Source organism: Salvia miltiorrhiza, unplaced genomic scaffold (assembly GCF_028751815.1).
Source record: "Salvia miltiorrhiza cultivar Shanhuang (shh) unplaced genomic scaffold, IMPLAD_Smil_shh original_scaffold_293, whole genome shotgun sequence".
NCBI lineage: Eukaryota > Viridiplantae > Streptophyta > Magnoliopsida > Lamiales > Lamiaceae > Salvia > Salvia miltiorrhiza.
Genome location: NW_026651522.1, coordinates 151,604 through 223,692, shown reverse-complemented (window position 1 = coordinate 223,692; position 72,089 = coordinate 151,604). Strand labels below are relative to the sequence as shown.

Sequence of the window (72,089 nt, the reverse complement as noted above, 5' to 3'; positions counted from 1 at the left end):
TGAAAATGTGTCCGGCCGTGTGTAATTGTATATCATGTAATACACGGCCGGACACATTTCCTCGGCTACTTCCCCGGGCGGATAGATGTTTTTCGAGTGTATTAACATGTTATATGTTGTATTTTAACATTGTATTCCATTTACATCATATATTTATTTATTTATTTATTATTTTTTCTGTAGATGAATGAATATGGGAGATACTTTGTGGTTAATTATGGAGGTGCCTTCAATGGTTATGAGTACATCGGCGGCTCTTCTAAGAATTTGCATATTTTCGGAGACACAATGGCCAGTACGGTGTACATGATAAATTACCTGATGATGGAGAATTCATTGAGCACTAATTACAGCTTGTATTATTTGACGAAGAGATTAAATGGCAGGGTATACAGTAAAAATATTCTTGCCGATGACAATGATTTGCTTCAGTTGCTGGCGTCGCAGCCACATTTTCCTGAGATTTATGTTGTTGAAGACGATTACAGTGGAGGAGTGTATGTTCCTTCGTTCGATCTCCCTCAATCTTCCGGGTATGGAGGTGAATCCAGTGCAACATTCGAAGGTGGGGACGGTTTGGAAGCAATCCAAAGATATGCTTATTTAGACCTATCAGCCGGAGATTCACCGGCGCAACAAAGTGTTGAACCGTCGGTCACTTGGGGTAATGATCAGTCAACGGGTTGGCCTTCATGGGATGAGCCAAATCCGTACCAGTACGATCGCCTAATAACTGATCGTTGTTGGGGTCCAGCTGATGATCAATATACGTACGAGCCTCAGTTCGTGGAGGATGCTGGTAATGTAGATGAAGATTATGTTCCATCGTCTGAAGCCGAGACTGATACAAGCGCCTCTGAAGACTTGTCGGAGCCAGAGAACGTGAGAAGGGCGGGGATTGAATATGCAGGTTGGCAGAATTTGCAGATCGACGAGGATGATGACGAACAGGTTCCTGGAGCAGATGAACTAACTAATTGGTTAGTTCCGGTTATCCCGTTGGACGCCGCAGCGGCAGTTGTGGATATTGAAGATTATCAGCTATTGCCTCGGGAGTTGTCAAAGAATATGTATTTCAATAGCAAAGATGATCTGATCGTTGCAATCGGTCTGTGGAACATGAAGCAGGGCAAGGAATTTTCTGTCAGCAAATCAGACAGCAGACGAGTCTACGTCAAATGCAAGCATTCAGATACGTGCCCCTTCAAGCTCCATGCATCGTCACAAGATGGAGTCATTTGGGGAGTGTATAAGTTCACCAATGAGCACTCATGCGACAGTGAGCTAGGGCGCGTAGCGCGAATAAAGGCCCCCGCAAAAGTCGTCGCAGCATATTTAGCACAGAAGATACAGGACGATTGCGAGATCTTGAAGCCGAAGGCCATCCAGCTGGAGCTGCGACGTGAGTTTGGCGTACAGATCAAGTACGATGTTGCATTGCGAGCCCGTAATCGAGCCACTGAGATGGTTTATGGTCGACATGATCAGTCCTTCGAGATGCTGCCCAAGTACTTATACATGTTGAGACAATCCAATCCCGGTTCGAGGGTGGAGTGGGAAGTTGACGATGATGGCCGATTCAAACACTTATTTGTTGCTCTTGCAGCTTCGGCTACCCCTTTCATGTTCAGCTTACGGCCAGTGATTGTCGTCGATGGCACACACTTGAAGGGCAAGAATAGGGGTATTTTGTTTGTTGCAGTGACGAAGGACGGCAACGAGAGTTTGTTCCCACTCGCGTATGGTGTTGGCCCGAAAGAAAACGATGAATCGTGGAGTTATTTCATGTCACGCATTCGACGTGTTTATGGCCAAGCCGATCCACTTTTGATTGTCTCTGATCAGCATATCTCCATTGCCAATGCTATCAGGAATGAGTTACCAAATGCAACCCACGGCCTATGCTACTACCATTTGCAAAATAACCTGAAGCATTACGGTAAGGCAGTGGTCGAGGTGTATCGACAAGCTGCATTTGCGTACGAGAAGTCCGACTTCAATAGGGCTATGAACGCCCTGAAGGTTATGAAGAGAGCCGCGTACGATAAACTAATGGGGATTGGGCCGGAGAAGTGGGCTCGTTCGATGTGTCCTATGCCTGTGCGACGCTACAGTTTTATGACATCAAATGCTGCTGAAGCTTTTAATTCCAGATTGTTGTGGGCAAGAAGACTTCCTATATGCTCGATGTTAGAGGCAATCAGAATTGTTATTGAGAAATGGTTCAGCGAGCGACTAAGGGCTGCACAACAAATCGAGCAAGGCTTGACTGTTGAGGCTGGTAAAAGGGTAGCTATTGAAGTCCAAAAAAGTCGTCGATACACTGCACAAAGGTTGAGTGGCATGAAGTATAAGGTGCAAACTGCTGACAGAAGCTTCAAGGTGGATCTAGAGAAGAAAAAATGCGAATGTCGAGTATTTCAGCTAGACCAACTGCCCTGTTCTCATTCAATCGCTGCAATAAGGTACGATCATGAAATATGTTCTAATGTTCGTTATATTGATTACTATCGGAGTTTGTTTGTTTTTATAGTGAAGCCGGTGATACGATCGCGGAGTATGTAGACTCGTACTACACGAATGACTTTCTTATCGATACTTACTCTCGCGAAGTTAATAATCTCCCGCCGAGACGCCAGTGGTTGGTTCCCGAGCACATCGCGGAGCAGGTTGTATTACCTCTGATTGTAAAAGGTCAAGCGGGGCGCCCAAAAGAAGGTAGACATCGAGGCGGTGGTGAAGGCACCAGCACACAAGCCGATGAGTCTTCTAGTATCAGGCGTCGTAAACCAAAGAAGTGCAGCATCTGCCATGAAGAAGGACACAGCAAGAGAACGTGCGCTGGCAGGGCGACTGAGCCCAGGGAGTAGTGGGATCCATTTGTGTGCTGTAACAGTTAATGATATTGATTGAATTATCTTAATATTCGATAAGCTGGAATGATTTACAGGAAATAATGCTCGTTGAATAACCAAATAGAAGCACACATTAATGTAACAATATACAAAACTATGCAAAACCAAGTCTATTGATACGATGTGTCCTAGTTTCACACAACGAAAATATAGATCTAGCAATCTTGGCCCTGTATGCCGCCACGTTGTGGTTACCCCACTCAATGGATGGAGAGCCAGATATCAGTCGTTCAGCATACATGCAGACGAAAGGCCCGCAGCTGACAGAGTCCTGCTGGTGAAACTGAACCTCCGCTGGAGCAAACACTGCCGTCATAAGTGGCCACTTGCTCTTTGCCACTGTCGCATCAATGGATGTGTCGTCTAGCCACCTCGACACCTGAAGGACAGCTGGCAACAATCTCAGTAAAGGTAATAAATCACCAACTCGATCATTCTGTTGTCGAGGTGTTAGCTTGTGGAATACTGGGTCATAGACCTCGCATACGGCGTCTCCTAACCGAATCCGACATAGGATAAAATGGTGGCCAATTATGACTGGCATGAGAACCTATGACAAACCACAATGAATTGATAAGAAACAACGATAAATCACAAATGACAAGTAACAATAATTGTTTAACTGATAACCTGTGCGGCATCCATCCATCCTATATGACCAGGAGGAAGTTCATGGCCCTTAAGTGATTTTCCACGTACTTGGCAGACCCACTCTATAGCAGGCTGCCAATCATCAGCCAGTGCTGTACTAGTCAATACATGAAACTCCTTGGGGCCGAACTCACTTCCTGCCCACTTATCCAATAGAGCGTCAAACTCTTTCTTGAGGTATATCTACAGATCAAATAAGTAATTAATAATTTATATCCGCACCAATGAAAACATATAAATAATGAAAGTTTACTTACAAACCAATCCGTGTCTACTATGATTGTGTTATTCATATCTACGTCATCCAGTAAATCCAGGGAACCTCGAAGTCTATTTCTCAAGGTCAAGAAATACAAGTCAATATCCTGCAACAATGTTAAAATCAATAAGTTAGTAGACAGTAATTTAACAATGTTAAAATCAATAGATTATTTACCCCAGTTGTGAATTCCTGGCTGACATTATCCACCCGCGCGAAGTCGTCGTACTCCCGCAAACCACCACTTGCCTTGACATAAATCTCACGACCCCTACCCTCTCGACACCTAGCCATCCACTTCTCATAATGGTCACTGCAGGTTTGTGTCACTGGACGTGGCATTTGGCTATTAACCCAAGGCGATCTCTGAAAGTTAGACGGACGTCTCACCCTCTGACTGCGACGCGGGAGCTCTGCTGGCGGCTGCTCTGGGTGCTGCAGCAGCAGTACCTGTGGCTGCTCTGCCTGTGGCTCAGGCTCCTCCGTCTGAGCCTGCCCTGCCGAACTGGACTGTCCCCACTCATGTGGTGCAATAGAAGTGAGCGGTTCAGCAAAGAATATCGGGGTCTCTGTTCTATACTGCGGCTTCAGGAATGGGGAAGACCAATGAGGGTAGACCTGGGTCGACCAGTCAAAAGTCTGCTCTGCCGGTGTGTAGTCGCCCTGGACAGACTGATTCATGGCCCGCCACTGCTCGTTGTAATCCGGGGTCTCTGCTGGGCGGGAATGGGCATAATCTGAAGGGCGTGATGGGTAGGCCTGGGTCTCTGGATGGCGTGGTTCCTCATCGCGGGGGTCGTCGTCGCAGGGACGTGAAACGCTTGGCCCTGAAGCGTCGGGCCCTGAAGCACTGGGTGGAGGAGACCGTGGCTGTGGAGGAGACCGTGGCTGTGGAGGATCAGGGGACCGTCGCTGGTCATCATCATCAGGGGAGTCGGGCACTCGGAAATGTTTGCTCTTCTTGCACCTATCCTTTTTACCCTTGCTCTTCAGTTTCTCCACGAATTTGCCGAAGGCCTTCTTAATCTCCTGACGGATCGTCTTCTTCACCCACTTACGATCCACCTCACCCTCGCTGGGACTGGATACAGTCCGAGATCCGCTCGACGATGAAGAAGTATGCGGCGCTGGGCGCTTGCCCGGATCTACTGAATGACGAGCCGGCTCGTGGGGTCGAGCATCCCTCACAGGGCGCGAGCCCGGATCTACTGAATGACGAGCCGGCTCGTGCTGTCGAGCATCCCTCACAGGGCCCCGGACACTGTGACTGCGAGTCGTACGAGGCTGTCTAGGTACATCCTCCTCGTCCCCGCGCTCCTCCACAACACGGGCTCCGGTGCCCTGTGGAAATTGGACACCCCGAGCTAATGGGTTGTCGGGGGGCCTGAAGCTCACCGAGAGTTCGCCCGGTGTCAGCGCTGATATGAAGTAGTGACTCGACAGATCGTCATCATCGGGGTCCAGGGGCATGACACCACCCTAGAAAGCAACAAAGATAATATATTAGAACATAAGTAAAACCAGTAACGGTGTGGAGGATAATCTTAAATAACTGATTACCTGTCCCTCGAATAGATCGCGCAGACCGTGAAGCTTCGGCTTACCCCTGAAAGTCCATCTCAAACACCGAGGGTGCGCTGTCGGATCACCGCTAGATGCTGCGACCATGTGTCCGAAGCCCGGGACGCGCTCCAATGCCCAGACATATAAAGCCCACGAAGGACCGTAGAAGTGATACTTCTCGCCCTTTCCTGTCTCTCTCGTATAATGGCATAACATCTTATACGAATACGCGCCCCAGGGGAATCTATCAAATGCAGCCAGATCATCCACCAACACCCAAAGCCACGGCTGTACCCGCGCATCCAACCCAAGAACAAGGGTGTGAGCCACACACACGAGGACAGCACGAAGGTACAGGCTCTCATCCTCATCATCCACTCGACGATCCAAATCGCACACGCGTTTGATGAGCGACTGTATGGTCATGCTTCGCGCACCGCAGAATCGTCGGTATGCCTCCACGCGACTGCAGTCGTGCTGTAATGTCGCATCGAACCTCGATCCCCCGAAATTGAGCCCAGTCACTAATGCGTAGTCCGCAGGGGAAAATCTGACTCGTGCTCCGCATAGAAAGAAGCACATCTCATTTTCTTCTGACACAATCTGCCTCGATACAATCTGGTGTAATGCTTTATTGCTCTTCGCGCCGGGCCTCCAATCAGTGAAATGCCCAAAACATGATGCTCTAAATCTTCCCAATAAATCTGAATTGCACTGTTCGCCGACCACATTTAAAGTTTCAACCAGATCCGAAAAATGTGAATCCCTATAGTAGGTGCTGATAGCAACCTCCGTCTGGTCTATAGTGTCGCGACGAAGATATGGGACATTCGCCTATTCATTTACAAAATGAATACCATATTAAATTCAGTAAAAAAATTAAAAAATAATACAAATAGGCATAATTAAATAACTACAATTTAATCAATACCAACCAATTTAATTAAACTGCAATTTAATACTAAATTCAGTAAAATTCAGTAATATTAAACTGCAATTAAATTCCGCAAAATATTAAAATTCAATAATTCAGTAAAATACTAAAATTCGAGAAAAATAGTCAAATTCAGTAAAATATTAAAATAGTAATTCAGTAATATTAAACTGCAATTAAATTCAGTAAAATTCAGCAATTTAATATTAAATTCAGTAAAATTAGTAATTCAGCAATTTAATATTAAATTCAGTAAAAATTCAGTAAAATATTAAACTGCAATTAATACCAAGCAATTTAATTAAATTCAGTAAAATATTAAAAAACGGCAATTTAATTAATACCAAAAAATAACAGTTTCATTAATTAATAATTCAACAATTATAATTAAATTAAATTCAGTAAAATAGTAATAATTAACGTAAACATACAGATACATGGAAAAAAGTATTTTATACCTAAATAACAACTATCCGGCCGGCGAAGTGTCCGGGAAAATGAATCCGGCCGGGTACATTTCAGATTGAAACTGTCCCGGCCGGACTCATTATTCCGGGCATAGTGCCGGCCGGGTAGTTGTTCTATCGGCATAAAATACTTTAATTTATCAAATCGCACAAAGCCCACATACACAATGCAATTATAATTACTTAAACAAATATTTCAGATTGAAACAAATTCAGTAATACCCAGCAAAACTCGCAATACTAATTACTTAACCAAATATAATTAAATTAAATTCAGTAAATTACTAACTGATTAATATAAACATACAACTAATTAAAATGGAATAATTTATGCTAAAACACGATCGGTCCGGCTGGTGAAGTGGCCGGATAAATCGATCCGGCCGTATGTTTCATTTAAATAATGTTCTCGGCCGGATCGATTTATCCGGCCACTTCACCGGCCGGACCGATCGTGTTTTAGCATACATTATTCTATTCAATTTCATGAAAATTAAAAATAAATACCTGTGAAGAAGATGCCATGGATGAGTCCGAGTGTGCTTCAATCTTTTGAACTCTCTGTGCTTCAATCTTTTGAACTCTCTCTCTCGGTGGGTAAAAGTGAAGAAGCCGATAGAGGTGTGTGGTGGAGTAAAAAACCCTAGTATTTTAAAGTAAGTAGGTAAAAGTGAAGAAGCCGATTGTATCGGCTTTATGTCTATCAAAAGGGAATCAAATTTTGAAGAAAGATATTTTTACCTTTATGTATCGGTAACATGCATGATTTTTTTGGGTAACAAGCATGCATTTATTTGGGACGGATATTGAGTATATTTTAAATTTAAAGATATCAATTGATTTACACGATATATATAGTGTTATATAGTACTATATATCAACATTCAAGAATAACACAATATATATATATAAATATATATATATATATACAAATAATTTCAAAGAATATATGTATTGAAATTAAGATATTAAAGGGAAAAAAATAAAAAATTTAAGATAGATACGCATGGATATATATTATTAGCGTCTTGATTTTTTTTTTTTTATGAAATTGAATAAAATAGAATATTTTATGCCTAAATATCATCGATCCGGCCGGTAATTGTCAAGGAAAAATGTATCCGGCCGGGTCATTTGTAAATTGAAATGTACCCGGTCGGATACATTTCTCTGGACATTTTACTGGCCGGATCGATGATATATCGACATAAAAGTTTGTATTCTATCTATTTATATCTTTATATTAATTTTTACTATTTTGCTGAATTTAATTTAATATATTGTTTAAGTGTTAATTAGTGTCCGGTCGATATATTTACAATTTAAAGATATGAACACTATATATATATATACAGTGACTTACAAAATCATTGCATGCACAGATTGAAATCATTTCGGTCATTATTGTAAAGAAATGCATTGAAACTCAAAAATGTGTAAGATTGTGTAAGAGAACCGAAATCATTACATTTGATGTTGACCCACTTAAGGGTTAATTAGTAATTTAGGGCATGGGTAGCTTTGCATGATAAGGGTGGGCATTTTTCAAAATATGAATAAGGAATGGGGCACTTTTGCCTATTAACACCAGATATTTTTGTATATTTAATTCGGACGTACATATGCATCCATCCGATCAAAATCCGAAAGCACCTGAGTTTGCCTCTAAATGTAATTAACCTACATTATAAACCCTAGAGCTAGAGCAAGTACAAAACTCATAAACATGGTTGATAAACCAATTGCACCATGGAAGCGGAAAAATAGAAAAGAAAAATGAAAAAACTCAAAAAGATGTGTTATCTTTGATTGTAAATTTATTATGAGAAAATAAAGGTTAAAAAAAATTTACCCTTTAAATTTCTCATTTCTTTTCCCTTATTTTCTACAAAAGAATAATTACACTCTTTTTCATTCCTCCCTCAACAAATTTTTTTTCACCATTTTTCATTCCTTATTTTCCTTCCAAGTTATCTTACCAAATTTGGAGTGATATTATCCTTCATTGAAATGAAAATAAATAATGAGAAATAGTGAAATTATGTTTTGTAGATCATGTGAGGAAAAAGAAGCGAGGAAAAATGAAGAATTTAAAGAGAAATTTATTTAATTCTCTTTTTTCATGATAAATTATAAATTACAACCAAAGAAAACGCATCCTAAAAGTCTCCTCCATTTTCAGTGATAGGTTGCTTTTCATGTTATCACAAAATAAGCCCATGAAACTGAATTCGAAACTTGTGTATTGGGCTATCCTGCAAATTAGAACAACAGTCAGTAAATCTCGGTGTTGGGTTTCAAAGTCTACGGATTATGTTTGCATAAAGACTTCAGAATATATATTGTATCGAGGCTGGGAGCCTATAAGCATCCTTTTTCCCACTTTCTCCTTTCTTTCTTGCACCTACAAATATTAAACAAGAGGATATAGAAGAAGTGCTACAAAACCCTTCAGAATCAAACAAATATTAACCCAAATTATATCCAATAAGGGACTGTAAAGTCAATTTCTCAGAAAATATCCTCTTAATGATCTTCTGAGGTTTTTACATTTATTTTCTATTATTATTAATATTGTCATCGTGGTCGTTGTTGCTGATCAAAATCGTTTATTTTAAGGGAGAAAAGTCAGTAATCAGTTCATCTCAAATTTGTGTAGCATATAACACAAATTAAAAGCCCAAATGATAAGGAATTTCTGGCCCAGTTGTAATAAAACTTAAAACAAACAAAAAGTCATCCACATATTAAACAATATCAGCAGGTGTAGTGATCAGGGGCGGATCCAGGATTCAATGTTAGGGGGGGCTGAATCTATTGGACTACGGTGCTTGAAAATATTTACACGGGGGTTCGGGGGCGGGAGCCCCCGAAGCAAAATTTTTTGAGCATTCCGTACACTTCATTTCATACATTTTTTCAACAATCACTTAATATAATAAGATAATTGTTCGCAATTCAATTAATTCAACATCAAGTAGATTGAAAGCATATAAAAACGTACTTTTATTCATTTTTCTTAAAAAAAAATTGTTTCATCTTCTAAACAAATAAACTAATTTTCATTGTTAGTAATTAGTAATTTTACTTTTACCTTTAGAATTGACTCAAATTTAACATTAAAAATTAACTAAGAAAGAAAAAATGATAAAAATAATACTATAAATGTAACAACTCAATGTGTTGAGCAATTAATATGGATAGTTGGATACTATAAATAATGTATTACTACTATATTTTTTCTTGTATTTTTTTATTTATATACACATATATATAGATATAAAACAAAATAATAAATATATATATATATATATCTATAATTAAAAAAAAAACTCAAAAATTGGGAGGGGGCTGAAGCCCCCCCTAGCCCCCCCCCTGGATCCGCCACTAGTGATGCTCTAAGACCTAGAATAAGGATTGACGCGATAAATCCGATTAAAAAGATTAATTGATAACGTAAATGAGAAAAATTGAAAAAATAAATGGAAAAAGAAAAGAGAGGGATATAATGGGGAAGGCAAGAATTGGTGGTGTTGGCCCACAAAGCAAAAAAAATCCAGAAACTTCTTTTCTTTGCTATGAAAGGCACGTGAACAATATATGGTGTGCCGTATATCATCGAGCAGAGCGGGACCCAGCAGTTCCTCCGCACTACCAAAAATATCCTCCCCCGAGAATGCACTTGCCTTTCGGAAAGGGAGTCAACTGTCAACCAACCTCAAACAATATATGCGCTGCGGCCCCTTCTTATCTCCCAAACGCCGACTTAACACAAGAGTGAAGGATAGTTTAGTCATTCTCGTACGCTTCAGAAAACACATATACGGCCAGCCTTGGATATGAATCTCTTGCGAGGTTAGATTTTATGCATATCCTTCTATTGGTTCTAAAAGAAAAAGAAGAAGATCAAACCAAAGAAAATTCATAAATTTACTTTTGCAAAACAAAGAATGGTTTATGTTTCTTAGTAAATTTAATATTTTATAAGATTCGTGTAACTTTTCTTCATTTTATTTTGATTGAAACGTTGACCATATATTTCTTTTATAAATAAACAAATGCTCCCCTCGTCCCATATATAGGCTGATTGAAATTTATACAAGTATTAAGAAAAATCATTGAAAATAAAAATATATAAGTAAAGTTTATAATATACTCATATTTATTATTTAATGATGAATTAAAGTTAGAGTAAATTAAAGAATTTAAAAAGAATATAATAGTAAATAAGTAAAAAAAATATTACTATTTTTATAAAAATAAGCCTATATAAATGACACATCTGAAAAAGGAAAACAAGTCTATATATACGTGACAAAGGAAGTAATTTTAAAGATAATGGCTCAAGTATTAACCATTTTACCACTAAATCATTTAGTAATATAAATGCAACTCTAAGTAAGGTTCGTGTGTTTGTTTTCTTTATATTGATCTACATTTAATGAAACAAATTAACGTTGCCTATCCAATAATTCAATACTTAATTTTCCAACTTATAGCTATTGAAGGTTGAAGTTATATGTAAACTATCTAATAATGTCTAGCCTCAATTTTCATATTGATTTAAATATGGAAGGTTGGAACATGATAGACGATTTTTTATTTATAGTTACGTGGGAAATTCGTAGTCACTATTCAAAGTGTGCACTTAAATAAATTTAAATTTAAAAATTTGATCATAATAATACTTACTTCAATCTTAGATTAGATCATCCACAAATGGACACATGACACATGTTTATATTTACGTTTGTCCATTGGCAGATGATAGAGTGGGGCTAAAATGCCATTTCCTATAGAGCCGCCTAATTAATTTCTATATGCAGCATTCTTTAATTCTAAAAAACTTCTGAATTTGTGCAAACAACCCCATACATTTGCAAAATGCCATTTCCTATCATAATACGATAAAATTCCTCTTTGCCGAAAGAGTTCTACCTCCACCTAATATTCATCCCAACCTTCTTTGTTCTGGACCGAAAATAGGGGAAAAGTACATGTAATTAAATGATTTCTTTTACTGCGTAAACTATATACTTTAGAAATTTCTGAAAATTCTCAAATACTGAAATACGCGCAATCAATATTTTTTAGCGATAATTTTACTATTTATTCATTTATTATTATTTATATAACATTTTTTTTATCGGTGCGTGTGTGTGGTACATGATGGTGTCTTTCTTCAAAAGTTTTTTTCAACTTATCAAACAAATCATATCCTTTGAAGAATCTAAGTTAAGATATTTGTATTTTAATCGTCTTGACAGAACATGAGCTCCTGCATTACCACATTCATGAATCATGATCCAATTCCTTCTCGAACAGCAATAATACTGCCTACTTGAGAGTATTTATCACGTAATAATATAAAACTAGCTAATTAGTTCTACCTATTTCCTTACTAATTAAGTTTGGCATGCTAGAATTATCTTGCGATTGTGAATTCTGGTTTAATATCAATTTCATGAAAAAAGAACTAGTCTTAAAGTTCAAATGAGTTTATGCAATACACACTAAACTAACAAAGAAAAAAAGTGTTTAACTCTAATAATTATTTTGTTTAAAAAAATTAACCTCTATAATTATTTATTCATGTTTGAATAAATCTCTATTTTATCTTCTTCATTAATTAATTTGAAAGAGAAATAACAAAAAATAGAGGAGAAGATTTAAATCCATCAAAGACTTGGTCAAGATACCTACAGATGTCACAAGAAAATAGAGAAGAAGAATTAAAGACTTGGTCATCCTTTTTTTTTTTTGATAAATTACATAAGTAAATAAAGAAATTTAAAGACCGCGCGACGGAGGACTCGAACCCTAGATCTCAGGTTTTGGACATTAACCTCCTACCGTATAGGTCAACACACACATACAAGACGTACATGGTCATCCTTAAATCTACGAATGTTGGTTAACTAGCTTCACCAACAAGTCTACTTTGGCTCCAAAAAAATCCTAGAAGCCACGTCCGTTTCCCACGACTTCAGCCACGTTTTTTTTGTCCACCAACCATATATTGCATCTATAAATAGGGGTAAAGTATCCTACATTCGACACCAATTCATTCACGAAGAAACACAAGTGTAGGTGCAAGAAGCTATTGTTTCAACATCTTAAACGACATCTAGTTCAAAACACACCGTGAGTGAGAGACTCGTGTGTTTAACATACCTTGTGAAAGACTCGTATGTTAAAGCTAATTAGTAGGTTTGTATGTTTGTGATACATGGATTACAGGATTAGCTTTGTTAAAAGTTTAGTAGTTGATAAGATTAGAAGTGTTTTCTTTTTTATCAATATATGCCACTTAATAAGAAGGATTCTATTGAATGGATTCGTGTATATTCATTATAAAATGAATTTTTATAGTGAATACCCAATTATAATTAATTAACATTGCGGTATAAAATTATTTCATTGTGCGTACTTTTATTTTTGATTATTTTTCTATTTTTCATATGGTAATATTTGGTTGATTATTCTATCGTTCTATCTAATATTTTTGTGTATGCGAAAATAACTGATTGGGCGTATTTTATAAGTTTAAAAAAAATGTTAATTGTAAAATAAGTACCCAAAAATTAGGCCAATTGTCGATTAACTAATACTCACTCCGTCCCAGCTTTTTGTATCCACTTTTAGTTGTAAATACTACTAAAAGTGGATACAAAAAGTTGGGACGGAGGGAGTACTACTTTTGTAAGTCCATTCACAAAACTTTTCCGTTGTCCTAAATGAAAGGAGTTGTTTCAGTGTCCTAAATCAAAGGACGAGACCATCCAAGTCCTATTCTCATTCTGATGTGGAGTGAGAGGATTTTTTATGACAATAACTTAGTTTGATTTGGAAATTAGGACAATAACTTGTATACTTGTAAAAATGGGACACTAATTATTATGCGTTGCACCTGAAGGAAATTTATGGGCAATTATTGAATTTTGGGACTTTTTTGCACGGACCAAGCACATGACAACCCGCACGGAGGGATTGATTATGTGGCAAGCACGTCATTTTTACGGCTCCAGATAGGATGTTATGTGCTTGGTCCATGCGTGAAAGTTCGAAAATTCGATAATTGGCCGAGAAATGTCCTGTGAGTGAAACACTTATTAATTAGTGTCCTATTTTTACAAGTTCAAAAGTTATTGTCCTAATTTCCAAATCAACCTAAGTTATTATCCTAAAAAACCCTCTGACTCTTCCGATTCGACTATTGCGTCCCTCATCTAATTTTTACCAATCAATTAGTCCTCATATCCGACTTCAATTTTAACTTGTAATTTCAAATATATATGTATATGGTGAAAAATCTGGTCATCCCCCTCAAAAATTTAAATTCAGATGAAAATACTTGTTCATACTTCATACAATACATTGATTTATTCGACTATCGCGTCCCTCATCTAATTTTTACCAATCAATTAGTCCTCCCATCCGATTTCAATTTTAACTTGTAATTTCAAAAATATATATGGTGAAAAATCTGGCCACCCCCCTCAAAAATTTAAATTCAGATGAAAATACTTGTTCATATTTCATACGATACATTGATTTATTCAGAGAAATTATTAATAATTGTTCATTCTCTAAATATATAATATTCTCCATAAAGTATTTATCTTTCTCTATATATATATATATATACCTATATATTTGTGCATCAATTGGTAATATCTACTTCAAAAAATCAATTCATGAATTAATTAATTGTTTTACTTAATTAACAACTTCAGTCAACATCCTCTCGACTAGGCATATTGAGAATTTCTCTATTTCTATCGAGTATCATTCACCCCTTATCTCCTTAGAGTGTCTTCACTCCAAAAAATGCTCTAATTGGTGGTCTCCATTTTAGAGTCTTTCTTCTCCAAAGCATCGACTCTAAAATGGATTTTAATTAATTTTTCAATTTTCATCTTATTTCATTTGTTCTTTTTAATTTTAAAATTCAATATTTCATTAAAATTAAATTTAAACAGATTAATTAAAATAAAAATTATAATAATTAAAATTCAAAATTACATTAATTAAAATAAAAATTACAATAATTTAAATCTAGACTACTGATAACACTCACTTTTTCATGGTTTTATGATGTCAATTTTAAATGGAATTGAGTGTTTGACGATTGTTTTGTGATTAAATTATTTTATATTGTGAAATATGATACTTACTCGTACTTTAATGAATTCTACAGATATTTCGAAGTTGAATTTGGACGAGTGGTCTGAAAGAAAGTTGTAGATCATCTCGATACGAGTTCGAGAACACAAACAGATCGCAGATCATAGTTCGAACGAGAGAGATATGGCCGAAACAAGAAAGTCGCGCACAATAGTGAATAGTGTCCGACAGGAATTTTTGAATTTTCAGAATTTTTTTGAAATTTCAGGATTTTATCAGTATTTTTGAACGTCACGAGTTGCATTGAACGTGGTTGGAAGAGAGCCCGAGGAGAAGATATTTGAACCTTGAGAGAAAGGCGAAAACCCATCATCGAGAATGAATAAGGAACCCCCATAAAAGAAGAAGGAACCTTCGAGCCTTGAGCTATATTTTTCATGTGCTCGTTCAATTGGTCTTCTATTTTTTTTATAGTAAATTTAAAATTAAAAAAAAAAAAGATGAAAAATGAGAGAAGAAGATGGAAGAATGAGATAAGAATGTAGTATTCGATGTAGAAAATGAATTAGGAAAAGTATAGAGGGAGAGAATAAAAAAAAGACAAAAAAGAAAAAGAAAAGTGATGTTGCAATGAACGTTCAAATTCAAAAATAAGCTGTTGCAAAATTAATTATCATTTTTTTAAAAATAGGCACGTGCAATGTACACGCCTTTGCAACCGGCTCCTCGGCTTATGTCAGCTTTGAATCAGGGGAGGGGATGCGCCAGAGAGATCGCGGTTCTAGCGCTGCTTTAATGCAGCCAACGCACCCCCACTGGGTGCGCTCTTATAATATTCTTTTTTTTTCTGATTATTAATAGTAATGATTATTTATTTTTTTTTGATCAGTAAAGTAAAACTTTTATTGAAAGAAAATGGATCAAGGCATCAGGAATGCCAATCAAAACAATAAAACAAGTTTGAAGTCTTTGGAACACCAAGAAGTAAAAGGAATTCCTAACTCCACTATTTTGTAGGCCTCGTTCCAACTCCAAAGTCTCCCCTTAATCTGTAATACAAGTCTATCAATATCCCAAGCCTTGTCCTGAAAACGACTACCATTCCTGCTTTCCCAGAGCAACCACACTGTTCCAACCCACAAAGCTTTAAGTAGTCTTCTTTCTCTCTTCTTTTTTCCAGCCGCAATGAAAGAAATGAAGTGTTGAAAGATACCTCTCGGATTTGCCGTTTTGATGTCGAGCCATTGAAAGATCTGGTCCCACACCGCCGCTGCTTTCGGACAATGGAGGAACAGGTGTTCCGTCGTTTCCTCACTAGAAACACATGCATTGCACCATCTCTCCTCCACGCTGATCTGGACATTTCTTCTACTCAAATTATCACATGTTGCCAATCTGTTTCTAAGACATCTCCATGCCGTCACCTTGGCTTTATTTGGTGTTGGGGCCTTCCAAACCTTTGCCATCTCCAAAGGTAAAACTTGTTGCTCCATTCTTGTTTTTGCCACAATTTCATATGCCGACTTGATTGTGAAGCATCCATCTGTTGTCGCCTTCCAGTTCCATCCGTCTGTTACACCTACACAAGGAACAGAATCAGCAATCACCAACCGGAGATCCTCCTCAAGCCCTTTCTCCCTCTCCCTTAACTCCCTCCTCCACTCCAACCTCCATACCCACGACCCTCCCTCCCAAAACCCGCTTTCACCAACCAGCCTTTTCTTGTTTAGGCTCAAATTATACAATCTCGGAAACACAATAGTAATGATTATTAATAGTAATAGTTGGATCAACGTTAACATGTTTGTATTAATAAAACTTAATTTACTGATAGCAATAATGAAATCCATTCTTTATCTGTCGACTCTTTTTATTTTTATTTTTTCCAAACACAGTGTATGATTACTAAGTTTTAATTCTGTGAATTTGGATTATGACCGACCTTCAAATTCTTTAGTCTAGGACGTCTATAATTTCTAATCGGAGAAAGAAGTCGGAATAGATAATACCACTTCATTAATAAATCAAGTTATACGCTGTACTTAAAATAAAATATCTTGATTTGAGGAATGATCACTTACTAATAATGGCAATATTTGATTATTGCGGAGAGGTTGAGTGCTTAGTCCTATTAAGCATCCACTTAGGATATGATAAATCCAAAGTATAACATTGAATATCATGATTGTTTGATGCAAATAAAACAAAAAACTTTCTATAAAAACGATGAATTTAGCAGACGCGTGGTCCAATGCTATTCCGCTGGATGTCTATTTTAGGTTTATTAAACAAAGATTTGATACAACCCGTGATCAAGTGATTAAACTAATTAAATGTCGGCTTTATATTTTGATTTATCTTAGCGAGTGTACGTGTCGAATAACGACTTAAGGTATTTCTTATTACGGGTACGGCTCCAATAAATCAACTCAAAAAAAGTTGATTATTTCATCATACGCGTATGAAATTATTGGCCACGAAAGTAATAAACAAAAGCTTATTGACTGAGAAAATAATAAAATAAATAAATTAAGAAGCTTAACTAATTTTTCAGGTGGTTTATAACGGATGGTCAATCGACCTCTATTTCTTATCATATCCAAGCTTATCCTTTTTCTCTTTGAATGTTAATTACATTTTTGCACTTATGTTTGGACTTTCTATTTTTGGATATTACTATGTTAATTTATTCGTTGTGGTTATTAGAATCATGGAGTTTACAAAAGTTAAAAATTACTAACGGGAGACTAGAGCATGATGAGCATATTCCGACAGTTTATACTCGACCCAAATTCTTCAACATAAATAGTATGAGATGTTCGTATAATTAAAATATCTCACATTGATTGAAAAAAGAGACATAAATTAATTTACAATGATTGATTATCTTTCTACCCAAAAGTGGATTTTACAAGTAGAATTGGATTCAATATCCAATTTTAATATGATATCAGAATCAATCCAATCCAACGATGAAGCCCCAATATTATTGTCAATAAATAGCGTTTGGAATAGTCCACGCTGCGCACGGGGGAGTGGGTTTGTTAAAATGTCTTATATTGATTGAAGAAAGAAGCATGAACCAATTTATAATGGTGAGGTATCCCTCCACTTAAAAGCCAATTTTATAGGTGGAATTGGGTCTAATATCCAATTCTAATATACAACATTTTTTTTTCTTGGATGTTATAGATATAAAACATATAATTATATTACCTGTTAAGATTGTCTTAATGTGGTGACACAAATTTATGATAAAATTACTTATGAGTCTTGCTATAAATACACGTATTGAATCTTGTTAAAATAATTTAAGTGAAGATGATAGGGATTGATTATAGTAAAAACTATAATTTAAAATGAGGACTGAGAACATTGCACTGGTGTGTACAATTATTGTATTGGTTGTGCAATTAATTGCACTCGAAAAAAATAATAAAAAAATTCGCTCCCTTCAAGATTTGAACCCAAATGGTACATTCATCCATTCAAATGATGCATCAACTGTTGATATTCATGATCCAAGGGTTGAGAATGGTTCTCCGTTCTCATTTCAAATCTTTGTTCTCATTTGAACCTCTCTCAGAGATGGTAATTTGCAAATCAAGGCAATTAAAATGTTAGGATGAGATCTGCAAGCAAAAAAACAATTGATGTATCAACATCCAAACCAAATTCAACAATACCTTCTTAATTATATGCTCATTCCGTCCAGCTTATAACGTCCCAAAGGAATGTGACACACAAATTTTAAAAAATATAGATAAAGTAATTTATTTCCTTTTTTGGATTGGAATATTATAAATGAGACGTCCCAAAAAGAAAATTGAGAAGTTATAAGCGGGCATTGACCTTAATTTTCTCTGCTACGCCAGCTTTTGAGTGGAACGAGGTCTGATCCCTTTCGGGCATTGACCTTAAGCTGCCTGCTCTGCTAAGCCAACTTTTGAATGGAATGGGAGTTTGATCCCTTTGTCCCAATGAGATCCCCTATATATGATGAGATCTTATATTCATATGTAAGTGCTGATTTAATGTATTCTATGACTGCTATTTATTTATTTGAAGGGCGAAATTTTTTACTTGGGTTCGAATCTTGGAGGGAACGAAAATTTTACTAATTTTTTTAATATCGTTATTCAACACTATATATTGACTAATTCATTAATCTCACGATCTCACAAAAAATAGCAATCTCACTGGAATAAATGTTTACAAAGAAAGGATAAATAATTTCAGCCATTGATCATAACCCATCGAACGGTCAATAATTAAGATTAAATTTCGTATCCAAATTTTTGATAAACATATCGATAATTGTGTTGAACATATCCAGACTTCGAACTTCAAAAACTCCAAATGTAAAATTATTGGTATGTTCAACCGCATTACTGACATGTTAATGTTTCTTAATTTCTTGCATAAGCTCATTTTCTTGTAGAATGCAACCCTATCTATATATATATATAGGGGAGAACTAAAATAAGTACACTTCTTAAGTTATAAAATAGTAATCATTTTCAGCCCTTAGATCATCAAAATCTATGGTTGATTCATCATCCTGTTAGATGAATTCATGGTCCTGAGTTCGAACCCAAAGGTAGCAAAAATTTATTTTTCGCAATTCATACCTTCATACAACGAATTCATACGTGTTCTACATAAAATTCATACATTTTTCCTAGTTCTTATTTCTTATTTTAAGAGGTGCTTTCACGGTAGCCCGAGGGCTATAATAAACACACTTTTAAGTGTATAAATTATAAATAAATCTTGTCCATTAAAAATCTTGTTTGATCTAATGGCTTGAGATTTGCATAATCTAATTTAAATATATTAACGCCTAATTCATAAAAGGTTAAGTATGTAATTGCTCAATTTAATTTCGAATTGTTAGATTTGTTTAATATATCAAGTCTTTATTTAACACACGTCTTCCACGTATTGAAATCATTCTAACCTAAATCTTAATATTTTCTGAAATGTAAAACCCAGTGTCTTTATCATCAAACGTGTAAAATTAACGGAAGCAAATAATTCTGGATTCATCATTCTTTTTCTTAAAAGCAAATCATGGATCATCCAGGTATATGTATGTTTTTCATTCTTTTTAGCATATTGTTACGAATTTTTTGTGGCTATGTCGTGTGTATAAAACAGAATTTGTTACGAATTATTTTTGGGCTATGCTGAGTGGAATTTAGTATGAAATTTTATGAATTTGTTACGAATTTTTGCTAGATTGTACATGAAACATGAGCATGTATCGAATTTGCTGCGAATTTTTTTAGCTATGTCGTTTGGTATTTATTACGAATTTGTTGCGTATTTTTATGGTCTTAGTATCGAAAATTAATGCAATGGGTTTGATTTTGTTTCAATTTTGTGGTTTGGTAAATCTATTTGTTTGTTAATATGTTTTAATAATTTGTTTATTATTCGTTCAGTAATAATTTTAATATGATCTTGGAAGTTTGTGGTAATCTCCTCATGGAATGTTATTATTTTTGTTACAAATTAAGATGTCAGAAATTCTGGACGATTTTTTTTTTTAATAATGTTACGCATTTGTATATTAGGAAATTTTCCAAGAATTTTATTAGTTACGTTACGCAATAGTGTTTCATAACAGATTACTTCAGTAATAGTATTTTGACATCGGATTGAACAACTATTACTTTTCATTGTCAGATTCAGAGCTGCAAGAAGGCGAAATAGAATGTGGTCGCCTTGTTCGATATGATTCACGCAATTGTGGAAAAGTTGTTGAAGAAGATAGTGAAGAGGAGTGACTGGACAACGAGAATCAAAATCTTGTCAATTTGATTATATTTTTGAATGTTTTAGTTTTCCATGTGTTTGTATTTTTTTGGAGTTCTTTTGGCATTTTCAAGTCATGAAATTTGACTAAGTGGTGGTGTTCTTTTGGCATGTTTATGTCATGGAATTATATAATCATTTGTTTAAGGTCTATAAATTCTATAGTTGGTTGATTATTATGAATCTTGTCTTTCAGTAATTATAGTACTTAGATTTATAGTGCTATATAACAGGATCAAGATCCGAAGATTCTCCCAAGAACATAAATCGATCGGGTTGGACGATAACCCTTCCACTACGACGAAGCGGTGGTGGTACAACTGTGACAAGGCTTTGTGCAGTGTCCTGTGATGCATTCACTCGCACACTTGGCTGGGGTGATGGAATCGCCTGTCCATTGCCTTCAATTTCTTGAAGGACAATATCGGACTTAGACTTGTGTTATCTATATAATCATGTTTCAAGAATCGTGCGTTGGTGCTAACAACCACTTTTTGATCCTTAGGATTATAGAAATAACCACCTTTCGTTTCCCTTGGATATATTACTTCACATCTAGGCTCCAATTTCTTTGCCTCCTTGTCGAGCACATTCATCCAACAGGGTTACGAATCAACCGTAGATCTTGATGATCTAAGGGCTGAAAATGATTCTTATTTTATATCTTAAGAAGTGTACTTATTTTAGCCCTCACACACAAATATATATATATATATATATGTGTGTGTGTGTGTGTGTGTGTGTGTGTGTAATTTGCTCTGTAATTTACAAAAAATAATTTGCTCTGTAACTGTTCACGTATATATATGTGTGTGTGTGTGTTTGGTTCAAGTGTAAATTCTTTCTTACGGTGAAATTAAACTAGATCCTATTAATAAACACATAAAATACGTGAATAAGAGATAGTCAAATTGTGAACGATTAAATGTTCACGTGTATACAAGATTCAACCATCTTTGTTCATGTATACAATTGTTCACAACTTGATTATCTCTTGTTCACGTATTTTATGTGTTTGTTCATTGAATCTAGTTTTCACCGTAAGATAGAGTTTACACTTGATCCTTCCTCACACACACACACACAATATATATATATATATATATATATATATATATATATATATATATATATATATATATAGGGAGGGGTTCAAGAAAGAACTACTAAATAAAAGAAGAACGGAGAACCATTTTCAGCCATTCAATCATCAAGATCTACGGTTGATACATCATCTTGTTGGATGAATGCAGATCCTGGGTTCGAATCATGAAAGGAGCAATTTTTTTATTTTTTTGAGTGCATTAATTTTAACAGCGAATGCATTAATTTTTACAGTGGATGCATTAGATTTGATGATTCTCACGTTCTCACAAATAATATAGTTCCCTCTACAACCACACCCTATATTCTTTCTAAAATCTTAGGAGGCTTGGCTTCATATTCTTTCTAAAATCGGCACTCTTAATATTCGAATATCTCATATTCATCGCGAAGGCAACCGAGTTGCCGATTTTCTTGCTTCTCGCCTTTCTCGTGAAGGTTTTTGGATGGGTAGTATTCCTGAAATTTCTCAACTTGTTTATTATGATGTGCATATTCAATCATTTGTGCGAATGGTTGCCTGAATTGAGTTGTTCGGCGTGTTGGATTTTACCTCTTTCTTCGCGGTTTGGTTGGCATTCTGGTGGGGAGTTCGTTGCAGTTGTGGGAGCGTCCGTCGAGTCTTTCTATAGTTCCTGAGTGTGCTTAGAGCTGGGACTGACTGGGTCGGGCTCCGTTAGAAGCTCCGCGGCTCGAGCCGGTTCTTGGCCTTCTCTAGTCGGCGTTGAGTATTGGCTGTTATGGCTGTTGATTTTCATCAAATTTAGTTTGATTTGGTCTTTCTTCGAACAGTTTGTAGGCTTCTTTAGTTTGGTTTTTTCTTTTGCTTCTTACTTATGTTCGGCTTATTCCTGCTGGGTTTGTGAGAGTCAGGGCCTCTTCTTATGAGTGATGGTTAGGTCGGAGCTTCTAAAATTGCCCTTCCCGCTCTCCGACCTTCTCTATATTTTTCTCTCTATGTTCTTGACGAGTACTCTTTTTTCTCCTTATGGTTTTTTCCTTTGAAGTTTTATATAAGGAGGTTTTAATGAGACTCGACTCTTAGCTTGCGTTTCTGTGCACTCAAGTGTTTTCGATTTTTCTTTTTCGCTTTTTCTTCAATAAAATTTCAATTTCATAAAAAAACTCGTAGGAGGCTATAACATTAACAATGGACAATTAATGAGTTAGGGGAGAACAAAGTAATTTCTCTCAAATTGATGAATAAGTTCATTCAATCAAATTTTTAGTTACAAAACCAAACTCACTAACATTGTCGAAATATTCACTTTAGATTACTAACGTCGATACTGAAAATCGAAATTTGAAGCAACTCGATAATAATAATAAAAAAATGTTACATATAAATTACGTACTATCATTTTTAAGATGTGTTTTCTTTAGTTGATAAATTTATCATAAGAAAAAGAGAGATAATAAAAAAATTATTCTTTCAAATGCCTCATTTTCCTACAAAAGAGAATTTCATTATTTTACATTCATTCTATTAACTCTAACGAGGAATAATATTATTCTTTCATTTTGATGTGATAATATTATTACTGTTGAAAATGAAAATGAGAAATAGTGAATTATCTTTTGTAGAAAATAAGATAAAATATTTAAATAGAATTTTTTTATTATTTGTTAATTTGAATATAATAATAAATTTATTAATGAGAGAAAACGCAAAGTTAGACGATGGAAAAGAATGAGTTAACCGAAAGCATATCTTTTTGTATGGAAGCAGTAAATCTCGTGATAAATTGAGTGTTTACAAGTTGCGTCGTCCCAATACGATTCACCTTAATTTCATGAACATTGAACTAACACTGCGCGTCGTATTCGATCCCGGGGGTCCTACGTCGGCACAGACATATGACAACTACTTAACATAAAATATCACTTGCCCCCTCTACCCTCTTTTCTGTGGCTCAAACACGCTCCACGTGTCACCCCCGCACTCGTCAGCATCCGGATTTCCACTCTCCCGACTTGTAAAATTAGATAAAGATGCGCAGCTCTTCTTATTGCCTCCCAAACCACTAGTTAAGCCTCGTCACCAAAACTATTGGACACAGAGAGAGAAGCAATTTTGTGTTTTTTTTTTTCTTTTTCTTTTTCCTTTCTGTTTGACTGTCATACTAAATATGGGGATGACACACGCCGGCGGTGGCGCCCCCAGCAGGCCAAAGTTCTTTCCGGCCGGGCTGAATGTGGCGGCGAAGCCCTGCGGCTACTGCAAGTCCGCGGCTGCGCTTCTCTTCTGCCGCGCGGAATCGGTTTTCATGTGCATAGCCTGCGACTCCAAGGTGCATAATGCCGCCGATAGCCACAAGCACGAGCGCGTCTGGATGTGCGAGGTCTGCGAGCAGGCCCCTGCCGTCGTCACTTGCAAGGCCGACGCCGCCGCGCTCTGCGTCACCTGCGACAGCGACATCCACGCCGCGAACCCCCTCGCCAGCCGCCACGAGCGCGTCCCAGTCGTGCCGTTCTACGACACGGCAGAGTCTGTCGTCATCAAGTCCGCCGCCGCCGCCGCTACCCTCCTGTCCCCCGCCGCAGAATCCGACGCTAGCTTATTCGCCGGCGTCGGCCACGACCGGAAATTCGACCCCGACGGCGGCTACATCCCCGACTCCAGCTGGATGCCGACGAGCCCGATTGTCGCCGCGAAAATCCCGGGGGACGCCCCTGATTTGAAAGCGATGGAATTGTTCTTCCAGGATTCCGATCAGTTCCTCGACTTCGATAACTACCAGATTTCGTCGCAGCCTTACAGCGACAGCGTCGTTCCGGTCCAAACCACCGTGAAACCGCCGTTTCCGGCTCGGTTCACTCATGATCACTCGCCGGAAAACCAGTTCGAGATTGATTTCACTAGGTCCAACTTCAACTCCTACAACAACAACAACAGCAGCTTCACGACACCGTCTCTCAGCCACAGTGTAATAACCTTTTCATCATTAAATTGATCAATCAATTAATTAATCTGACAAATTATACTGTGATAATCAGGTCTCATCCTCGTCAATGGACGTGGGGGTGGTGCCGGACGGGAGCTCCCTATCAGAAATATCGTATCCTTTCGGTCGAAACATCGGTGGTTCGACCGCCGATCCGACTGGGAACCAGGGTTCCTTGGCGATCGGGATGGACCGGGAAGCCAGGGTCTTGAGGTACAAGGAGAAGAGAAAGAACCGGAAATTCGAGAAGACAATTCGCTACGCTTCTCGAAAGGCTTACGCGGAAACCCGTCCGAGGATTAAAGGCCGGTTCGCAAAGAGAACCGACTCCGAGTCTGATATCGACCGAATATTTGGCGTCGGTGCCGCTAATTTCATCGCCGACGCGAGATTTGGCATCGTCCCGTCGTTCTGACGGGAAAGATTGAATTTATATATTACTGTTGTATCTCTTCTAATTTTCAGCATAATTAGATTTCTTTGTAAAAGGAAGATAATTAATATTAGTATTAGTAAAATCTACTTGTTTTTAATCTTATTTTTACCTTTCTAAGTATTAAATTTGAAGCAAATCGGTACTTTGTAGAATTGTATGATTGTATTATCTGTATCTGTAAAGCCCTGCTACTTTTTGTCGAAGGGCTTTCCGGTAAGTTTCCAAGTTAACTTCTCCCTTTCTTTTAAGATATTCTTTTTGTTTTCTTTTTTTGAATTTATGGAAATAAGAATATTGGCCTTTGCATCCCAAAATCTTAATAATTTATTTAACTTTGACGAATTAAGTTATCTATTGTCTAATAGAATGAGAGTTCTGAATTCAATCCCCGCATATTAACCCTCGTAATATAATTAATTTTCTGCTCATGTATTAACGATGTTAAAGAAATTATAGGCTTCCCAACATAAATAATACTCATTCCGTCCACACAAAAATTACCACAATTTTATAGACCAAAAACGAAAATTATGTTGACCCTACTACTAATATTATTAATACTATAAAAAAGTCATAATATATATAAAATATTTATGTAACTATTTTCCTTTATATTTATGTCGTATAACAAAATATGAAAAGAAAATTAATTTCATGATCAAATATAAAATGATAACATGGAAAAAGAATTAAGATGTGCCATTACACACTTCGTTTATATATTAATAGGAGATTTTTATTTATGAACGGATATACAAGAAGGATAAGAGAAATGGAGGGTTCAAACACAACATATTCTTTAGCTGTGGAAAAATAGAGAAACTTAACGCCTTTTGTTTTCAATTACTCAAATAGTCTTAACTTCTTTCAATTTTCTTTATCGAACTATGTATACATTACCAAATTTATTAATCAAAATATATATCAAGGTATGCCTCTCAATATATTAAACCTTCGTATTTAAAGGCCTAAATAAACCCTTATTTGAAAATGAAACAAAATTTCTTTAGGGAAATAAAATAAAAAAATTGATTAAAATAATGAAAGGGCCGAAAAGGCCTGAAAAACGCAAAGAATTTAGACTCAGGACCACTCAAATCAATGCGCGTTGCGCTATGAGTTCTGCTTTCAAAAAAAGACACTCCCTCAGGATTGATTACACTGTAACAAAAGTTTAATTTGTTTTAAATTATACCGCTTTAGCCATCAATAATAATAAAATAATAATAAATCATCTAGCTTTTTACTATTCTGTTTTCAATATCAATCTACATATAATAGAATTGAACATTTTTTACTATATCGGTAGCGATGATAGGGACTAGGGATGGTCCATAATGATGGATGAGTCCAAATATCTTTAGTTGGCATGTAGGAAAGTGGATCTAAAACTGGATGCTGGTTGGCTGAGGGGTCATTTTCATTGCTACAATTATATTTTAATTTAGTGAGGACTTGAGATTTTCTTAAAAAATAAAAAAGTTGGGAGGAGTTGATTGGTGGTGATCGATGTAGGGTTAATTTAGAATAGTTGTGCACCAAGCAATCAGACACCACCTAACCTGTTCGCAGTTGTACATGAAACCTAGTTTGGCCGAACTGCTGGTAATATTTTTAAAGCTACCAAAGAGAATTCGGATTTTTCAAAGAGGGTTGTCTGCCTAAATATGTCAGAATGAGTTTGTGGATTGCAAAACCGTTCGTTGTTTTGTGCTAATAAGTAATTGAGAAGAAGATTGTGTTGGAACGATATACTAACATGATGCATGCATTAACCTCAAATATTTCTCTGCCTTTTTATTTTGTGCATCTCATGTGTATTTATAGATTTTATATTTACACTTAGTTATAAATATACGATCACATATATATAAACATTTTAACTTAGTACATTATTATTGCGAGTTTCAAATGGTTTGAAAGGGCAACACTCAGGGAAATTGCTAGTAAGACACTCAAGATTATTTTTTTTCTACTGTTAGAATCATGCAAATTATCGGAATTGGTTTTCAGCCTTGGAAAATGATGGATAATATAAGAAAAGATGAGAAAAAAATGTTTTTTTTTTCTCTTTTTTTTAATCATATGTTTACTAGAGATGAAAACATGAGAAAATGTTGGAAAATATTTTCACACACCTATCATAGAATAATATTATCCAACATTGAATAGAAAAGAAGTGACCTGTCCGAGAAACTATTTCATCGTGCCTAGATAAAAAAATTTAACATAGTAAACATGTGAAAATGATAAAAAAAATTGTGAAAATATATTTTTTTCTCTTTTTTTCATCAAAGTAAACACACTCTAAAGAGTTTATATATATAATCTAACAGCTAAATAATAAACCCAAATCCTTACAAAAAAAATGATAAACCCAAACATTAGTAGGATACAAGAAAATACATTTCTGATTAAGAAAGGAAAAAAGAAAGAAAGAGGAAAAATCGAGGCAAGAAAGGAACAACATTAATAGAAGTGGGCCTCCGCCTCCCCTACAAAAATGGTCCCGAGCCACGTGAAGTTCACGTGCGGAGTGGCCCAACACAGCATGTATGTTATCTTGATTTACTTTTGATAGGACCCAGCCCAATCAACTTCCTAAATACCCCACTTGTTCATTCTTATGTAAAATTTTCATTTGTCATTCTCTGCAAATAGTAACCAACAAACACACGAGATTCTTAGCTACAAATAGTGTTACATATTTTCTTTCAATTCTGAATCAATCATATAAGCCTTTCATGGATAATATTATAACATACTCTGTAACCGATGTTACAATTTATGTAAAAGAATTGATGGTGTACTTTAGATATACAACTAAAAGGCAATCAAAGATGAAGTCTATGTTACCTTTAATTTTATAGTTCAGTGGTATTCCTCCTCTTTATAAAAATGAATAACTGAAGTACGAATTCGAAACACCAAAATTCTTCAACCAAAAATAAAAAATAAAAAAATCAGTGAATGATATAATTTGTGATATATGTAGTTCTGGTCACGTTTTACAACTCATTTATATATGATATGACCTCCACAGCATCTCATTTATACCAAACGGTGTCAATTTTCCAAAAAATAGAAAGTATGTATCATCAATTCATTCATGTATAGATAATAGATACATCCAATTATGAGCTTTTGGAAATGAAACTGTGATAGTAGTACTTCATTTGATGCACCATGAGCACAACTCTGATGGAACACGCGTTATACCATCAAACAAATACTCTATCATTTTCAGATCTTTTCACACACAACAACAACAAATAAATAATTAAGCAACGATGCTTACAAGGAAAACGCGTTAGACCAATTGAAGATTTTTTTTTTTTTTTTTTTAATTTTTTTTGGCGTATGCATGCAGTCTCTATCTTTCCTTATTTTGATTGTCTGAAATTGAAGATTCGTATTTATTTGGACAACTATTTAGTTGCAATAGTATAGATATGAAATATCTTCTAATAGTACCTCTCCAATTGCTTTAATATGTGTCCCATTGTTTTTTTTGGATTGTTGTGTGTGACTGTGTCTCTGTGTGTGTGTGTGGTGGGGGTACTTAGAGCATTCACAATGCTTGCACCCATAGTGGGTGCAATAGAATGGGTCCCACTTCTATTGCACCCACTCCAACAATGGTATTGCACTCACTTGGGTGCAATAGATTTTATTTTATTTTTAAATTAGTTTTATTCTAGTTTCCATTTTAAATTTACAATAATTGATAAATTAAAATTTCATTGAATTAAAATTCAAATCCTACATTGATTGAAATAAAGTTGCAATACAAGAAATTAAAATCCTAAATTACTTAAATTCAATAAAACATAAAATAAAAAATCCTAAAAATCTGGCGGATAATAGTTGCTATGTTTGGTGGCCGCCGGCATAGAAGCAATCTCCTTCATGCACGTCGGGCTCGGGCTCGGCAACGGCGGCAAAGCGGGGGTTCAAATTGGTGGCCGCCGCTTGAAAGGCATTCGATTCTTGCGTGAACGGCGAGAATCCTTGCCTGGAAGCATTTGATTCGCCGGGGGATGGATTTTGAGGATTTCACGCCAATAGTTGCTCCAATCGCCTTCCATTGCTATTTGTTGAAATAATTTAGAAGATGAGGAGAATGGATGAATGATTGATGATGAAGAAGAAAATGAGGTTGTATATGTATATATAGAGGGGCTATAGAAATAAAAAAAGAAAAAAAAAAGAAAAAAGGGCAACGGGAAAAAAAAACGGTCAAAAAACGGCTACTGATTCATTTTAAATTTTGTTTTTTAATTTTCTTTTTTTTTTTTTGGTTCGAAAAGGGGCGCGTGTTTACACGCCCCCTTCTTCGCTCCCGTCTCCGCCGAGTGCGATGCATCGCCCCCCCTCTCTCACACCCGGGTGCAGCAACGGCGCTGGGTGCGATAGGCCGGGTTCGATCCGGCCATCGCACCCAGCGCTGCGGATGCTCTTAGAGCTCATTTGGCATGGGTGATTGGAGTGTATAAGTATAATATCCCTATAATAATACCTTAAAAGCATTCGCAGCGAGACTACGGAACAATCACGCTCTCAGCTTGTGCAAGTCCCCTGCCAGTGCTATAGGCAGACTCACAATTGTGCGCTCGGTGCACGAGAGAAGAGAGAAAGTGCATGAAATACAACATCAATAATTTTATTTTATTTTAATGTTTTTGTAATCGCTTTTTTTTATATATAAAAATTGTTTAAAACTTAAGATTTTAATTAAATGTAGCTTCACTCTTTATAATTTACTATGCATTGTAGAGAAACAACACTTTTTAATGTGAGATTCAATATAAAATCAACTTAATGTAGGTTTTTTTTTTTTGTTTTTTTTGTTTTTTTTTTATGGTGTACATATTGTAGAGAAGTATACACTTTTCGACGTTATATTTAATACAAAATCAACTTAATTTAGCTTTCAAATAGTTTTAATTCTAATTTTCTATTTTATTTTTAAATTATTACTCCCTCCGTCACATTACAAATGTCTCACTACTTTTGGGCACATAGATTAAGGAATGTGTAATTAGTAGATAAAGTGGGTTAGTAGAAATTGTTTAAATAGTATTATTTTAAAAGTAGGTATAGAGAAAGAATATGGTGGGTGGGCCCATTAAATTCCTTTAATTATATGTAAAAAATGAAATGAGACATTTGTAATGCGACATTCCATTATGAAAAGTGGAACATTTGTAATGGAACGGAGGTCCCTCCACCCCTCATATTTATATGTGCATACCTTTCATTTTCGGTACATCCCCCAACTTTATGCACACCTTGTTTTATGACAATAATCCACATATAATGTTTATAATTTTACCCTTATAACTTATACTATTTACCCACAATTTACTTAATAATACCCTTAATGTGAAATCTTTTCTCCACTATCAATACTCCAAATAAGTTTTATGAAAACTCATTCCGGAAGCACCTATGCATATTTATGGGGGATGGAGGGAGTATTATTATTATTATTTGTTGTTAAAATTCAATCGCATATTACTCAGTATATTTAAGAGTTTCGACAGAAAAAACATATGGAAAATTGATTTTTTATGGTTTAAGCATTTGAGTTTGTGGATCAAATCCCGCACCATTCGGTGGTTACATGCTAAATTGACATATGAAGAAATTTACGACAATTGGTCTAGTTGGATCTGGAGATCAATGGGCTCCAATTTTGGATTCAAGCAGCCCAAACTACAGCTGAGACTAAAATGGGTAGCATTTGTGTGATACTTACAAACCAAGACCAAAAACAAACCAACTAGTACGAGGAGGATTGAGGCATAAAATTCCCTGGTACAGCTAACTTACTTTCTAATTTATAATCCAATTAGTGTGTCACTAATTCATAATCCAATTAACTGTTTAATGTCGATGCTGTAACATATCAAAAATTGCCGATGAGCTCATCTATATATCTCATAATTTATTGTTCCAGCCTTAATCTCGTTATTTTATAATAATAATAATAATAATAATAATAATAATAATAAATATCACTTCTTCCGTCCTCGTAAAATGTATTAAATTTGTCATTTAATTTCGTCCGTCCTCATAAAATGTATTCAATGTATTTTTAATAAATTTTTGATCTCACAATAAAGTGAGACCCTTAGAGCATTTCCAGCCGTGTTTGCTAGAGTCGACTCGAGCTGGCACTTGGGGAAGTGGGGCGGGCTGGCGGGGGGGGGGGGGGGGGGGGGTGGCTCGAGGGCATTTTTTGTTTAATTTTTCTTTTCTTCTTACCGTTGGGTTTCCCTTTTTTTTTTCCTTTTTTCCTTTCTTCTATAAATACTACACCTCACATTTTTTTTTCACATTTAACAAATTCTCTACACTCTCAAGCATCTCTTCTAAATTTCTTCTCAATTTCAAGCAATGGAGAAAGGTTTCAATGAATTTTCAAGATTTATTCTCAAGATGCGGGTGTGCTGAGCACCAATCTGATGATGGGATTTGCCCTTTTCTCTCAAGCGTCCAATGTGTTGGAGGGCGGCAATCTTCCACCCCCGGCGAACCCACCACCGAGTCGGAGCTTATATGCATGTTGTGGGCGGAGACTACCCACAACTACATATTGGGAGATTGTCAAAGGGCTCCCGAATATTGGGGTAGCATCACGGAAAAATACAACGCGAGAAGGCCACAGGGAACTACTCACCGTGAGCTCCGACGTATCAAATCTCACTTTCAACGTGTTCAAAGGAGTGTTAAAGCTTGGGAGGCGATATACGACAAGTGCAAAGACAATTGGGGAAGCGGAATGAACGATGAGCAAATCAGTGAAGCTGCGAAAGAAATCTAAGAGTCCAACCATGGAGCTCGATTCAAGTACATCAAATATTGGCACATTTTGCGCAAATGTCAAAAGTTCGCATCTCAGGGCGAGGATGTTTATTCCTCCAAGAAGTCGAAGGGATCCGACAGAGCGGCCACTACAACATCCTCGGAGCCGTGCATCACGACGCGGCTCCAAGGCATGAAGGCGGCGAAGCGCGACAAAGGAAAAGGGAAGAAGGAGAAATCATTGTCGGACAAGTTGGCGTACTATATGGCACTTGAACACGTTGCCGAGAGCATGAAAGAACATGCCATTCAAACTGGTTCTATCGCCGAGGCAAAATCCTGAAAAGCTGACGTGCGAGCCAAAGAAATCGAGGCAAGGCTACAAGAATCCGAAGTACAAAAAGAGGAGCTCGATTACAAAATTCTCAACACAAACACTTTGGGTATGTCGGAGGCTCAATTGGCATTGTACAATAGCATGCTCCAGGACGTGATGAGGCGTAGAGGATTGATTTAAATTTATGTAATTTTTATTTTATTTTAATTATTTAAATTTATGTAATCTTTATTTTATTTTAATTATTGTAATGTTGAATTTTTTATTTTAATGAAATGTTGGTTTTAAAATTATAAAAGGTAAAAATGAGATTAATTGAAAATAAAAATTTTAGCGCCATTGTAAGCGCGAATGCATTGGAGAGGGGTGGCGCTAAGGTGGAGACCACCAATTAGCTTCACCCCTAAGCGTCACGGGCTGGAGATGCTCTTAAAAACTAGTGGAACACAATAAATTGTGAAAGAAATGATCACATCCGTAAAAATTGTGTGCTCAAAATTCAGATGCACGCAAATTTTAGGTTAAATTTGGGTACGCATAGCAAAAACAATGAAAGCAAAACACAAAAACAATCTGTTTGAACATACGTAATGAGACATGAGAAGTGAAATGGGTCATCGCCTGTCCCCATACGCATAACGGCGGAAAGGATCCTCCATCTTGTGCGCCTCCAACGCCCCGAAAACACCGTAGACGCTGCTCTCATCTTCGTCATCAAGAGCCAGCAAATCCTCGGAATACTTGACGCTCTTGATCCTGGCAGGCGTAGGCGCTCTGGTATTGAGCAGGAGCACCACGTCCTTCATGGTGGGGCGCTTGTCGGGCTCGGTCTGGACGCACAAGGCGGCAACATGGACGGCCTGCATGAGCTGGTTGTGGTCGAAATTGCCGCGGAGCTTGGGGTCGGCGAGATCCTTGTAGCGGCCTCGGGTAATGTGGGGCTCGGCCCACTCGGTGATGGTTCGCTTGATGCCGCCCGGAAGCTTCTCGATGGGCTTCCTCCCGGTGACGATCTCTAGCAGGAGGATGCCGAAGCTGTAGACGTCGCAGCTCTCGGAGACTTTCCCCCACATGGCGTACTCGGGCGCCAGGTAGCCGAGCGTGCCCTTGACGCGCGTGGTCATGTGGCTGACGCCCTCCGGTATGAGCTTGGCGAAGCCGAAGTCGGCCACGAGGGGGTCGAAGTTGGAGTCGAGCAGCACGTTGCTGGCCTTGATGTCTCTGTGAATTATGTGCGGCGTCACCTCGTGGTGCAGGTACAGTATGCCCTGGGCGGACCCCATTGCCACTTTCATCCTCTTGTTCCAGTCAAGCTCAACCTCGCCCGCGAACTGCCCGTGTAAATGCGAAAGCAAGCTCAGATTAGGCATGTAGTCGTACACGATCAGGCGCTGCTCGTTGCCCGCGCAGTACCCTCTCAGCCCCAGCAGATTCTTGTGCCTCACTCTTCCCAGCACCTCCACCTCCACCGCGAACTCCATCTCCGCCTTGGAATTCATCGACTTCAACTTCTTCACTGCAATCTACCACAATACACAACTATCCATCACTAATTTCTTTAATTAATTCATCATCTCAAAATTTACCTGAAGCCCATCCGATGTCCTGCCCCAATAAACACTCCCGAACCCTCCTTCGCCCAGCTTGTAGTCCTCGCTGAAGCCGTTGGTCGCCGCATGCAGCTCCTTGTACGTGAAAATTCTCCATTGATTGCTGTTCTCGCCTCCGCCCAACGTCAACCTACATCCTTTTTATAAATTAATCATTTCTGCTAATATATTCATAAATATTAATGCGTACCCTTCTTCAACTTTATCATGGCCGCAGCAACTCACGGATGATCCCATGGCTTCTCAGACTTGAGTTTCCGAATTTTTTGTTTGGCGAATCCAACGATGAAGATGTTCTTTAAAGAATTTTAGATGGAAAATGTGTGTCCTTGTCAATTGTGGCACTGCCGTCCTAAGCCGGCTGCTCCTACTAGATTAACTAATTATATACATTTCTAGTTTCGTATCAGCCTCTCTTTTATTGACATAGTCAGCTTGTCGACATCTTTTTTTTTTTTTTTTTCTTGTTGGTGTTTACGGAACCAACACCTAAATCTATGAAAGGAAACGTAAAATTCTACCTAGTCGAGAAGGCTGGAAAGAGTAAAAAGAGTTGATCGGGAACCTTGCTCAAGAGAGAAAACAACTGCAGTATTCGAAAATATGAGATAGCGTAAGAAATAATACACGAGCTCGGACCCTATTTATAGATTTACAAGCGGAGGGGTAAAATAGTAAAAACATCTTCGGTGCATGCGTCCTGCGTGGTGGAAGGGTACGTTGGTAATTTCGATAATATGCGGGAGACCTTCCCGCGCGTTTATTGGCTCCTCTGATGGAAATGTCTTCTCTGGCGAAGGCGTCTTCTCTGGTAATATTGACATCTCTGGCATGAGGGACTCCTCTGGTAAACACGTCCTCTCTGGCAAGGGCGTCTCCTCTGGCGGTAGTGACTTCTCTGATGGAGTTGACTTTTCTGATGACGATGACCTCCCTGACGATGATGACCTTTCCGGCGCGGATGATTTCTCTGGAGGAGAGGGCTCCTCTGTCAAGAATGACTTCTCTGATGCGGATGACTCCTCTGGCTAGAGTCATTCCTCTGATGGATGAAATCCTTCTGGTATAAATGGTTCTTCTGACCCATACGGCTCCTCTGATGAGAGTGGTTCCTCTGATTTGTACTCTCTCCCTACTCTGCATATATTGCTCCTCACCAACCACTCCCCCCTCTAGTCTGGTTGAACCGGGTATTCTTCGTGTTCAACCAGTGGTGTGTTATCAGCATCAAAGCTTTGTTATTTTCCTTGGCCCCTGTAAATCATAAAGACATAAGCATTTTGACATTATGAGAGAATAAAAAGAAGCCCTGTAAATTGTTCTCTGGCGTTTTTGTTACTCCCACCCCCTGGTCTGGCTAGTTCACTCTGGAGAGATGCAACTAGTCAGAGGACTCGCCTGCGTGGATGACGTCATCCGCATTGAATGTCTGCCCAGTCTACAGTATTTTCCCCGTACCCCGAGGTTACTTTTTAACCTTCGCGTCCTTTCGCCTTTCCGTAAAAATTCTCATCCGTTGATTTCTTCCGTATGCCACGTGCCGTTCATCCCGCGTGCTGGTGGTTACCCGCGTACAATCTTACTTAGCCGATTCGAACTCCCCTTTTTTCACTATTCTTCTTCTCCAAGTTTTCCGAGCGAATTTTCTGCATTTTTTGGCGATTTCCTCACTGTTCCGGCATTCTCCCACGACCCTTCTGCTCCAGGTTTTACCGTCCATCTTTTTCCGGTCTAGGTAACTCGCGTATCCTCTTCACTGCAATTTTGTATTTAATCGTAGTGTAGTGGTGTAACTGTTGGTGCTCTGATTGAGCGTGCTAGAAACCCTAGGGTTAACATCTCCCATCATGGCCTGCACCTCCGCCCCTCAACCCTCTCGCTCGCACTCTCCTTCTGCCCAAGACCCTTCATCTTCCTCCCCAACGCGGACAGATCCTGAAAATCTTCCTTCCCCCTCTACTTCTGACGAATCTCAAACTGCACCTCCTCCTTCTCCACCTAGGAGAAAAGGGAAAAAGCCCCGCCTACCCCCCAAACGTATTCCTCCATCCCGCCTTAGTGTCGCGGAGGTGGAAAAATTGAAAAGCAAATGTAGGCGTCCTGATGGTTTAAAATTCGAGGCCTTTTGTAAAGATTCAACGCCTCCTGAAAGCCTTCGTCATCCCAAGGTGATAGTTGTTTGGAAAGCTCAAATAGATGCTGGTTTGAGACTCCCTCCTCCTATTCTGCTGGTTGATGTTTGTAACTATTTTCACATCCCCTTTTTTCAAGTCGCTCCTTCTGCCATTCGGAGATTATATGCCTTTCACGTTTTGTGCCGCGCTCACGGTGTTGGGGACACCGCCAAATTGTTCTGTCAGACCCAGACTCTCCGCATGCAGGGCAATCCCCTGTATAGCTTTGCTGCTCACCCGAAATATCCTACCACCTTCCTTTCCTCTCTGAATTCTTTCGATAAGGGTTTCCTGAAATATTATTGTTATGTGCGCACCCCTTTCGGCAACTGGCGCGATTATGGTGCTTCGGAGCTGGAATGGCATACAAGTCGCACTACTTATAAACCAGCCTCTTCCGAAGTCCCTTCTACTCGTGACCAGAATATTATAGCTCACCTTAATGCTATGAATAAGGCCCACCCTCTAGACTGTAGGTACCTGGCCGAGAACAATTCCTCTCTGGCATATAATGGTCTGTTTCCCCTGTATCCAGAGAGATCAATAGGTAAAAAATATACATTAGAAAATACATTAGCTCTTGTTACCCTGCTTTTAATGGTGTGAAATTTTGGTTCGCAGATATGTCTTGGAGATCGAAATGTGGGGACAATTTGCCTGACACCCCTTCTCTTGCTGGCCGAGGAGCACATGGCCCAAGCGGTTCTGCTTTCAGAACAAGTCCCTCGGAGCAGCCTGCTGGTTCCCAACTGATCCCCATTCCCCCTGTAGTTGAAATCCCAGAGGGGAATGTGGAAGCCTCGCGCCCCTTTGATGCGGAGGAAGTTGATGCGGGTGCTCTTGTTCACAGGGGGAGGCACTCCAGTGCTGGTGATGCCGCTGGCACCCGTGAAGAAGATGTCCAAGTCGTGGATATCACCGATGAGATTCCTTCACCTGATTCGGCTCCCGATGCCACCCTTGCTGATCTTACGAAGAAGAGGAAGAGAGGTTCCCTGATCTCTGTGGGTGAGAAGGAGAGACAGGAGGGCCTAAAAAAGGCTGGCAAGTCCTCAGAGCTAGCGAGGAGGTCTGCTGGTGGTGTGAAGATTCTCACTCCTGCTGGGGACAAGGGCAAAGGGCCAGCGAAGAAGTCAGCTGGTAGTTCCAAGGCTCTCCCCTCTGCCGGTGGAAAGGGTAAGGGCAAAGCTGTGGTGCCCTCGACTGACGAACCAGAGGATCTTGTTCCTGGGCCGATTTCGAGTTTATCGGGGCAGGAATTGATTGACGCCTTGATAGCTCGTGTCCACTCAAAGGACCAAGAGAAGATGGGGAAGCTGCCCCGACCGGCTTTAGCTACTCAGCTCTGCCGGTTGGCTCTTCAGGTATCCTGCATCTTATGCTCCTTATTAAGAATTTTTTAAATTACTAACCTTTTTACGGTTTTATCGGAACCCCTTTTATCTTCTTGCAGGTGGAGTCGGGGATGTGGGGGGCTGTTAAGTGCCTTCATGACTACGAGATGGCTGAGAAAGAACGGGAGAAGGAACAGGCGGACATTGCCAAGCGTGATGACGATGTCGCCGGGGTAGTAGAGCGTCTGAGTAAAGCTGAAGCGGAGATCGCTGATCTGAAAGATAAATTAGCTCAGGTGGAGGTGGAGAGAGCATCCTTGGCCTCCGAGTTGTCGAGAGCCACAAAGGAGAGCCATGAAAGCTTAGTCAAGTTCAAAGCTGGTTATGAAAGAGACTACATGGAAGCCAGGCGGGGTTGGAAGAGGATACTTATGGAAGCTCAGAACCGCGCGTTCGTTCTGGGGGCTCGAGATCAACGCCTGGAATATTTCTTGTCTCCGCGGGGTCAACATTTCCTGGGGTTGATGCTGGAAGGTACTCTGGAGGCTTTCAAAAAGACTCCCGAGTATTTGGCGGATTTTGGACCCCTCTTTGCTTATGTGATAGAGCAAACAGCTTCCAAGGCATTGGAGATGGCGGGGGCCACCCCGGAGCAACTTGCCACTTTGAATTTCAAAGCCCTGATGGATAATCTCCAGGATGAGGAGATAAATAAGCGGATGGAGATCCCTGCGCATTCTCCAGAGAAGCCAGAGTGGTGGTACCCGGTGCTAGAGAAAGCCATTCCCTATTTTTCTCTTGGGGTTGGATCTGACTTGCTACCTTCTGCTCCCATATATGCGCCTGCGTTCTCTGCTACCCTGGCGCGCTTTGTGAACCGGCTGCGGGATCCCTCTGGCGAGAGTTCTCGAACATTTTCTCAGTTCGGCCTGGAGCCTCCCCTGCCCTCTGACTTGGCGGCTTCTGCCTTCACCGACTCTGCCTCTTCCTCTGCCGCGGTGGAACAGCTGTTCAATCTGTACCAGAATGAGGATCTGTATGTGCAGGAGGCTGCACCGTTGTTGGATTTGGGAGTTCGTCTTCCCCAAGCGAAGGAAACTGGCCTGTTGCCCGTGTTCTCAGAGAAAATCATTTCGGGTCATGCTTCTGCAAGTGGTGTTCCTTCCAGGGCTCCCTCTGCCTCTGCTCCCGTCTCCTCTGCTGTTGCCCAAGCTGCCCCTGTTCCTCCCTCTTGATGTTTCCCCTTTCTCTCCTGACTTTACCAAAAGAGAATTTTGTAACTCTTTAATTTGTACCAATCAAACACTTACCGCCGGTTTTTGATGTACAGCTTTGCTTCTTGCGCGTGCTTTAGTGAAATTTCGTTCCCCTCCTTGCTTCTTTTATCTCTGTTATTTGTGTCGTTTTCGCTGCCTGTTGAGGTGGGGCTTATATTTCCGTCTTTCCCCTGTTGATTTGAATTGGTTTATTATGATTGTTGTTGATGCTTCTCTAATCCCCTCCCTTGGAATTGCTTTAATTTCTTGTGATGACTCCTTTTCTGCGGATTGAGATGACTCCTCTGGCGAGGATCGTGATGACTCCTCTGGCGAGGATTGTGATGACTCCTCTGGCGAGGATTGATATGACTCCTCTGGCGAGGATTGAGATGACTCCTCTGGCGAGGATTGAGATGACTCCTCTGGCGAGGATTGTGATGACTCCTCTGGCGAGGATTGAGATGACTCCTCTGGCGAGGATTGTGATGACTCCTCTGGCGAGGATTTGGTTAATTCTTCTAGGAAGGATTTCACCGCCTCCTCTGACGAGGATTTGGTTGATTCCTCTGGCGAGGATTTCACCGCCTCCTCTGACGAGGATTTGGTTGACTTCTCTGAAAAGGATTTCACCGCCTCCTCTGACGAGGATTTGGTTGATTTCTTTGCTGGCGATTTCGTGCTTCCCTTCCAAGCTGCTTCCCATCCGCGCTGCTTCCCATCCAAGCTGCCTCCCATTCAAGTTTGCACACTCTGCGCGGAGCATGGAAGACCCGGAGGGTGCAACCAACTTTCGCGGCTTACGATTAAATAGTAACCCTCTGCGTGGAGCATGGAAGGCCCGGGTGGCGCGACCAACTTTCACGGCTTACGATTAAATAGTAACCCTCTGCGTGGAGCATGGAAGGCCCGGCTGGCACGACCAACTTTCACGGCTTACGATTAAATAGTAACCCTCTGCGTGGAGCATGGAAGGCCCGGCTGTCACGACCAACTTTCACGGCTTACGATTAAATAGTAACCCTCTGCGTGGAGCATGGAAGGCCCGGCTGGCACGACCAACTTTCACGGCTTACGATTAAATGAACACCCTGCACGAGGCTTGGCAGACCCGGGGGGTGCACACCACCTCTCGTGACTTACGGTTAAGGACAACCTCTGCGCGGAGCATGGAGGACCCGGGGGGTGTAACCAACTTTCGCGGCTTATGATTATGTGCCACCTCTGCGCGGAGCATGGAAGGCCCGGATGGCGCGACCAACTTTCGCGGCTTACGATTGAATAGTAACCCCCTGCACGGAGCATGGAAGACCCGGAGGGTGCGACCAACTTTCGTGGCTTACGGTTAAAGGTCCACCCTGCACGGAGTTTGGCAGACCCGGGGGATGCACACCACCTTCCATGGCTTACGGTTAAGTGGACACCCTGCACGAGGCTTGGCAGACCCGGGGGGTGCACACCACCTCTCGTGACTTACGGTTAAGGACAACCTCTGCGCGGAGCATGGAGGACCCGGGGGGTGTAACCAACTTTCGCGGCTTACGATTATGTGCCACCTCTGCGCGGAGCATGGAAGGCCCGGTTGGCACGACCAACTTTCGCGGCTTACGATTGAAAGAACACCCTGCACGGAGCATGGAGGACCCGGGGGGTGTCACCAACTTTCGTGGCTTACGGTTAAAGCAACCTCTGCGCGGAGCATGGAAAACCCGGGGGGTGCAACCAACTTTCGCGGCTTATGATTAAGTGCTATCTCTGCGCGGAGCATGGAGGGCCCGGGTGGCGCAACCAACTTTCGCGGCTTACGATTGACAGGAACACCCTGCACGGAGCATGGAGGACCCGGGGGGTGCCACCAACTTTCGTGGCTTACGGTTAAAGCAACCTCTGCGCGGAGCATGGAAAACCCGGGGGGTGCAACCAACTTTCGCGGCTTACGATTAAGTGCTATCTCTGCGCGGAGCATGGAAGGCCCGACTGGCACAACCAACTTTCGCGGCTTACGATTGTCAGCAACCTCTGCGCGGAGCATGGAGGGCCCGAGTGGCACAACCAACTTTCGCGGCTTACGATTGTCAGCAACCTCTCTGTTCTGGTTGAGCGTGACCCTTCTGCTCTGGTGGAGCGTAATTCCTCTGATTTGCCCTAATCTTGCTGAGAAGCGCTTTTTGAATTTAAAAATTGGGACCTACGGGTATACACCCTACTCCCCCCTCTGGTGACATGTGCAATACTCTGTTATGAACATGTTGGCCCAATTATTTCTTACACCCTTCTCCGGCCCATAAGCTCATGCGGGCCCATTATCCCTTAGCCCCTTTCTTAAGCCCAGAATCGCCTCTATATATATCCTCTTCCGATCCTTCCAACCCTGGATTCTGTTGATGTTTTGCCTCCCTAGATCGGTTGTAAGGCACTCAGGTAAGGGAATTTCCCCTCTAAACACTCACATCCCTGAGGTCTCCGCCTTTTCCCCTGTGCTTCTGGTGTAGATCTCTAACTTCGTGGTTGTAACGAGTGGAGTTCCCTTGCTTGAGTGTTTTATAACCAGGCTTCCCAGATCTAGACGTTGACTTCCCTGATTTGAGCGTTGATTCCTCAGATCTGAGCGTTGGTTCCTCAGATCTGACCCTTGGTTTGTTCCTCTTCTGTATTTCTTTTTTGTAGCATTTTGACTTGCTATTTTCCTTGATATTCTGCAGACACAAAGTGAAGTTGAAGTAGATCTGAGAGGTGAGCGTATCCTAGCCACGAAGAAGAACTCAGAGTATTGGATCATGGAAGAAAAGACGTCCATCCCTGATGCTTGCTTTCCCTTTGACCTGCTAAGAAGCAGTTTTTGTATTTGTTTCTCCCTTGTCCTGCTAAGAAGCAGTTTGCATTTTGAATTTAAAAATTGAGGATTATGGGTATACACCCTACTCCCCCTTCTGGTGACATGTGCAGTGCTCTGCACGAACATGTTAAGTAGCATATGTAATGTAAGAAAACAAAAATTGAAATAAACAAACACAACACCAGGGAATTCCCTAGAACCACATATCTGTTTTATTGATATTATGGCCCCGGACCTCGTTAAAACCCCTGTGGGGAAAAAGAGTATCCGGTCTACAAAGCGGTCATTCCTGCTAAGAAGCAGTTATACATAGAACTTTTTAAGTGTGTTTATATTCCATGGCCTGGGGAGAGCTCTGCCGTCTGAATCCGACAGTATGTATGCACCGCCTCCCAAGACCTCTGTGATGATGTATGGCCCTTCCCAATTGGCTTCGAACTTACCCACCGCCTTTAATGCATCAGCTCGCTTGAGAACCAAATCTCCCTTCGACAATTTCCTCACTCTGACCCGTTTATCATATCCCGCTTTGATAATGCCTTTGTACTTGGCCGCTCTGATACAGGCTTCCTCCCTCTGTGCTTCCACCAAGTCCAGCTCTGCTCGGCGGAGCTCCTCATTGTGCTCAGTGTCATACGTGGTAATCCGGTATGATTCTAGTCGTGCCTCTGCTGGTATCACCGCATTGGATCCATACACCAGCGTGAATGGTGCCTCCCCTGTCGCCGTTTTTGGACTGGTTCGATGAGCCCAGAGGACGGTGTCCAGCTCTTCTACCCACTTCCCTCTGCTCTGAGTTAGCCTCTTCTTGATTCCCTCACATATGGTCCTATTAGCCAATTCTACTTGTCCATTTGCCTGTGGATGAGCCACCGAGACAAAACGCTGTGTGATATCCATTCGGTCGCATAAATCCGCGATCCTTTGCCCCGTGAACTGAGTCCCGTTATCAGACACGATAATGCGTGGCACTCCGAATCTGCAACAGATATTCCTCCAGATAAAACGTTCCACTGTAACTTCATCGATCTTGTTCACGGCCTCAGCTTCGACCCATTTGGAAAAATAGTCCACTGCCACAATGAGAAAGCATTTCCCTCCAGGTGCTGTAGGTAGCTTCCCGACTATATCAATGCCCCATTTATCGAACGGACAAGCAGCGTACATTACACCCATGGGCTCCCCTGGTATGTTGATTTTCCCGGCATGCCGCTGGCAAGCTTCACACTTGCGGACAAACTCTCTGGCTTCCTGGTTGATGTGAGGCCAATAAAAACCTGCCCGAATTATCTTGCGTACAAGGTCTCGAAATCCGGTATGCCCGCCGCAGCAACCTGCATGAATCTCTTTCAGAGCAAAGTTAGCTTCCTCTGGCGATAAACATTTTAGCAGAGGTTGAGTAAAAGATCTTTTGAAGAGTTGATCATTGATTAGGCAGTAATTTTCATAGCGAGCCCTCTGGTTGGACTCTCTGCTTAGTCGTTCCCCTGTCTTCAGAAAGTGTATAATCGGAGCCCGCCAATCATCTCTGATCTCTACCGAGAATACCTGCGAAGTTTCCATCTCTCTGGTGTCACAAAGTAGAATGATCTCGTCGCTCCAAGTTTGCTCAACTGCGCTAGCCATGCGCGCCAGTAGGTCGGCCTTCGTGTTTTCTTCCCGAGAAATCTGTTCGAGCTTGAAATCTGTTGATTTTTGTATGGTACGCCTTCATCCTCTGATCCTTGACACTGTAACCTCCCGAAAACTGTTGTGCAACCAGCTGGGAATCTGTCTTTATAATAACGCACTCAGCTTTAAGCTCTGATAGGATATGAGCCCCTCTGACCACGGCCTCATACTCCGCCTCATTGTTAGATAACCGACAGGTGAATTTGATGGCGAACTGGTATGTCCCATAACCTGGCGAAGTAATATAAACCCCGATTCCGCACCCCTCTTTTGTCACTGACCCATCCACATAAGCCACCCAGAACTCTGGTATGGGACGACGAGTTGTTTCTTGTATGAAGTCTGCCAATGCCTGCGCCTTGATCGCCGTTCGTGGCTCGTACTCTACATCATATTCCCCTAGTTCCACAGCCCATTTGACCATTCTTCCCGACAAATCCGCTCGCCCCAAAACTTGTTTAAAAGGTAAAGATGTGCGTACCACCACTCGATGTGAAAGGAAATAAGGCCTCAGCTTTCTTGCCGTGATCATGACCGCCAGAGCCGCCTTCTCGATCTCTGTGTAGTTGAGCTCAGGGCCCTGAATAATTCTGCTGACAAAATAAATAGGTCTCTGATGACTTCCTTCCTCTCTGATTAGCACAGAGCTGATTGACTCCTCCCCCATAGCTATGTATAAATACAACGTTTCTCCCAGAACCGGCTTGGTCAGGGTTGGGAGTTTCGCTAGGTATACTTTAAGATCCTCAAATGCCGCGCGGCATTCTTCTGTCCACAAAAACTTTGTTCCCTTCCTCAGTACCTTGAAAAACGGCATGCTCCGTTCTGCCGATCTCGATATAAACCTGCTTAGGGCAGTGATACGCCCGTTCAAAGTCTGCACCTCCTTGATTCCTCTAGGCGGTGTCATTTCCAAAATAGCTTTGACCTTGTCGGCGTTGACCTCAATCCCTGCTGGTGTGACTTTATACCCCAAGAATTTCCCTGTTGTGACCCCAAAAGTGCACTTGGCTGGGTTCAACATGAGTCTGTGATCTCTGACTACTGTGAAAATTTCTTCCAGATCCGCCACATGGTCCTCTGCCCTGTTACTCCGTACGAGCATATCGTCTACGTATACTGAGATATTCTTAGCAAGCTGTTCTTTGAAAATTTTCTCCATCATCCGCTGATATGTGGCTCCTGCATTCTTCAGACCGAACGGCATACTCTTCCACCCATATACGCCACAACAGACGGCAAAGGCCGTTTTGGCGATGTCTCCCCTGTTCATCTTTACCTGATGATACCCTTGGTACGCATCCATCATGGATAATAAGGCACATCCTGAAGTGGAGTCCACCAATTGGTCAATCCTCGGCAGAGGATAGTGGTCCTTCGGACAAGCGGCGTCTAAATCTCGGAAGTCCACACACATCCTCCAGGTGTTTGTCTTCTTGGGTACCATCACTGCGTTTGAGATCCACTCTGGGTATTGCACTTCCACAATATGCCCAGCTTTCAATAGTTCATAGACCTGCTCTCTGATGGCAGCGTCCTTTTCAGCCCCAAAATTCCTTGTCCGTTGTTTTACTGGCTTGACCTTAAGGTCCACGTTGAGGCAATGCTCCGCCAACCCTCTATCGATTCCCTTCAAATCTGCGGTGCTGAAAGCGAACACATCCGCATTTCGCCGGAGACAGCCAATGAGCTCTTCTCTGACTTGATCACTCATGGCCGATCCAATCTTAGTCTGGAAGCCCTCTTTCCCTGGAAATAACTCTATCATATTGCAAACATCGCTAGTGGACACCAGCGCGGTTTTCTCTGTGGAGTCTCTGTCTTTTAATAAATCCGCCAACTCTTGGTGCTCCTCTGCTGGGGCATGCACCTCGCCCACTTTTCCCCTCTTCCGGGCGTTCGCCCCCTCTGTCCATCTTTCCCTTTTCTGCCCTGCTGACTGTGTGAGCATTTGCACGTGGCATGCTTTTGATGTCGTCTGATCGCCACAAACTTCTCCCACTCTTCCACCCTCGATTGGAAACTTCATTTTTAGGTGAAACAAAGAGATAACCGCCTTGAACGCCGTCAAGGCGGGCCGGCCGAGTATGACATTGTACGAGGGTTTGGGCATATCCACCACTAAGAAACGTACCATCCTTGTTTTGTTGCCCGCCACTGTACTGCCAAGGATCAACGGCAGCTCTACATACCCTAGGGGCATGACCATCTCTCCTCCAAACCCAAACAGAGGAGCATTTGTCGGCTCAACATGAGCGTTAATTCCCATATTTTGGAGACATTCCTTGTACAAGATGTTTACAGCGCTGCCCGAATCCACGAAAATACGATGAATAATGCAACCAGCAATGTCTGCCGTGATGACCAACGCATCATCATGTGGATACATTAATGTGCGTATATCCTCTGATCCAAAAGTGATTGCCGGCTCCTCTGCCGCGCTGGTGACTTCCATGACCCTTTTAGGATAATACCCTGCTTTGACTGCTCTGACGACTTGCTTTTTAGCCCTATTTGATGTGGGCATCCCGTTTTCCCCACAAATCATGTGAACTTCCCTCCTATATGGGGGGGGAGGAAGATTTTGTCTATCTGCCCCTTCTCTGCGATTATCCTGGTTATCATCGGGCCTGCGATCTCTGTTGTTGTTCCCCTGCTCTCGTCGCTGATCCCGGTTATTTCTTTGATCCCTCTGATCTCGCTGATCTCTCTGATCCCGCTGATCCCTCTGATCAGTCCTCCTCTGACCTTCATTTCCCCTGTCAATGAAGTGGTCGAGACACCCCTGGCGCACCAATAACTCCAATTGATGCTTAAGATGTCCACAATATTTCGTGTGATGCCCGAAGGAATTGTGATATTCACACAACTTATTGTTAGGCCCTTCCTGCGGCGGCCCAGTCCGGTAAGTCCCTGGTGCCCTAAAGAACGGCTGATCCTTTATTAGATGAAAAATTTCTTCTTGTGGTTTAATCAAGGGCGTGTATTCGGTAAACCGTGTTACTTCATTCACTGTGCGCTGTTGATTAGATGGCATTCCTCCCTGGGGTGGGAGTACCCTAGGAGGCAACCCTCTGAATGGGGCCCTATCTTGCTGTCTTTGTCGTTCGGGTGCTTCCTCAGCTTTCTTGACTCTGTGTTTCTCATTTTCCACCTTCCTCGCCATTTTAGCGTCCTCCAACTATAGATACCCCGGCAGCCTTGCCATGATGTCATCAAAATCCCTTGCTGGTCGAATTTGTAATTCGTCAAAAAAGATTCCTGGCCTGAGTCCTCTGACATAGGCGCAGTTTTTAATTTGCGATTCTGCCTCTGGCACCTCCAGAGCAGCAAGATTAAACCTTGCTGTGTACTCCCGAAGCGTTTCTCCTTGCTCCTGCTTAATATCCATCAGCGAAAGGGCTGATTTCCCTACCCTCCGTGAGCTCGCGAACTGACGCAAAAAACGAGTCTGTAATTCTTCGAAAGAGTGAATGGAATTTGGGGGCAGCGTCCCAAACCATAACTGGGCTGGTCCAGTACGGGTAGTGGAGAAGATCCGGCACTTGATGCCCTCCGTGTACATGTGCAACGTAACCAACCCTTCAAACCGATTGAGGTGTACCTCCGGATCGGTAGTGCCATCGTAATCCAGTGAGATGGGCTTGTAGCTTCTAGGTAAGGCATCTGCCAAAATATCGTCCGAGAAAGGACTGCGGTTGTGGATCGGGTGGAACCTCGATGTCTTAGCTCTCTTGTCCCCCTTATGCCTCCCCTGTTCCCTTCTGTCCCTGGGTACTTCATGAGCGTGGCGCTTGTGGACTCTATATTCATGTCTACCAGAGGAATACTCTGGCTCTCTTTCCTCTGATCTCTCTGTGTAGCGCGATTTTTCCGATCGATGGGACTTCTCCATCCGGTGCGATTTTCCTGACCTTTGTTCCCTGTCCTCCCTTCGGGATTTCTCCCTCAGTGATTCCTCCAGATCCTGGAGTTGATGTTTTAGCTGAGACACTTGGTTTTTTAGCCGAGCTTTTTCCCTCGGTCTCTCTTCCTCGAACACCAAAGAGACGGATTGACTATCAGACTCGTCAACCCTCTCCTTTCTCACCACACTGTTAAGTCTGACCCGACTCCCCTCTGGTCTTCTTTCCACTTCCCTGTCAGCCGGGTCCCCTTGCACTTCCAGAGGCATCGCAGCTTGTTTGTTGATTGCTAAAGTGTTTACCTCCTGAGCAGCGGGAGGTGGGGCCTCAACGCCCTGCAGAGTAGCCGTTCCCCCCAGTGGAGCTACAGTGGGAACAGCGGACAACATGGGAGTTCCTAGTGCCTGACGCACAGCGGAGTAGTGAAGCAGCGCCATCATCTGTTCCATCGATCCAAACGTGATTTGTCCCGCTCCAGACGCGGGAGTTAAGCATGGCATGTCAGATCCTGGAGTCACCAGAGCAGATCTCTGGAGGCTTGCATTCAACCCAGTCAACGGAGTGGCGGGGAGAGCCTGAAACCCTGGTGGGGCAGTGAAGGTAGCATTGCCCTGGAGGCCCGGGAACAATGAAGGTGGCATCTCAGTGGTGAGAGCAGCGGAGTCGAACTCCCTTTCTAGGTTGCGGTGTGCATCTGATGATCCCATGGTACCTACACATAAACAGAGTGAGAAACCATTCTAACGACGAAAGAATAAACCCCTATTTACCGATTGGAGTCCCAATGTAAGAAATCCAATAAGAAATCCCGGCTTCCGGTGCAGAGACCGTTAAAAAATTCCCTTCCAAGTAATTCTACACTCGGGGAAATAAACCCAGAGTATAGATTGAGAAAACGGGGCCCTCAATAAAACTTCCACAGACGCAAAATACCCAGGGATAAATACAAGCAGAGCTACCACCAGAAGATATGTTAGCACGATTGCATTAAACATAATAAGAACAGGAATTATGTAAGAGACGAAGCTAATAATTTCGAAGATTAGTCAAGGAAAACATGGAGAAGCATGAATAATCGTTTCCCATAAGTGAAGATCATTCACAAAACAACAATATGGATCTCACCATAATTAAGACAAAGTGTTTAATCATCATATTATTGAGGTAAAACTCTTGTGTCAACGACAATAAACACTCTCGACATCGACGATTAACCACAAAAACCCATAAATTCACAACAAAGAACTCCAATACATCAGGATCAAAGCATAACCTCCCAGTTCAATCACCGGAATCGAAGATTAACCACGAAAATCATGGAAAACGCCCATAAACCCCCTCCCTTAAACGAAAAGCATCTATAAACCCCCAGCACAAAGCCAACATAACAAAAACAGGGCAGCAACTCCGATCCAACGGTATAGAACGAAGATTTGTCATTCAGGCAAATGAAGTAACGGTAATTATCAACCTTAAACGAAGAAGACCCACAGATTTAACCACACGAGCCCAAGCACAACGAAGACTAACCATAGAAACCATGGAAACACTGATAAACATCCTTCTTAAATGAAAAATACCAGTAAATTAACAGTATCAGCCTCATCATAACGGAAACAAAACACCATTCCCCGATCCACCGATAAAACACGAGGATTAACCATAAAAACATGGAAAATACAGATAAGCACCATCCGCGAACGACAAACACTCACAGATCAACCACGCAAGCCCAATCATAACCAAAATGGAGTGCTAACTAACACTCTATCGCTGCAAACCCACAAATCCCCAACACAGAGCCAATCATTAAGCAAAAACAGAGCTAAAATTCCATAATTCACCGATAAAACCGTTAGATCTACGAATAATCTCTCCATTCTCCAAAGGAAACTCACATTTGCCCATAATTACCCCGATCCACAGTGAAGAAACGTAAATTTTTCCTAATTCATAATTTATAACCGTCGCCACCTTTTCCCCATGCACAAAAACACAATTGAACGTAGATCTCCCGAACTTGTAAGTAAATTTGCACGAAAACATAAAAACTGATCTACAATAACTTGAAACCTCCGAATGATGGCGTAATTGGGACCTACGCATGCAAATCCGGCGACGATTCCGGATCTGCATACGCAGGGGGTGGAATTCTCACGCCTTAGCCCATTTTTTCCCACAGACGGCGCCAGTTGGTGTTTACGGAACCAACACCTAAATCTATGAAAGGAAACGTAAAATTCTACCTAGTCGAGAAGGCTGGAAAGAGTAAAAAGAGTTGATCGGGAACCTTGCTCAAGAGAGAAAACAACTGCAGTATTCGAAAATATGAGATAGCGTAAGAAATAATACACGAGCTCGGACCCTATTTATAGATTTACAAGCGGAGGGGTAAAATAGTAAAAACATCTTCGGTGCATGCGTCCTGCGTGGTGGAAGGGTACGTTGGTAATTTCGATAATATGCGGGAGACCTTCCCGCGCGTTTATTGGCTCCTCTGATGGAAATGTCTTCTCTGGCGAAGGCGTCTTCTCTGGTAATATTGACATCTCTGGCATGAGGGACTCCTCTGGTAAACACGTCCTCTCTGGCAAGGGCGTCTCCTCTGGCGGTAGTGACTTCTCTGATGGAGTTGACTTTTCTGATGACGATGACCTCCCTGACGATGATGACCTTTCCGGCGCGGATGATTTCTCTGGAGGAGAGGGCTCCTCTGTCAAGAATGACTTCTCTGATGCGGATGACTCCTCTGGCTAGAGTCATTCCTCTGATGGATGAAATCCTTCTGGTATAAATGGTTCTTCTGACCCATACGGCTCCTCTGATGAGAGTGGTTCCTCTGATTTGTACTCTCTCCCTACTCTGCATATATTGCTCCTCACCACTTGTTAAGCCAATTGTTTGACTGCATATAATTATATCATTATATTAATGAATCAGTAAACAACTGTTAAGAATTAGCTAGGATAAATTGTAAGTACTCAAACCGAAATAAGTATGACACTTTCTACAGGTTGGATCATCTTTTGCAGGTACAAATTATCTTTTTGCAATTATATATTAATCTGGCAAATGTTAGTTATGGGAATCCTTAAATTTATGCATGAAAAAAATATATACTATATTTTCGTCAAATTTTATGAGTAAAATTTGGTAGATTTTTAAATTTCATTGACACATAGTACTCATTCATAAGTTGCAATTAGAGGGTGTTTGGCTAAGTTTATTTTAAAGAGCTTATAAGATGTAATTTCTTAAGAACTTATAAGTTGTCAAAGTGTTTGGGTAATTGAGCTTATAAGCTAGAGAGAGAATTTGTAGTTAGTGAGATATATATATATAGGGGAAGACTAAAATAAGAACACTTCTTAAAATATAAATTAGGAACCATTTTCAGCCCTTAGATCATCAAGATCTACTGTTGATTCATCACCTTGTTGGATAAATTCATGGTCTTGAGTTCGAATCCCAAAGGTAGCAAAAAATTATTTTTCGCAATTCATGCCTTTATACAGTTTATTCATGCGTGTTATACATAAAATTCATGCATTTTTGCTGGTTCGTAATTCTTAAAATAAGGGTGGTTTATTGAATAACCGCCCCCTATATATATATATATATATATATATATATATATATATGATGAAAATAAAAAAATCATAATTATTTTTGTAAAATGAGTATTGCTTATAAGAAAATGAGAAAATAAGTTGGGGTAGTGATAAGAATATTGATAAGATTGAAGGAGTGATTTAATAATCCTCCCAACTTTGGGTGATAAATAATCACTCAATTGGTTGATTAGATGTGGGCCAAATTATCAATTACGAGCCCTATCATGCAAACCAAACACTTGATTAAAGTAAATTATTTTATTAATCATGCCTTATCACTCAAACCAAACACCTCCTTAGAGACTTATTTTGCCAAACACTTTAATAGGGCCCCTAAACAACTTATAAGCTCAGCCAAACACCCCGATGGACATGTATAAAAAAGGATGATGTATACGATTATAAGTTGTAGCCAATTCGACTAGTAATACTTAGTTACTAGTTAGTTCAATCAGGGACGTCTTGATTTGCATGATGCTGGGGCAAAAAGTCTTCGACCATGTTCATTTAAATATCATAAGGAAATTTCAATATACAATCCACACTTTGGTTGGAATTAAAAAATATCCCTATTTGCTAAATCAGGTAAACTCCATGGAATTAAGTTGAGTTGCCACAACTACGACATTTGGCTTCACGATTTTCGGCCACATATGCGTGGAAAACCATATAATTAGGGATGTCAATCTAGTCCAAAATTCGTGGGTTGACCCGATTAATTCGCCATCTGAGAGAGTTATGGTTGAATATTTTCAACCCGATAAAAATTACAACCCGATTAATCCGTAACCGAATAGCCCGGCACCCGATAGAGTCGACCCGACTAACCCGATGGGCTATAGCTCTGGTGAAACAAGGAACCAACACCTAAACTAAACAGCAGTAAACGACGCGGATTATACCTAGTTTGATCGATCGGAGAAGAAAGACGTAATTGGAATGCTAGAACACAAGAGAGAACTGTTGTTGTATTGAGAATTAGAGATAACGTAGGTTACAATGCACGAGCTCAGGGCTTATTTATAGATTACATGGGAGGGCAAAATAGTAAAATCAGTGCCCACGCATGCGCCTTGCGTGGTCGAGGGTATGATGGTAAATTCGTCTTTACGCGGGAGACTTCCCCACGCTTCTGGTGATTCCTCTGGCGAGAATGACTTCTCTGACGAAAGTGGCTCCTCTGGCGAATGTGGCTTCTCTGGCGAGTGTGACTTCTCTGGCGAGAATGGTTCCTCTGGCGAGTATGATTCCTCTGGTGAGTGAGATTCCTCTGGTGAGTGAGATTCCTCTGGTGAGAATGGTTCCTCTGGCGAATATGATTCCTCTGGCGAGGATGGTTCCTCTGGCGAGTACGCTTCCTCTGACGAGGATGGTTCCTCTGGCGAATGCGCTTCCTCTGGTTAGGATGCTTCTTCCAGCGAGTACGATTCTTTTGATGAAATCTACCTCGCTGCTCCCCGTGACTCCACTGGCAAAGAGATTCCTCCGCTCTACATATATTACTCCTCATCAAGCTCGAAACCCGAGTACTTAACTTAGAATATTTAGATATAAAAATAAAAAAATGATAAAATATTATAAAGTCTTATCATTTCACTTTTTTTTATTTTTTAGATGCTTTGGTTCTATGAATTCAAACTATTGTTGGATATTTTATTATTTTTTCTTTAACAAAATTGAACATTTTATTGTTACCAACTTATTTTATATGTTATGTAATCTTGATGTTTTTTATAATATCTCATATTTTTGCATTTAATGCTTGCTATATAATTTATATCTTTGATTTCTATGTATATTTTATACATTATACATTAGATCATTAAAAATAACAAAATACAAATGATTATTTTATTTTTACGCCTTTAAGCCGATTAGCCCGATGGGCTAGCCCGAAATCTAAACGTTTAGGGTTAGGGTTGGAGATTTATAACCCGAAAAAATTCTCAGCCCGATTAGCCCGCACCCGATTAACCCGGAACCCTATAGGGCTGGCCCGAAACTCGGTGGGTTGACCCGATTGACATCCCTACATATAATTGTACGGGGTTATTGCCGAAAAATACATGAACTTTGTCAATTTTTTGATTTATATCATGATCTTTATCTTTTGTCAGAAAATACATGAATTTAAGATTGATTTTGAATCGTCCCACGACAGACAATTTCGCCCAAATCCAATCTGATGTCGTAGTGAGAAATAGCTAGTCGTGAGACTATTCAAACTAGATTTGGACAAAATTGACATACTTCACCCTATTACACTACAAAAAAAATTGTCGATTAGCGGCGAAATTTTCTGTCACTAAATCTATAAATTCTGTAGCTAAATCCTACTAGCAATGGAATAACAACAAAAAAATTTTGAATCTAGAATCAAGGTCGCTAAATACTTAACGACATAAAATAGAGCTGTTGTTAGATTTAACGACAAAATTGGTGGCGGAATAAAGTTTTGGCTACCATTTGATTGTCCAAGCACTAACGACAGAATTATTATGTCGCTAATTCCGTAGCATAGACTTACCTCCACTTTATCATAATTATGTTGTAGTCCCGTCACAATTTATGTATTTTAAAAAAAAAAACTTTTAAAATCCTTTATAAACATCAATATACCAAATTACTGCAATTTTAAATATCAAACAGTTCAATATTCCTCAAAATCCAACAACAATCCAATATTTTAGAAAATCACCTACTATACTAATGTATCCAATAAACAAACTTGAAAGTAAATTAAACAACAAATCCAACTAATATTCTATATTGATGCTCCAGCCTGATAGAAATCGATTGGGGGCCTCCTGCTCTCGTTTGGTACTTTAATGGTGACACGATTCTCTTGAACTTTAATTGCAATATCCAAGAAAAAGTTCACCTAATATGCATAATTCATTGTCTCATAAATCTTATAGAAACAAAATAAAATAAGAGATTTGATAGCTGAAACAAATCTTATAGATTCATGCCATTCATGCTCAACTAACAAAGAATCAGCATACAATTTACACAATCTTCTACAAGACAGTTGAGACAAGCCATTCATGCAAAATATCAAACCACCTTTAAGTTGTTTCATTTCTTTATGCCAAATGTTTCCTTCACTCTGTAATAATTAAGTTGCTTGGAATGATTCAAAAATAGGACTAGGAAACAGGCTACTTCTACGGAAACATGTAGAAGATGTTGCTATTTTATACACATTGAAATAAGATAATCAAGGTTTAATCCTAATAGCACTAAATATACTAGCAACAAGCAAACTAGTTCATAGTAAGTCTGGAGATTTGTTACCACCACAAGACATGGTCTGGACTCTGGAGGTGAGGATACTTCTTGGGAATGATGTCATACCCCATAAAGACCCATTCATATTCTAGGGAACAAAAAATGGATTAAAGCTCCAATAAGATAAAGCATTATTTATAATACTAATATGAGACATTTCGGGTGATTGCCTTTAGTCAGGAATTTCTTTCTGCTCCTCATTGTTCTTTAATCTTTACTCATCCATATATTTCTCAATGCCATTAGATTCAGTTGTGGAAAAAATATTACAATTATGAATTAACCAAAGTGATAATTTATTATCAACAGTGTTACAGTGGCACAAAAATTTGAGCTCGGTCCATCTCTATCCGCAATTCAAATTTGAGAATAAGAAAATCTATTAACTATTGATCAGTTATCCAAAATGATTCAATATTCTCAAATAGCCCGCATTTCCCAGTCTGAAATATATTCAGCAAATTTTTTAGAATGAAACAGAGTCAGCGAATTTTTGAGAAAGCGCCGAACACTACCTTGATAGGATTACTAAGAAAAAGCACAACAAGCGGCGATTTTCAGAAAAAAAAATGAAACAACCAACAACCATGACTCAAAATCCACTGAATATTCTATAGAAATCTGAAATAAATAAATAAAAAAAAATCAAAACTTTATTTTCATAAATAAAGAACCATATACGAGAGAAACCTAAAAAACAAAATTCTTATTTGTCCAATTGTTCGAACCACCACGATGGTCAGCATTTCTCTGATAAACAACCATCGTCGATCACTGCTTTCACCGAAGTTCTATGAAAAACAAAATAACAAGCGAGATTTCAAAGAAGATGCGAAAACAAACAATTTCGACTCAAATTTATTCCGTCCAATAAATGCTATTTGTTCGAAATCTAAAAATTTTAAGCAACACCTCATGATTATTCAATAATTTGCGGACCAAAACCCTTGCCCAGAGATGATGCGTCGCCGACCGATATAGGTTTTTAAAAATGAATGAATGAATGAGTGGTGGGTGGAGTAAAAATTTATAATTACAAGCGTAAGTTTAGGATAGGTAAGTTTCTGAATATATGAGACGTCGTATCTGATACGCCGTATCATAGTCGCTAGAGCTCGCTTTCACCACAATACTTTTCATGGGATATGCAACCGCTGGACGAATCCGCTTGAAATCACACTAAAAGCCTTAATGAAATGTGTGAGAGAATCAACCAAGTGTGGACAGATGAAACCCCTGAAGAAGAAGCCGAAGCCTCGGTTGCCGCAAGAGACAAAGATATGCGCGGATTTACTTAGGGGTTGCACTGGGCTCCAGCCCAGTGCAACCCCAATCTTTTTTTCTATATATATGTAATATATTTAGCTTAATATGTACATAGTTCAAGTCATAGCTCAGTCTAGCTTTAAAAAAAAGATAATTTTTTTTAACATAATAATAAAAATTAATTTATTTTATTAAAACTAGAATAATTTTTTTAAAATGTATAGATGCAGTTCTTTATGTGCTTCAAATGTATCTATTATTGAATCAATAAAAAGAGTACAACTATATATTATATTAAGTGATTGATTTCTAATTTTAAGTCCACTAAAATTCTACTTAGACAAAAAAAAATTGCATAGACTGTCCATTTCTAATTCTAAGTCCATTAAAATTCTACTTAGACAATACCTTCAAGAAGTTCAACCCCCCCCCCTATCGACAAATTCTAGATTCGCCCCTGGACAAAGACGATTCTGATGGAGATGATGATTAAAATTCTACTTAGACAATACCTTCAAGAAGTTCAGCCCCCCCCCCTATCGACAAATTCTAGATTCGCCCCTGGACAAAGACGATTCTGATGGAGATGATGAAGACTATGATCCTGTGAACGAGTCGGGCACAGATCTTGATGCCTCTGAGGATTTATTAGAGGATGATGTTATAGATTTCACGGGGCCAAGCGATCAGGTTGGAAAAAACTCCGCGGCTAGTGTCGGCGGCTAGTTAAACCATTAGCTTCAGAATTTTTTATTATTTCATAATATACATAAGTTCGTATTTTTTTTCTCCTTCGTATTAATATTTTTATAACATAAGTGTGCCCTAATTTTTTCAAATTTTCAAACCTACAATGTAACATAGTAACGTGAGTTATCAATATATGCATATTTATCAGATCTTGTACAATTTTCAACTAACAATTTTATATTTTCATTACATAAGTACAATTGTGCAAGAACTTTTACAAAAAACAATGTAAACCTATCAACATCACTTTAGTTTTGGGTAGATTGAGTATTATTATAAGGGTGGATAGTTTTGATAGATAGGTTATGAAAGTGAGTAGTTTAAATTTCCACCCTATTTTTATTTACAAAATTACTCCTAAAATAAAATATATAATACAGTATTTTGTGTCAATAATATTTTTTATATTAGTATAAATTAATATACTGTTAATCTTTAGCCAGAAGACATGCACCCAATAAGAATACAAGTCTCGTTACTTTCAAACCTTTTAAAAGTAACAATGTTATTGGCAGCTTCTGCTTCTTTGTTATGACCGCCACTTATGTAACATTCAAATAAAACAAGTTAGAATGATTATGTGATGTCAAAGCAAAGATACGTAATAATGCAGGTTATGGTTAAAGTGGCAAAGTACTCAATAATTCTCCTTATTCAGAGGTGTTGAATTCAATTTTATCTGTGCGCAGATATTTTTATTTTTATTTTTGTGTGAGTAGTGTTCCCACCTTTATATATGATGAATATTTTTCTTATTTTTATGTGAGTAGTATTTTCACATTTGTGTATGATGAAAAAGGAAAAATTGATAGTAATATATTTTTATTCATCATTTTTTAATAAAAAATTTATAACCAAAGTAAACGGATCCTAAGAATATTAATTGACGATGTTTTCGTTGAGACGCAGAAGACCGTCAGTTCAATTGTTGGTAGGGCATAATTCATAATTCAATTATGCTGAATCGTATCTCTCAATTTCATCATTTCCTACAATTGAAGTGGATGTTTCTGTGCGGCACTATTAATTTTACCGGCGTGATTGCAGCTGTTCATATGCAAGCAACCAAAAGGTGATACCGAACTCCAAATTAATCCTCTTATTTCATACCACTCACAAAATATATAATATTCCATTCGTATCATTAAGCATATCTCATTTTTTCTCGACATTGCAAAATCAAGAAAAAAATATAAATTGGATAAGAATCATAGGGTCTACCACTTTTCAAGAGTTAAATATGCCCATTTTTTTGGGCATAGAAATTAAGATGAAATTGCGATTGATATAAAGATTGATATAAAAAAGAAAGAAAAGAAAGTTAACCCTTGAGAGCACAAAGAAGCAAACTAAGGGTAGGGCCTCGTTAAAACCTTAAAAAAAGAAAAAAGAGTGCCCGTAAAACCAAAAGCGGTAAAAAAGGCCGGAGATCGGAAAGGGTACTTCGAGGACGCCGGCCTAACCATTTTGGCATAGAAATTAAGAAACTTACATTTTCAGAAACAAAATAGTGTGATCAATATCAATTAAGTATATTATTTTACTCAAAATGGAAAACGAGCCTATTCTAATGAATCGTCTAAAAAAAATGAGTCTATTAGAGTGAGACAGATGAAGTATCTTTTATAAAAATATATTATCTTTAATGGGAGGATTCAAAATAGAAAATGAGTCATCTTTAATGAGACGAAGATAATAACTTTCAGCATATAACGTGAATATATATAGTTTGGGTTAGCAGGAGTCGATGAAGTTATATGGCTGGTTTCGTTAAATTCATCACAAAATGTGTTGATTGGTAAATTACAAAATCGAGAAGATGTGATTATATATAAATGAAGTGAGGTGGGAATGTGATGCCAGGTGCTGAAATGTGAAGGCTTGCAGTCACTTGGGTGAGACTGAAAGAAAACAGCAGAAAAGAATGAGAGTGAGCATCTGTGCATCTACTTTCTCAATAGGAGTGGATAAAAGGGAAGGCAGTTAGGCGTTGGAGCAAAGCAAGAATAGCATCCTTCTACACTACTTGACATTACACATTCCTTCCGATCCTTCATTTCTTCTTTCTCATGCCAACAAACCTGTACTACATATTCATTTTTTCCCCTTTCTTAATGCTCCCCGCAATTATTTTTTAAAAATCACTCAACGAATTCAAAAAGGGAAAAATATCAAATACTAATTAGATGGAACATGTAGAAATGTTTCAATTGCATTTTTTGACGCCAGATTATTTAACTATATTTGGAACTATCTAGTCATCCTCAAGCCTAGCTAAATTGGTCAAGTAGGCTGATGCTTCAAAATATCAACTATATTTGTCGATTTATAGGTTTTTGATCTCAATCATAACATATTTAATCTTGAATTTTAAGTCATTGCTAGTATGATTGCTTTTGATCTCAATCATAACATATTTAACATATTGAGATTAAATCTTTGATCTGGAGTTGGAAGAATGTTTACAAGTTGGAGATCCAACCTACAGATTTTAGATCTTGGCTGTCAAAAGCCATTACCTAGAGGTTGCAGAGCTTCTTCTTTTGGCCTTTTTGCCTCTGTTGTTTCTTTGGGTGTCGCCTGTTTCTTTGGCTTGTTGTTCCTCTTTGTGGTACCCCTGGTACCTCGTCTCATTTTTTTATAAAATCTTCTTTTCCCTATCAAAAAAAAAAGTATGATTGCTTCACCAATTCAATCACTCCCAGTTAAAAAATGATAGGCTAAACTTGTGGATGATATAATGTCAAGCACTGGATGCATTAATGATTTATTCTTGAGTGGCTCGTCTCCGACATTTTTTACTGTGCTATTACAGGTAACAAGGATAGTGCCTTGGTTTCGCGTTCACAACAGAATTACCCAAACATTAGAATTCAAAAGAATAAAATGATCAACCAATACAATCGCATATGCATATAATAAATTGCATTCATAGTTTCTCAAACATTTTCTTTTTCTTGTTCCGAAAAGAAAAATGAAAAAAAAAAAAGAGAGAGAAAAAAGAAGAAGTTTATGCACTTAAAGGATGTTTAGCTAAGTTTATTTTAAAAAGCTTATAAGCTTTTGGACTGGAGCTTATAAAATGTTTCAACAGCTTATAAGAGCATCCATAGTGGGGGTTCGGGAGTCGGTGCATACTAAGCTCAGCCGAGCCCCAATCTAATATCGCGTCCCAGAGGCCCGCGCCTAGCCTCCTCCTCCGCTCTCGGTGTAGAAGCTGAATTGGTTGGGCGCGTGCAATCACCAATTTCCCTGCACTTAAAAAGAAAAGAAAAAAAATTAAATTTTTAATGGTAGAATGTAAGAAACAATCGAATTCGACTTTTTTATTTTTTTGATTTTTAGTCGTTAAATGGCTATTCCTTTTTCATTTTCTTTTTATATATTTTTTTTCTTTTTTTTCTTCTATAAATATCTACTCCATTCTTCACTGATTTTCCACTACTTCATTTTTCATCATTTTCCACTACTCCATTCTTCTTTCTCCATTTATCAATTACAAAAATATCTTCTTCTAACGATTCATCAAACAATTCTTCATCAAATTCATCCGAATTAAGAAGTTCCCAATTAAGATCATCTTCTTTTTCCTGATCTAAATGTTAATCCTAGATTATTTTTCATGTATAACAATTTCATGCAAGTGACAAGTACTATCAATTTCGATTCTTCCAAGGAGAAGATGAAGAGGTTTAAAGTGATACAAGAAGCTTCACAAAAGGATGTGGAACGAACTTTTGGTGTTCTTCAAGCTCATTGGGGTATTATCAAAGGTCAGACACGTTTAAGGAAGAAGAAGCAAATGAGCAATATCATGTTTGCGTGCATCATATTACATAACATGATAATTAAGGACAAAAAAGAGTGTGCGACAGGTTGAGAGGCTGACGCCGGTGGTGAGGGATCCAGCAGCAGTCCTCAAACGAAGTTCAATAGCGGAGCGCCCTCGGAATTCATCGCATATATAGCCCGAAACCTAACCCTTCGCGACAGCCGTTTGCATGCCCGCCTTCGGGATGATTTGGTCGAGCATATATGGTCACGATTTGATCCTATCGAGCCATAATTAGTAGAATTTATTTTTTCAAATTATTGTAATAATTTTTTAATTTAACTTTTTTAAAATTAATGTTATGTTTAATTTTAATTTGAATGAAATTTATGTTGTTAAATTTAATGTTAAGATTAATTGAAAACAACATTAAAAATAAAAATAAAAATAAAATAGAAATGGGCTCTTAAATGGTTGTGACCACTTTTAAGAGCCCATATGGGCTCTCCACTACGGATGCTCTAAGATGTAATTTCTTAAGGGCATCCACATTGGAGAGTCAATGTTGGTTTTTAAAAGTTGTCACCACCATTTAAGAGCCAACCTCCACATTGGAGAACCAACACCTTAACTCTTAAAATTTAAATTTTATTTTATCTTTATTTTTAATGTTTATCAATTAATTTTAACACTATATTTAATACATAAATTTAATTGAAATTAGAATTTAACACTACATTGATTGAAAATAAAAATTGCATTACAATAAAAATAAAGTTCTAAATTACTTCAAATTAAAAAAGCATAAAAAAAACCCTACAATCTATGGGAGATCATTTGTTTCTTGATTTCTTCCACATTCTTCAAGTGAAACGCCAACTCGTCGGATTTCATGCTGAAGGTCTTTCTATCCAAGATGAAGCTGTCTGCGAGGTCGCGTTGGGTTTGAGAGAAGATTCCCATAACCTTGACCATATCCTCCATGGCCTCGAGAGATCGAGTTTGCTCGCCAAAACACCGCCACTCCCAAACAGTCGTTTCAATTTTCGATTTTTTTTTAATGCATAAAAATTTCTGATTGGGTCGTGTATAACACGCGCCCAATCAAAATCAATAGTGCGTTGGGCGCGGAGGGGTTGGACGCGGCATTGGGGGGGGGGGGAGAGCGCACACGCCAGGCCCGGGCTGGCGTTGGCGCCCTCATTGCGGATGTCCTGAGAGCTTATAAGTTGTCAAGGTGTTTGGATAATTGAGCTTATAAGCTAGAGAGATAAATTTTTAATAGAGAGAGAAAATCGAATAAAAATGAAATTAATTAGAATGGTATATGACGAAAATAAAAAATCATAATTGAGTTATTTTTGTAAAATGAGTGTTGCTTATAAGATAATGAGAAAATAAGTTGGGGTTGAGGAACTTATGTTTTGGAGAATTTATAAGCTCTTTAATAACTTATTTTGTCAAACACTTTGAAGGAGTTTATAAGCTCATAAGCAGCTTATAAGCCATTTTAAACAACTTATAAATTTAGTTAACCAGTAAATACCCTCTTAATATAATAAAATCAGTATGCGGGGAAGCTTTGTTCTTTCTAGAAAAAACAGTATTGCCAGAATTCAAAAATGGGATTGTAAAACTTTCATTTGCCAAAAGATGTTCCCCAATTTTGGATAATCCTATCTTAACCTTAAGTTTGGACTTTTTCTTATTTGATGGTCATATATATGTAGTTTTTACGTAACATTGTTTAGCACCGAAGAGGTCTAAAAATTAGATCATAACAAAACTTAGCAATTTTGGCATTATTGGTCGATCCAATAACTAAAGTCTAAAGCCAAAATATAGTTCCAAATGTCAATTTTACTTGTGATTATTGATCAGGAGAAAATTAAAACTAAATTTAAAGTCGAACTCCGGAAAAATTGAGCCAAAATCAAATGCCTCATCTCTCATTTCTTTTGATCACAAGAATTAAGGTATAAATAATTTAGGTATCAATTGAGTTATTTAATTGTAATAAAATTGAAAAGAAAAAAAATAATATTTTGAGATGTATTCTATCAAATAAGTAATAAAGAGAATATAGAGAATAACATTTTTGTAGCATATTGAGTAATTTATGAGTTATATTAAAGGTACTTGTTATATACTTATTAAGTATCTCAAAATGGAATGAGACGTTTCAAATGGTATTACCTAAATTAGAAGGTAAATCGCTTTAAATGTAATTAAGAGATTATTTTTTTAACTGGTCTGATCAATTTTTTGCTAGATTTTCTAAATGGGCACTTGATACTTGATAGTCGATCGATATGCATGCATGCATGTACTCATATTTATTTGTTGGGTATTATATATATAATCTTGTGTAATAAATTATAATATCATATTAATCTAAAATGGAAAAATCGGTATTAATTAGTTAAAAATTAAATATCAATCTAAAATGGAAAACTCGGTATTAATTAGTTAAAAATTAAATATTGATAGTACGTAGACGTTTTGTAATAAACAAGAACAAAAACTTAATTCTTTCTCAAGAATCCATTAGCTTTGAGAAAAAGATAGGTAATTAATTGAAGGGTTAAATACGAAATACAATCTCAAGGATATCCCACCCTGCCTAAAAATAATCTTTAAGAAATATTAGTTGCATTTAATTTTTTATTGTACCATTTATTAAAGGGTTAAGGTACAAATCCATCCATGAAGTAGAGGTCCCTAGAGCGTATACCCCTTCATACTCAATCTTGGATCAAATACCACCGTCCCTAGTCCAAAAAAAAGTGCAATTAAACTCAGGCCTCAGACGGTTGTTGATCATCCGTTTTCTTTTAATTTTTTTTATTATTATTATTTCGCAAACCCCCCATCGGTCGTCCCTTCCTGTTCTGATCACCTTTCACCACAATAGCAGCCTTACTTGACGGTTGTCCCCACAGACCAACACGAGTTTTTTCTAGATTGTTTTGTCTTTACTTGCACGCTCCCCGAAAAACTTTTTAAGGGATCACCCATCTTGGAATTGCTCCAAGCAAAGCATGCTTAACCTTAAAAAAAATTCATGCGGTGACCAGAAAATAAGATACATCTTGTTGGTATGAGTAGCCCAATCAAATCCTTTAAGCTCTCTTTCAATATGTCAACCCATTCCAACATATTATCGGAATCTATCTCGCCCGAGTGTGTTCTGGGTCATCCCTGCACCCCTCAACTTGGAAGTTTTAATCAAAGTCGCTCCTTGTTCATGCCTCTTTTGCACCAGCGATCAACTCCGCACTTCGTTCCTGGGCGTCACAGGCCCACCAGCTTTCGCTTGGTTCGTCCTCGAACCACACTGTACTGGTAGAGGTTCGACTCTGATACCACCTGTAACAGTCTGGCTCCAAACTTGACGACTAGCGTATTTTGTCTTCACTCACACGCTCCCTGAGAAACTTCCCAAAGGTCACCCATCCTGAAATTGCTCCAAGCCAAGCACGCTTGACCTTGGAGTGTTTCCACGTGGTGATCAGAAAAGAAGATGCATCTTGTTGGCATGAGTAGCCCAATCAAATTCTTTAAGTTCTCCTTGAATATGTCGTCTTATTCCAACATATTCTCAGAATCCCTCTCGTTCGGGTGTGTTCCGGTTCATCCCTGCGCCCCTCTGCTTGGAAGTCTTAATCGGAGCCGCTCCTTGTCCATGCCTCTTTTGCATTGGCGATATGTGACGCTCCAATTTTCTTATTAAAAATAAAAGGTACTTTGAATAAAATATTAAGGTTCGAACATTTAAAATAACTCAAATCTACATTGCAGCGGAAAACATTAAATAAAACATAATAATAAATTTGAGACATTATTTCAATTAAAAATAAAAACATGTCTCTCTTTATTCCTTGACCATCATCACTCGCCCTGTCTTTCATTGCCCGAGTCATTTCCCGAAAAAGGGTATTGTTTTGGGGTGAGTACAATAAACTCAGTGGGGGCGCATTTATCCAAACTATATGAAATACATCAATAAAATACATTAATATAGCATCCATAACATAGCCCGTAGGCCATGCCCTTACTCTTAAGTTAGCCCATAGGCTAGATCACGCAACTTATTCTCATAGTAGCCCGTAGGCTAGGTCACGGATAACACTCAAGTTTCCATGGTTTTTAATGTTCTTTTGATGTTAATTTTATAGGAAATTGAGTGTTGGATGATTGTTTTGTGCTTAATTTGCTTTATCTTGTGAAATATGTTACTTGCTCGTACTTTGATGAATTTTACAGAAAATGGAGTTCGAATTTGGACTGTTGGTCTTTATGAAAGTTGTAGTTCGTCTCGATACGAGTTCGTAGGCGCAAACGGTTGGCAAATCCGAGTTCGGACGAGAAAGATATGGCCGAAACAAGAAAGTCGCGTGCAGCAGTGAATAGTGTCCGACGGGAATTTCCGAATTTTTGGAATTTTCGGATTTTATCAGTATTTTCAAGTTCTACACTGTATTTATCTCGTGTGCTTATATATAGGTCATTTCCCTGACCTATTAGACACATCTATTTACCTCTTTTCTCCATCTTTTCAGTTTTAGACTTAAACTTTTATTGTTTTCATAGATTAGCTTTATTTTCCTACAAGATTCAAGCTGTCATTCAACATTCTTCCGAGTTTTATCTATTTTATTTATTTCAATTGCTTTCTTATTTATTATGTTTATGTTTTCTTTTGCGATGTCTGGCTAGTTCTTTTATCTGAACCTAGGGTTTGTACAAAGTTGATTTAATATATGTGTTTGATTTGTTGATATCAATTTGCCCTCCAATTTGTGATTCATGATCAATAATTTACATGTCTAGCTGTTCAGTTTGAGTCTTGAATGCGATAATTGTTCAGCCGATTCAGGAATGCATGATATAGTGTTAGCCTTGAGTCTTGAATGCGACAAGTGAAGCTATAGGAAGCTATTCTTTGTGTGCTTTTTGAAGTTAATTTATTCCTTGGAGTCTTGAATGTGAAAATGGGTAAATTAATCTACGTTCATAGGTGTTCGTTAGAGAAGCTTGTGAATAATATAGTGATCTTTCATCAGGGTTGGATTAAATTGGTAATTGAATTAATAGATTGAATGCATGTGTTTGAGTAACGATAGTACATCCCTAGGGTCAGAGTTTGTTTTATTATTTAAGTTTTTATCCTGTTTTATTTTGTTTTGTTTGGATTTTAGTTTTATTCTTCGTTCTTATGGGAGTTTGCCTGAATGCTACTAGAGTTTACTCGGGATTACTTAGAGTGATTCGTTATAATAGTCCCTGTGGATACGATACTCGACTTGTTGTTTCTGTGCTACGATTACACTGTTTAGTTGCAGTTTTTGTTGCTAAGAAATTAGTGATCAGTCACGCAACTTATTCTCATAGTAGCTCGTAGGCTAGGTCGCACAATCTTATTCTCATAGTAGCCCGTAGGCTAGGTCACGCAACTTATTCTCATAGTAGCCCATAGGCTAGGTCGCGCAATCGACAATCTTATTCTCATAGTAGCCTAGGTTGCGCAATCTTATTCTCATAGTAGGCCGTAGGCTAGATCGCGCAATCTTATTCTCATAGTAGCCCGTAGGCTAGGTCGCGCAACTTATTCTCATAGTAGCCCGTAGGCTAGGTCGCGCTAGCTATCTTATTCTCAACTGCACTTCACATAATTAATTGTGCAAAACATATAATAAGGATAAACGACTTAAATGCCTTATTAAAATCACCCCACCTTTACTTTTGTTGAATAAAACTAGCAATTAAACAATTAAGTCTCGCGCGCCGTTCCTAAAATGAATTATAGAATCATAATTAAAATATGTTTAACCAAATGAATGCACATGAACATGAATATATATATATATATATATATATATATATATATAGGGGAGCGCTCCAATGAGACCCCATATTTTTAGTGAGACCTGAGACACGATCTCGTATGTTTGTTTCATCAATCCTATGGCTGATATTGTATCTAGAGAGAGAATTTTTTTTCTCAGGGTTCGAATCTTGGAAGAAGCGAAATATTTAAAATTTTGTTATTCATCAGTATATACTGCATTGTTCATCGTTATATACTGTCTTGGTTTATTTTGTTCGACTAACATTTGTTATTCGGCTGATTTGGTTTCTGTGTTGTTTTAAAATTCTAGTGCAGAAAGTAGATAGGTTGATTTATCTTAGGCAGCTAATATGTAAAGATAGATCTTCAAGAGATCCAAATATATACTTTGCTTTGTTGATTCATTATAGTGATTTTTGCCTTGAGGCACTCACAGCTTATTTATATAATCCGTGAAAAAGTATTCTTGTGTGTTATTCATTTCCGCTGCATGTTGGTTTCAATGTTATTAACATTCTGTTGATAACATTATTCCCAACATTACTCTTTTCATTACACGGTTATACTTTGTTGGTAATTTATGGCACTAAACTTTTTCATGGAGTATAATAATAATATAATGATAAATTTAATAATATCTAATAATTTGAAAAATCTAATAATAAATTTAAATAAATCTAATAACATAGCAAATAATATCTAAAATAATAAATCTAATAATTTGAAAATAATAATTCTAACAATTTATCAAATCTATCAATTTAATAAATCTAATAATATTTTATTTTAAAATAATAAATCTAGTTAAATATCTATTCGATGTAAAAATTTAAAATATTCTGAATAATTTAAAAAATAGAATAAAATAGAAAATTAATTAAAAATAGTTTTAAAATACTTATATATATATATATATATATAAACAAAAAATAAAAACAAATCAAAAATAAATAACTCCAAAAAATAAAAAATATATTAATGACCGAATTTTTGGTAGTTAAAAAATAAAAAAAATAAAAAAATACAAAATACAAAAATAAAATAAAATTGTTAACGACCGAAAAATTCAGTCTTTAAAAAAAAATAATTTTTTTAATAAAAAATTAAAAATTAAAAAAATTATTAACGACCGAAAAATTTGGTCTTAAAAAAAATAAAAAAATATATTAACGATCTAATTTTCGGTCGTTAAAAAACTTAAAAAAAAATTAACGACCGAAAATTCGGTCGTTAAAAAAAATAAATTAATAAAACAATAAGAAAATAATTAACGACCGAAATTCCGATCGTTAAAAAGTTTTTAAAAAAAATCGATCGTGAAACGGTCGTAAATCGGTCGTTAGGACAGCTAAATTAACGACCGAAAATTTCGGTCGTTATACGTGTGTTTTCTTGTAGTGCGTTTAATAGCGGGTTTATTCTCTGCAATCCCCAATCTTACACGAACCCTAGTTTTTACAAGAGCAAATCTAACGCTTGGAAGTTCCCTACTTCCGTCTGAGATTCCTTTAACCATTGGGCCGAGAAATCGTGTTTCAACATTGGAGATTCTCCGATTCGCTAACGCTTCATAACTCAATTAATTTCTGAATTCGTCCTCCTTAATTTGCAATTTGGGAATATGATGGATTGAAAGACTCAGTGCTGCAAGAATTTCTCCAGCGTCTTCCCCGGCGGAGATCGAGGGTCCGACGATTGCGCCGCATGCCCCTGCCAGCGACGCCAAGAGTTTAAGTGGTGGCTTTTTGGTGGTGCTGTTGGGATCGGAGCACTGTTGGTTGCGGTGTGAAGGATTTCGCGATTTCTCCAAAGTTGAATGGTCAAAATTTCGTCTTAAACACAATAATTTGCTTCTGTAAAAACTAGGGTTCATGTAAAATTGGGGATTGTAGATAAGAAACCCGCTATTAAACGGTAAGTGGGACTCATTTGATATAAAACTTCAAAAAGAAAAAATGCAATAATAATAATTGTAGATGGAAGGTAACGACCAAGAACAAGGGTGGATGGATTATTTTAATAAATAGTACAATAAAGAGTTAAATGCAACTAACGTTTCGTTAGAGTTATTTTTATGCAGGGTGAGACAACCTTGAAAGTTGTAGTATTTGATATTTAACCCTTAATTCAATTTTCTCAACCTTATTATACTCGGATAAATTCCAATTATAATTAAACGTACTAGTATACAATTGTTTATTACAGAGATATAACACCTCAATTTTATATTGAAAATGGCTTTTTAATTAATATGACTAAAATCTGGTATCTGTATGAAAAACTAACTAACAAAACATTTCGTATTTTAGCGGATCTATATAGAGAATAATGACAAGCAAGTGATTATAAATGAAAGAATATTAATTTCATTTGATGTCAGCAAATCATTGACAATTTGTGAATCGATAAAGAAGGTACTTCCAATCCACTATATCTAATATGTAATTCTCATCATAATCCCCTTTTACCCCTTGCAGTGATTGATTTATCCCACCCACCAATTGGACTAGTTGCAAACACACACACACACATATATATACAATTAATGATTTTTAAGGTGGAGAGCCCAAAATGATGTAGTCCACTCAACAACACAATATGCATGCTGTTGTGTACCTCACTAAAACTAATCTCCCCCATTTCCATGCTTGCCTCTTCTTATATGCTTGACGATTATATATATTCTTACATAAATTTGAGCAAATGTGTATATATAATTTATGTTTGATGATGATGATGTATATTCATCAAAACTATGAGTCAATGTGTATATATGATTGAGACAAAATGAAAGTTTTGTGTGAGATATGTCAAAATTTTGATCCAAACTTATAGTATTATATTTATAAAGAGTTAATTGTTAAAATAGGACAGTAACTTTCGAGGTGTTATTAATTAGAAGGATGACTCTATATATCGAAATTTGAAAATGAGGACCATAGTTTCAATTTTTTACATTGACACTTCTATTTCAGGCTCAAAATCAATTATTTGGGCTTATGATGACACCTAAAGCCCGTTGCTGACGTGGCCGTGGCATGTCATCTTTTTGGCAAAATATTTTTCTTTTTGTATAATCGATTTTTTAGCACATTTCAGCCTAAAATAAAAATAAAATTATATTTTTTCCTTTTTTGAAATTAGGCCTTTAAAAAAAATTACACTTAATATTTATAAAAAAAATAATTATTTAACACATCAATTATGTTAAATTGTCTCAACCATAATACAAAGAAATTTGTTCAAACACTATTTGTATTTCAATATAGTGTCCATCCTCTTCTTATTTATCTATTTATTTATTTATTATTTTAATTAAATTAATTAATTAGTTCTAATTAGAAAATTCTAATTGAAAATGAATAAATTTTAATTAAATTTTTATTTCAGACGAAATGTACTAAATAAATTGATAATACAAAAAAGAAAAAAAATGCCAAAAAGGTCAACATGGCACGGCCACGCCAACAATGGGCTTTAGGGGTCACCAAAAACTCAAATAATTGATTTTGAGGCCGAAATAGGAGTGTAAATGTAAAAAATGAAAATTATGGTCCCCATTTTCAAATTTCATATGTTATGAAAACGGGGAATATAACTTTGACAGTACTCAATTACATGCTCTTGACAGTACTCCGACGACGTACCGGAAAAATTTTGGAGGGACAAAATTGAAAAGATAGTGATTTAATTTGTCACGCTTCAAAAATCACATTAAATTTATAATTTCAAAATAGTTCGTGATTTTATTTGCCAAATCGTCCTATCGAAAAAAAAAATGGATAGCTTCTTTTTCACTTGAATTCATAATAATATTACTATAGGATAGTAGTGTGATAATACTTTTTCATATTTTCCGTTTTGGGTAACATGAGATAAATAAATTGTTGTGATAAAATTTTCTATTTTTTGTTGTGATAATTTTTTTCTATTTTGTTTATAATAAAGTGAACATGAGATAATATGCATCGGCCAATTATGATCACTAGCTAATATTGTTATGGGAGGATGTCAGACAATCATTTCAATCGATATGTCTTATGCATGTTCAAAAAAAAATAGATCTCTTATGTTGTAGTAGTATTATTTTTCTGAAGCAGCAACCTGATTTCGCAAAACTGCTTGCGGCTATTGCCACATTCAGGCTTCAGCTCGCCGCGACGGGTGAACTACTCTATATGTGACTTCCACGTGTTTTTCCATGTGTCACGTGACCAACTTTTGCAGAACAACCACCACTTTCATTCCACCTTTTCTCCTCTTTTGCTTTCGCTAATTTAAACTCTTCCAAAAAGGAAATGGTTTAATTTCCCACCTCAAAATCATAGGTGAACATTTAAGGAGATCATTTTTCTACTGTGCCTAAATTCAGAGACTTAATCCAATAAAGAGGGCAACTTCTTCGGATCGAGTCCTTTAATTTTGGTTCATTTTTACGCTTACAATTTACTATGTCTCCAAATCAATTATCCAACACTTTCTCTGAGAGCAAGTTGCATAAAATAGAAGAAATTCAACACTGAAAATATATATAGATGTTGCCGTTCCTCGTCCAAAAATTATTTACATTTCCGCAAAATTCCTAGCAAAACCCACTTCTAATTCTAACCTATCATATTCTAAAAGAAAACCTAGCTAGCTACTACAAACAAGGGTTAAATGTAGAAAAACCACGGCACCAAAATTATATTCTTGATATGTTTTTTTTTTCTTGTCGAAGAAAAAAAAAAGTTGTCAATGGACCTGATCTGCAGCAGCGGGTGATTGAACATGTCCGCCATTTTGGATGTTCTTGTCTTGAAAATCTGGTTCGGACAAGGTACTATTTTGAGTGCTTAAAGTAGTGCAACTGCTCTTACTGCCAAACGACGACGCCCTACTCGACATCGGAGTGGCCAGGAACGTCGGCTTTTCCTGGCCGGCCATGATCACTAAAAACTTCTCTTCCATCACCGGCAGCGGCTTCGCAGCGCCGTCTCCTCCGTCGGCCTCGAGGTCCCTCTCGCCGTCGCCGTGGTTCTCGAGGTACCCGGAGAGCTTCCAGTAGGAGCAGGCGAGGATCAAGAGAGCAAAAGCGATCAGACCCAGCATCGCTGCCAGCCCCCCGAAGAGGTACGGCACCGGCGAGTGCCACGGCGACCGCGGCACTGGCGACGGAGGTGCTGCACCAAAACCTGGCATATTTTTAATGTAAGAAGTGTTTGGTTGAGGTTTATTTGTGCTTAGTGTGGTTTGGGTAAGGAATGTGGGAGAGAAAAGGTCGCCGTCGTCGCGATGGTGGAGGTGGTGGTGGTGGAGTGGGTTAATAAGGGAATTTATAGAGGAAAAAAAGATGGTGAGAAGTTGGAGGTCGAGGTGGAATTTTACGTTTAATTTTAATTTTCCTGAATTATGTCGTCATTAACAAAAAGAGGAAAACTGGGGCCCACATCTAACAAATTATTTATAGTGGTAAGGACTTAGTTTTGTGACATGAGAGTAGGGGTCCATGGTAGTTGCATTTAAATCTACTCCCAATTATTCATAATACTATTGAATTGAACTTTATAGTACAAGTTTCCATATGTAAAAGTTTTGGTCGATCACATGAATTTTGGGTTTTATAGTTGTCATTCTCCTTAGATAATAGTAGTATCTCGGAGTGCTGCATAAATTCTAAGTACCAATTAAAATTTGGTGTTATTTTGGTATTATTACTAAACATTGAGAGGAGTTGATTACAATAGATTTATACAGGTCAATATGTTAGTCAAGATTGACAAAATTATTTAAGGTTTGTGCCTTTTAATTAATCAATTAATTAATGGTGTTATTATTATATAAAGTAAATATAGAAATATAAATTAGTGGTAGAATTGGAATGTATGCACACACACTAAAAAAAATCACTATGTTACCGACTCGATCATACTTAGAGCTTCAGTCCCCCCAATAACATAGAAGTTGGTTGGAAGCATCGAGAAGAATAAAATTAATCTTACAATATACGAATGGAGTAAATTAAGTAATAATAATGCCGATAAAGCAGGACTAATTTAGTGAATTTTAGGATTAAGAAAGGAGGTGCACACAAATCACACGAAGGCATACATACTTAAATTTAATTGCAACTTTTTTAAAATTTATTTCTTAATGAAAAGAACATTCGACATCTAGAAATTGGATGAAATGGATATTTTACCAGACGTAACGGATAAAAGCAGATTGTAGTACTACTGTACTAGTACTATTTTGCGGATGTCTTGCATTATTTTAATGTGTTTATAAGTAGTAATATATCTTATAATATGGCTTTAGATTTTGTTATATATTCTATTTTATTTTAAAAGTAAATTGTCATAGTGCTTGAATGATTGAATTTGGAAGTTGTAAAAGATAGTACGAGTATTTT

The 72,089-nt window shown here is 38.5% G+C and overlaps 5 protein-coding genes across 5 annotated transcripts; 2 read left to right on the top strand and 3 right to left on the bottom strand.

Moving 5' to 3' along the window:
• Window positions 1-288: 288 nt before the first annotated feature.
• Window positions 289-2,870, top strand: LOC131003921 (uncharacterized). The gene is made up of 4 exons (XM_057930490.1): window positions 289-295; window positions 755-951; window positions 1,129-2,465; window positions 2,534-2,870. Exons 1-4 carry the CDS (start codon window positions 289-291, stop codon window positions 2,868-2,870), a joined length of 1,878 nt encoding a protein of 625 aa, XP_057786473.1.
• A 139-nt stretch (window positions 2,871-3,009) lies between these two features.
• LOC131003919 (uncharacterized) lies at window positions 3,010-7,314 on the bottom strand. Its single transcript, XM_057930489.1, has 6 exons — window positions 7,297-7,314; window positions 5,386-6,222; window positions 4,003-5,304; window positions 3,824-3,931; window positions 3,546-3,749; window positions 3,010-3,465 (listed from the first exon to the last, which is right to left on the bottom strand). The coding sequence occupies exons 1-6, from the start codon at window positions 7,312-7,314 to the stop codon at window positions 3,010-3,012; spliced, it is 2,925 nt and encodes a 974-aa protein (XP_057786472.1).
• A 16,439-nt stretch (window positions 7,315-23,753) lies between these two features.
• Window positions 23,754-25,323, top strand: LOC131003910 (zinc finger protein CONSTANS-LIKE 5-like). The gene is made up of 2 exons (XM_057930480.1): window positions 23,754-24,767; window positions 24,838-25,323. The coding sequence occupies exons 1-2, from the start codon at window positions 23,970-23,972 to the stop codon at window positions 25,198-25,200; spliced, it is 1,161 nt and encodes a 386-aa protein (XP_057786463.1). The 5' UTR covers window positions 23,754-23,969; the 3' UTR covers window positions 25,201-25,323.
• Window positions 25,324-32,846: 7,523 nt separating this feature from the next.
• Window positions 32,847-50,340, bottom strand: LOC131003909 (PTI1-like tyrosine-protein kinase At3g15890). The gene is made up of 4 exons (XM_057930479.1): window positions 50,040-50,340; window positions 34,169-34,441; window positions 33,955-34,108; window positions 32,847-33,891 (listed from the first exon to the last, which is right to left on the bottom strand). Exons 2-4 carry the CDS (start codon window positions 34,213-34,215, stop codon window positions 32,983-32,985), a joined length of 1,110 nt encoding a protein of 369 aa, XP_057786462.1. The 5' UTR covers window positions 34,216-34,441; window positions 50,040-50,340; the 3' UTR covers window positions 32,847-32,982.
• A 19,861-nt stretch (window positions 50,341-70,201) lies between these two features.
• LOC131003908 (protein GLUTAMINE DUMPER 2-like) lies at window positions 70,202-71,070 on the bottom strand. The gene has a single exon (XM_057930478.1). The coding sequence runs from the start codon at window positions 70,877-70,879 to the stop codon at window positions 70,433-70,435; it is 447 nt and encodes a 148-aa protein (XP_057786461.1). The 5' UTR covers window positions 70,880-71,070; the 3' UTR covers window positions 70,202-70,432.
• Window positions 71,071-72,089: the final 1,019 nt, after the last annotated feature.

Coding starts and splice junctions, on each gene's coding strand:
- LOC131003908 (XM_057930478.1), bottom strand. CDS start 70,879: ATGCCAGGTTTTGGTGCAGCACCTCCGTCGCCAGTGCCGCGGTCGCCG.
- LOC131003909 (XM_057930479.1), bottom strand. CDS start 34,215: ATGGGATCATCCGTGAGTTGCTGCGGCCATGATAAAGTTGAAGAAGG. Junction 34,109..34,168: donor CATGATAAAGTTGAAGAAGG/GTACGCATTAAT, acceptor AAAAGGATGTAG/GTTGACGTTGGGCGGAGGCG. Junction 33,892..33,954: donor GGACATCGGATGGGCTTCAG/GTAAATTTTGAG, acceptor GTATTGTGGTAG/ATTGCAGTGAAGAAGTTGAA.
- LOC131003921 (XM_057930490.1), top strand. Junction 952..1,128: donor ACGAGGATGATGACGAACAG/GTTCCTGGAGCA, acceptor AACATGAAGCAG/GGCAAGGAATTTTCTGTCAG. Junction 2,466..2,533: donor CATTCAATCGCTGCAATAAG/GTACGATCATGA, acceptor TTGTTTTTATAG/TGAAGCCGGTGATACGATCG.
- LOC131003919 (XM_057930489.1), bottom strand. Junction 5,305..5,385: donor GCGATCTATTCGAGGGACAG/GTAATCAGTTAT, acceptor GTTGCTTTCTAG/GGTGGTGTCATGCCCCTGGA. Junction 3,466..3,545: donor GATGGATGGATGCCGCACAG/GTTATCAGTTAA, acceptor GGTTTGTCATAG/GTTCTCATGCCAGTCATAAT.
- LOC131003910 (XM_057930480.1), top strand. CDS start 23,970: ATGGGGATGACACACGCCGGCGGTGGCGCCCCCAGCAGGCCAAAGTTC. Junction 24,768..24,837: donor CACCGTCTCTCAGCCACAGT/GTAATAACCTTT, acceptor TGTGATAATCAG/GTCTCATCCTCGTCAATGGA.